This window comes from Sorex fumeus, unplaced genomic scaffold (assembly GCF_029834395.1).
Source record: "Sorex fumeus unplaced genomic scaffold, SorFum_2.1 ptg000063l, whole genome shotgun sequence".
Taxonomy (NCBI): Eukaryota; Metazoa; Chordata; class Mammalia; order Eulipotyphla; family Soricidae; genus Sorex; species Sorex fumeus.
In genome coordinates, this window is record NW_026606120.1 from 68536316 (window position 1) to 68608404 (window position 72089).

Sequence of the window (72089 nt, forward strand, 5' to 3'; positions counted from 1 at the left end):
CAGATCCCAGAGACAAGGAACAGCTGGCACTTGCCAAAGTGTCAACACGTGCAAGGAGCCAGCAACCTGCTGTGCCTTGGAACTCTCTGTTGGTGCTCTGCAGTGACCACTTCCACTGGTGAAGACACAGAGACCTGGAGAGCACCTGTGATTTGCTCCTGGTAGAGCTGACATTCTCAAGCAAGTAGACTGACTCTGGCCTCTGTGCTCTTCACTCTCGTGCCCCCAGAGCCTGTCTCTAAACAAAGCCTGTGCACCAGGACAGTTGCTATATCAAGAACTACCAGCAGCGCAGTTCCTCCAGGAGCCAGCACCAGGGACACTGCAAGGACCTCCAGGTGAGGCAGGGAACTGGCAGACTAGAAGGCCTCTGAATTCACTGATTCACCTGGAGCAGCACGTGCCCTCTGCGGCCCGGCCCTGCACCATCCCCTGCCCCATCCCTAGGAGACAGCAACACTTCTGTGTGTATTTCCAGAATGGTCCAGGATGGCTCAATTTCTTCCTTTCTTTTCTTTTTTTTAAAGAAGTTTTATTGGATCACCGTGAGATAGCATAGCGGGTAGGGCGTTCGCCTTACAAGCGGCCAACATGGCCGACCCGAGTTCGATCCCTCCGCCCCTCTTGGAGAGCCCGGCAAGCTACCGAGAGTATTTGATATGCCAGACACAGTAACAAGAAGTCTCCAATGGAGACGTTACTGGGCCCGCTCGAGCAAATCGACGATCAACGGAAGGGCCTTTACCTTTTTACCTTTACCGTGAGATAGTTACAAACTTGCTTGATTTCATTTTAGTCACACAATGCTCGAGCACCCATCCCTTCACCAGTGCACATTTTCCACCACCATTCTTCCCAGTGTCCCACCCCACCCCACCCCACCCCACTCCGTGCCTCTGTGGCAGGTACAATCCTTACTCTCTCTCTAATTTGGGGCATTATGAATTGCAATACATGACTCACTTTCTACAAAGGAGAAAAAAAATGTTTCTCAGAGGGTAGAGTCAAGATCTCTGACAGGAAGTCCCCCTCTAACCGTCCCCATGGAAATTAGAGAACCTGGGGTGCTGTAGTCGTTGAAAGAGCACTAAAGTGCAAATCAAGGCTCTTGGGGGCCCAGTGAGTCCACCCCTTGACACCTATCCCAAGCACACCAACGCAGCTTCAAAGACACACACACACACACACACACACACACACACACACACACCCCTATGTTAACTGCTGAGCCACAGACAAGAGCTAAGATCTGGAAGCAACCCGTATACCCCACAATCTATGAGCGGATTAAGAAATGGTGCCATGGAGTAGTACTCAACTCTAAGAAAAAACTAAATGTTGCCTTTTGCTACAACTTGGATAGAACTGGAGTGGCCCATGGAGTGAAATAAGTCACAGTGAAAAAACAATGCTGGATGAGCTCACTCATACCTGATGCATAAAGAAACAAAGACGGTTGGGGGCAGGCCATAGGGGTGTAATGAGCAAGGGAATGGACCGAGATGAGTGAAAGCAAACCCTTGATCTCTGACAACAGGATTGAGTTTACCAAGGCAGGGGTGGGAGGGCAGGGGGAGGACAGGAGGAATCATAAATGACAAAAGAACAATGGTGGAGGGTCTCTGGCAGTTGGGTGGTGATAGAGATGTAGGAATTTCATACACCAAATTCATAAACAACATTGTTGTTACCATGTAGTGTCAATATTTAAAATGAATAATGAATAAAATCACGATCACAATCGAGCACGACCATCCTGTTGTTCGTCGGTTGCCTCGAGCACGCCCCAGTAACATCTCCTTCATCCTAGCCCTGAGATTTTTTTAAAAGTGCCATATTAAAGGCTCTTTCAGGGTTAGGAGAATGAGACCCATCATTGTTACTGGTATTTGGCATATTGGCTACACCACGGGGAGTTTGCCAGACTCTGCCGTGTGGGCAGGTTACATTCGGTAGCCTGTCATTTTGTCCAAAGTAAGAATGAGATAATAAGATGTTGCGCAGCCGCAAATGCGGCCACGCGCTTCCAGAATCTGGGTTTTATAGTCTCTGGGTCTTGGCCATTGATGGGATTACACGGCGCCAGGGGGCCAGTTGGTGGGTGTGACCCCTGCCTACTAGAATATGGAGGATCTGGGTGGAGGATGCTCAGCCCCGATCCGAGCAGGCTTCAAGATCTCAGCTCCGGGACCTGCATGCCTTTGTTCCTCTGCCAGTACCTTCATGCGTGTGGAGAGTGGTCTCAGCATGGTGGTGGCTGGTTCTGGAGGTCTTGAATAAAATGAATAATATTAAAATGAATAATCACTGTATTACTGTCATCCCATTGATCATCGAGTTGCTCCAGTAACATCTCCATTCGTCCTAGCGCTAAGATTTTAGCAGCCTCTTTTCACTTATCCTTCCCAACGGTGCTGCATTGGAGGCTCTTTCAGGGTCAGGGGAATGAGACCCCTTCATTGTTACTAGTTTTGGCATATAGGGATGCCACGGAGAGCTTGCCAGTTTCTCCTGTGTGGGCAGGAAACTCTCCATAGCTTGCCAGTTTCTCCGAGAGGAAGAACTAGGCTATAAGATGTCAAGGGGCTGCAAATGCAGCCACGTGCTTCTGGGAGCTTGGTTTTATAGTCTCTGGATCTTGGCTGTTGATGAATTACATGGTGCTGGGGGAGAGGAGCAATTTGTGGGTGTGACTGCCAAGCTACTAGAAAATGGGGGATCTGGGTGGAAGAGGCCAGTCCTGATCCAAGCACGCTTGGAGATCTCAGCTCCGGGTCCTGCACACCTGGGTTCCTCTGCCTATTCTTTCATGTGTGAGGCTCGTCCAAACGTGTGGAAAGTGGTCTTGAGCATGGCTGTGACTGGGTTCCAGAGGTCTTAGGCTGCCAGGGCTCTTCTCAGGGCAGGGAGGGAAACTCAACCCACAAAAATGAATAATATAATAAAATAGTATAAGAGGGAAAGACTCTTAGATTCAGGTATCAAGATTCAGATGCAAAGTCAAGCACTGACAGTGGTCACACAGGTATAACTGGGAAAGTCACCTCAAAGAGTTGGGAGCAGTTGACCAGCACTCCACCAGGAAGAGAGGACTCTAAGATACCTACCTCACCTGGTTCCTCAGGTCCTTCCTGGGTCGGGGGCCACCAGGATGGAGAAAGGGATTCCACACATTGGCTGCCATGTCTGTCAGAGTCTTTGCAATGTAATAGAACATATAGGAAGGACTTCCTCTCACTGGACCCACTGCTAAAGCTTTAGAAGAATATGGCTGTGCAGATCTGAGTGTTGGGGTAAAATTCCAAATAATAATGGTGGGTCTGGTGTCAAAATGTTGAATGTAATCAAAGTAGAGAGAGAATAAAGTGGAAATCATCTGCCCCACAGGTAGGGGGAGGCTGTGGAATGAGGGTCTACTAGGGTTTTGGGTGGTGTAAAATGGGTACTGGTGAAGGGATGGGTGTTTCATTGTATGACTGAGACTTAAACCCAAAAGTTTTGTAACTGCTCTCACAGTGATTCAATAAATGAAATTATAAAAAAGGAAAAAAACAAAAGAATATGCCTATGTTATAATGAGAAAAGGTAGTCTGGGACTAGAGAGCTGGGACTGGCATTAAGGCACGTGTTGCATGCAGTCAGCCTTGGCTCTAGGTCCCCAAACCACACGGTGTGCAACCACGGCCGGGTGCAGCCTTGAAGGCCCCTGAGCACCCTGGAGGGAGGCCCCCAAACTGGCATGCCCTGGTTAATCCCCAGCACCACACACCCATGCAGGGAATCACCTGCCCAATTAGCAAAGGATTGCCAGGACCTCCCAAGCACTGTTTAAGACCTCCAAAAAGACGCTGTGGGGGTGGGTTCCAAAAACAGTAGTCACACAAAACATAAAAATAAAACCAAATGATTGGGGCCGAAGCGATAGCACAGCAGAGAAGGCATTTGTTTTGCACGAAAACAACCTGGGTTCGATCCCTTTATCCCGTTTGGTCCCCTGAGCACCACCAGGAATCATTCCTGAGTGCAGAGCCAGGAGTAACCCCTGAGCATCACTGGGTGTGATCCAAAGAGCCAAAAAAGAACACACACACACACACACACACACACACATAAAAGCAAATGATTGTTCTGCGCCCCCCTTTGAATTCACAGTATAACACTAAGCAGACATGAGTCACAACAGCATTCTCCAAACTGAGATGGGAGAGGATGGGGCAGCAATCAGAGAGAGGAGAGAAGAGCAATGGAGACAGAGGAATCAGGAAGAACCAAGGGAAATAGTCAGAGACGCACAGGGAATCCCCACAACAGGAGGTGCTTCCCTAAAACACAACAGGTGGCAGGGGCTGGAGAGAGAGCACGGTGGCAAGGGCGCTTGCCTTACACACAGCTGACCCCAGTTCAGCACTGCATACAGTCCCCCTGAGAACTGCTATGAGATTCCTGATCCCAGAGCCAGAAGTGAACCCTGAGCACTCCTAAAAGAGAAAATAAACAAGCCCGCAATGGAGGGGAGAGCTCTCAGAGAATGGGGGTGAATTGGTGGGAAGGGCGCTAACACACCCCTTCGTATTCTGAGCTCAACATAACTATGGCTTCCTAAGGGAAATTTCCAGGACGCTTAAAAAGAGGTTCTCGGATCCCAAAGCATCTGGGTATCTTTAGTCACACTTGCTGAATTTATAGTTACCTGTCTAATCCGTGACGCCCCTGCTTGACGCACCCAGGGATGCTGGGAACTCAGCACGTACAAGACAATCTGACAGCCACAGGTGCTCAATTAATGTCTCTAGGGCGGATGGATGGTAGGGGGTGGATGGTGGGTGGATGATCTGAAATCCCAGAGGAGTGAAGCAGAAGGAAGAGAGTACGTTAGAGGAATCAAGGGTGGAACAAAGGGAGAACAGAGGCACATAAAAATAACAGAACGTAAGCTGGGAGATGGAGACCAGGCTCTGGCGGAACTCATAATCGAGCAGACACAGATGTCAAACTATAATGCTATACACCTGAATCCTATAAAATGTTATAAACCAATGTTGCTTCAATAAATTTTTTTAAATAAGAGTATCTCATCTCCCTGGAACTTGTGGGAATTTGATTTCATTTTATTATGCCAAGCCCAACTATGCTTTCTGAAGGAGAAGCAAGAATTACAATGAGGGAGTTTTATCTCCACTTTGCTGTCAATGAGAAACGCATTTGCCGGTTGATGGCTGATTCCAAGTTCCACGGTTTATTTTCAACTCACCATCTACTTTAAAAATGACTGACTTGAGTTTTGCCTCCAGCTACCTACAGTTCATTTCTTCTTATGCCTCAGCATTCTCTCTGAAGCTTTTATACTTAGCCTCCAAAACTGTCCTAATTCCAAAGATTCTGACCTGCTGTCTATTTAATCCACAATGTCTCAGAAGTCTCACTCCCACACTCTTATTCTACCTGCAAGACAGTACTGCACCTGTGAAAGGGACACACATTCCATCACCGCCTGGCATGACTCCGTGGCAAACACACTGATTTTGTGAGTGGCACTGCGAGTGGAATTTTCAGTTCTGCCCACATATTCCAAGTGTATCCCAATGGCTGTGCTGTGTAGGGTTCTAGAACAACAGAGTGTGAGGGGGTCTCTGGTGCACTGCAGGCCATGTGCAAGCACAGCTAAAGCGTGGGACCCCCAATGAGCCCTGCAACACAAACTGTGTGACACTTCAGCCAGCAGTGCGACCCTAGCGAGCCATATCTGTGCCCCACAGCAACCCCTAGCAAGGATTATACCAGAACGCATGTGAATTCCCCAACAGAAAAGCACAGGTCCCCAGAAGCATGTGTTCCAACCCTGCAGCTAAGTGAAGGTGCGACCCATATTCAGTGTAATACAGCAAAGGGAAGGGGAGGCCAGAGGGGTATTCTGAGTCAACCCATACATGTCAGTTTGGGATTCAGGGAAAATACCCAATCATTATTACCCCATCTGGACCCTGTGTTCTAACACAGAGCAGAATGTTTTAAATTCCAGATATATTAGAATGGAAAAAAAGGTTATATATTACATATATACTGGGTTAAGTATTGAACTAGATGCTAAATATATAAGTGTGAATCAACACCAGCTCTATATAGACATATACACAAACACCAATACAAACATCTGTATAGATATACATATACAAATACCATTAAGAATGTTGGGTATGACAAGGAGAGGACTGTTTTCTCTAGGTGCTAAGGATTAGCTTCTACTTGGGACAATGCCAATCATAGAACATCTATTGTCCTGAGTTCAGTGGAAGAAATCTTAGCACAAGTCAACAAATGGAACCAAAGTAGCATTTTTCATTCTCTAGGTTATGAAAAATAATATCTGGTGGTGATTGCCACTGGCTGGTACAGGGAAAGGTCTTCATCTGCCTCTGATGGAAATGTGACTGTCATGGCCTTTTTGGAGAACAACTGTTATCTCTTTTTGTTTTGTTTTGTTTTGTTTTGTTTTACTTTGGGCTTGTGGGCCACACCAAGCAGTGCTCAGGGCTTTGCACTCCTGGAAGGTGCAGGGGACCATACACCGGAGATCAAACCCAGGTCAGCCATGTCCAAGGTAAGCACCTTGCCCGCTGTACTATCTCTCCGGCCCTGTTATCAAATTTTAAAGCAAAAATTTCCACATTTGTCCAACAATTCTATTTTCAGGTACCTCTCCTAGAGAAATACAGCTATGTCCAAGAGGCCCGTATCAGAAAGTTAATTGCAGCAGTAAAAGATAGGAAACTAGCCTAAAGCACCTTAAATCAAGACACAGGTGTATCAGTTGAAACAAGTGAAATCCACATAGCTGTGCTCAGGGGCAGCGGCCTCACCCCAATCCTGGGGTGAAGCACAATGGGTTTTATAGGAAAGGGCAACTCCCAGCAGTGTCTAGGGGTCATGTGGTGCTGGGGACCAGGGAACAAACCCAGCCCTTTAAGTGGCCAATCTGTCCCTGAGGGAGAGTCTGCAGGAGACTTCTGGGAAGGATGTTCACATTTTTATTTTATTTTATTTTGTGGCTTTTTGGGTCATACCTGGTGATACATAGGGATTACTCCAGGCTCTGAACTCAGGAATTACTCCTGGTGATGCTTGGGGGACCCTATGGGATGCTGGGAATCAAACCTGGGTCAGCCGCAATGCAAGGCAAATGCCCTGCCAACTGCACCCTCCAGCCCTGGATGTTCATTGGATCAAAGAAAAGTCCTGCCAGAAAGAGGCTATTTTCTCCCCCTCCCCCTCCCTTCCTTCTGGCTTGGACACTCTCCTGCAGAGAAAGCGTTGAGTTGGGAGGTGCAGCCCACCCATGAGGTACAGGCAGAGACCCTCAGACACCCCAACCAGAGACATTGTAGAACTGCCAGCTGGGCTGAGAAAGGAATCAGTCCCCTCCAGACTTAAGTGTCCTTATTTACTCCTTTGTGACTTTAAACCACTGTTTATCATCCTGTGTTCAAACACATCATTGACCTAATGACAAAAACAAACAAACAAAAAAGCTATTAGCAAGATAGGCACCAAAACTGTTAATAGAGGTTCCCTGGGTTGGGAAAGAAAAAACTTCTTAAAAAAAAAAAAATACATACTCCCACCCCACCCCCTGCTTTTTATAAACATGTTTGACTCTATATATTTAGATTCTAATTTCTACAATCTTATCTTCTTTTCCTCAGGCCCTTGTTCATTGATATTTTCCTCTTTATTTGTTTTGTGAATGCCCTTCTAATCTTCCAGGGAAACACAGTATAAAAAGAATCCAAACAAATGCCACAAAAGGCATCAGTACTAGAAATAGAAGTCCATTCAAACAAGGAATTTCAAAATTTAGAACAACAACCAAAAAAAAAAAAAAATCCCAGAGTCAAGGACTTTAAATTGGGTGATTGGGTGTTACAAGTTGAGAGGGTTTTAGTGTTTTGTTTTGTTTTTTTAAAGGAACAGGTAAGGAGTGGTATTGGCAAAAACAAAGGTATGGGAGAGGCAAACAGTTTAGCTCACTCAGGGAAACAAGTAGTGCAAGCCTTCTAGAGCACAAGGTGAGGGAAAGACTAGAAGCTGGGAAGCAGCTGGAATAATGGCCTTGGGTGACTGTAATGATGCAATGAAGGCTCCCTGGAAGCCTGCTCTAAGCTAGGCGTTATTCCGAACCTCTCTATAGAAGTCTTTACAGGCCCTTTCCAGAGGAGGAAGACCAGAGATGAGCTGTTGAAGGGTTGGGAGAGATGCACTATTTTTAAGCAAAAGTAGCACGTTGAGAAGAGATGGATTTTTCTTTGTGGGTTACACTCAGCAGCACTCAGGGATCAGTCCTGGTGGTAGTTGGGAAGCCATATGGAGATGCCAGGGATAGGGATCGATCCTGGGTCGGCCACGTGAAATTAAGTGCCCTACCCGCTGTACTATTGCTCCAGTCCCCAAGATGAACTGCACTTTAAAGACATATCTCTCTGTACATACTGAAATCATTACATATGAAACATCTTGACTTTGCCTCAAAATAACCAGAGATATTGTGGGTGGGGATACAAATATTTCCAGGAGCTGATCATTACTAAAAAGTGGATGAGGACCTTTCCCTGACACCTCAGTAGTAATCAAATGTCACTACAAAATGTAGGTATTGTTGTTCATAGAGTGAAAAATGATGTAGTGCCAAATTTCCTACCTGCAGTGTTTGTCACTATCTACAGCTTTGGCCCCCCTACGGGGAAGGGGACATAACAGCATTTCAACAGGGAGTCATAAGATATTTTAAGGGTGAAATTGATGTAAGCAGGCAGACAGATAGGGAAGGCCCCTCCCAAGTCAATGGTACTGAATTTCCTGGGAAGTAATAGCTCTGACCTCATGGAAAACTAGTGCAGATCCTCCAAAAGGAGCACCAGAAGAAACAAAAGGCCAGAAAAGGAATTTCAAAGAAGACCATCACCACTCCCAACCCCCTTGGTAACCTCCCTAGCAAGGAACTTTGACCTAGGTTGGAGAAACCCTATAAAGGCTACCCTGGACAAAGGAAGCACCACATATGCTGCCTGAGCCCATGTGCTGTTTCTGCCTATGTGGCCGGGCACATGCGGTGGCTGAGCACGTGTCTTCTGCATCTCGCCTCTTGAGATGTGTATTTTCATGCTTTCATGTCTAATGCTGGAATGTGTGCAGGGACTCTCTCCACCCTTGGAGAAGCCTGGGTTCTCTCTTGACCACATTACTCTTCACTCTCTCTTTGTCTCTCTCACTCTCTCCCCTCCACACCTTCAAGCCCCCACCCCCCACCCCCCAAGTAAAATATATTTATTTCACTGCTTGTCTACTCCTGAAATTCCTTTTTCCAAGGTGAGACAAGCCAATAACCCTGGGTCCAAGGTGGCAGAGGCAGCTCAGGAGAAAGTGACTGTCTTTCTCCTCCCCACTTCACATGAGCCACCTGTGGGTCCCACCGACATCAAGATCACATAAATTGGGGGGAGGGTGCTGGTTATGAGACTAGAGACCAACAGGTAGGATGGAAGGGTGAGGGTGGGGGCAGAAGAAAACAAGTCTGAAGGGGACCATAGTGTGAAAATGTTGAGGAACAACACTGGTCTAGAGAATACAAAAACAATTCGGTAAAGTGCAGGGAAGGATAGAAATGTGCTGAGTTGGGGCTGTTGGGTCATGTTGAGTTTGTTGCTTCTTGTGGCGCTGCACTGGCATCTAAATCAGTGGCCCTAACATAAACATATTTCTGTACAATTATCCACATGATCGCTAGTAGAAACACATTATAAAGCCAAAATACATTTTACACAGCAAAGAAGTTCCAGTATTTCCTTCGCATGATTTAATGGGCTGTATCTCATTTTATTATGCACACCCCACTTTGAGGACCACTGTTCCATGGCTGTAGAATTGTGTTGTGCAGCCCTTCTGAGCCCATTTACTTCACTGTAAAGAGATCACATTCCTTACAGAAACCATGAGATTTGCACGAGGTGAAAGTTACATCCTGATAGCAGCATAAAGACGGCACCAGGGTCATAAGCTGTCCTTACCGACCACTCTACCTGTACCCACACCTCCTGTCCTAGCCATTTCCTCCAGATTAGAGTAACAGAAGACCAGGGTATCTGCACGATCAATCTGGAGGTGCATTTACAAGGTAGCTGGGAGCTGACAGCAGAGGTGAGTAAGCACTTCCTTTCATGGGCACCTGCTTGCATCCCGTCCCCACCAGCAGTACAGATTTACTGGTGACAACCGCTTCTGTCTAGGCTGAGAAAGGAGCATCTCTCTCAACAGATATGCACACACACAGAACCCAGTAAGACAAGGGACTGCTCACCTGTAGTTTGCTCTAAGCAGTTTTCAAGCAAATTTTCAAGTTTTAAAAAAAGTGTGATTTATTCTGAAGCATACAATATTCCAACACTAATCCTACCACCGTCAATTTCCCGCCATCAGTGTTCCCGGGCTCCCTCCCAGTCCCCCCACACCCACCCTCACAAGCCACTTTGAGAGGTACATTTCAAAGTTCAGTGGTTGCAGTTTAAATCTTGTTTCCAGTGTTGTTGAGTCTGCACTTTAGATATATAAGTATGCCACTTTCCCACATCGCAGGTATACCGGAGGCCCCCGACTTCATTACTTCCATTTCTTCCCTTTCTCATCTTCTTCCTCACCTCACCCCATCTTTTCTTCCATTCTCTGTCCTTTTCCCTAGACTCTATGGTCAAGGGTGATCTAGGAATCTTTACATTTCCTCATCCAGTTATTCTTTAGACCACAGGTGAATTCATCTTGTGTTTCTCCTCCTCCTAGCTGCACTCAACACTGTCTCTTCCAGGTTGCAGCAAGTTGTAGAGTTTGTCATTCCTTGCAGCTGTGTCATATTCCATTATGTATATATACTGCATCTTCATAATCCATTCAACTGCTGTTGGACCAGAAGACTAATTCCGTATCTTAGTTATTTTACGAAGTGCTTCAATAACAGTGTTCAGATGTCCTTCGGAACGAATGTCTTGGGGGTAAATGCTCAAAAGTGGAATTGCTGGGCCCCAACGAGACCCAAAGTTGCCGCCCACGAACGGCTCTTCCAGCTCCTGAACGGCCATGATCCCAGCGGCACGCAAACCAATCTTGGAACCCAATGACTTCTGGCAGAAATGCTTCTGGACTGTGAATTAAGCTATGGCCCTATGCCACCCCGGATGGGAAAGGGCATTGTCCCTTCTACCTTTTCCCCTCAGTGGCAGCATGGTGACCACCATCTTTCAGAGTCTATTGGACAGAGAGGTACAAGCCTGCAGTGACGAGACATGCCGGGTCTCATGGGATGGGGACCAGAACTGACCCTTCTCTCTGCCTCGACAAGACCCAAGTTTTTGCCCACGCATGGCTTCTCCGGCTCCTGAATGGCCATGATTCCAGAGGCACACAAACCAATCTCGGAACCCAGTGGCTTCTGGCAGAAATCCCTCCGGACTTAATTACTAAAAACATCAGAAATCCAAAAGCATATGCTCGTCATTATCAGCAACAGAAAACAAATTATCTAATGATGCCTTTTCAGCAGGTCTGATTGTTGGGGGGAAATTTCAAATAACAATGGTAGGTCTTCTGATGAAAAATTGAATGTAATCGAAGTAGAGAGTAAAGTGGAAATCATCTGCCACACAAGCAAGGGGAGGGATGAGATGAGGGGTATACTGGGGTTCTTGGTGGTGGAAAATGTGCACTGGTGAAGGGATGGGTGTTTGATCATTGTATAACCAAGACTTAAACTTGAAAGTTTTGTAACTGTTCTCATGATGATTCAATTAAAAAAAAAATCAAACATTAAAAAAACAAAATAAGTGGAACTGCTGGATAATAATGGCATCTCAATTCTAAGTTTATAGAGAACTGCTTTCCACTGGGGCTGAACCAGACATTCTCAGCAGAAGTGAATGAGAATTCCTTTTTTTTTACCACAGCCCTGCCAACAGATTTTTCCCACTATTTTTGATACATGTCATTCTCATTGGTGAGAGACCTCACAGTCCTCTTGATTTGGATTTCCTTAATGGTAAGTGATGCTGAGCAAATTTTTCTCAGAGAAATTTCAAAAGAATGGCAATACTTTAGTGTGTTCAAAGTTCACAGGAATGGAGGAATGGATGCAATAAAGATTTCAACTCACCGAATTCCCACGCTTAAGAAACCTCAATCTAACCTGTGTTGATTCTGGAGGGCAAAAGCTCACAGCTCAAGCTCCCTCCCAGCACCAACAGAATTGGATCATTCATACTCTGAAGCTGCCAAGGGAAGTTCCTGACAGCAGGTGCATCTCGATGATGAATTAATTTGCCCTGACTGCAAGGAGAAGCAATGAGAAGCTGATCCAAATTCCCAACTCCCAACAAAGGGGGGGGGGGGGGCGGGGGGAAATGGTACTAAAAGACAGGACAAAAGATTAGTAGCACCTCTTCTCTGTATAACAGTACATTTCTGTGTACTTTGGAGATTAGAACTTGGAATTCATTACTCTGCCTAGTAAATATAAAAAACGATCCAGAGAAGGCAAGAACGCAGAGGTAAACACATTAAGCGCCACTTTCATCATTCTCTCTAGAACAAACTTCTGCTTATCGTTCACACCCTAAAAACAGCATCCAAACAAGTATGGTTTGTGGTCCTTTCTGAAACAATGATTCAGCTAGATAGACAGGGTGATGGTAAAAAGCTAGAGGCAGGTCTATTACTCGCGTAATGCAATACCGCCCCCTAGCAACCCATAAGAGAAATGACACTAATAAATAAGTATTTTTGGAATATTAAAGCTTTGCCCTGGTTCACTGTGGAAGTTATAGGTAACAAAGGGAAGGACAAAGAATTCTCACAATTTCACAACAGACCACCTTAACAGAAAAGGCGTGTACTCCCTCCCATCTGAAGCAGAATTCTCTCGAAATGCTTTTTTCTCTTTCCTCATATTCCCTACATAAAAAAACGTTTTTTAACAATCAAGTATTCTTGAAAGATGCTAGAACAAACACAATCCAAACCAACCGGGCCATTCCAGGTCATCCCAGTCGGCCTGTAGACAGCAAAGGTAATCCCCAATCCTGTTGGTTGGAATAGGTAGGTGACATGTAGATCTCTGGGCAGAGCCAGAGCCATCTTCTGTTGCTTGAAAATCTCTCTCTTCTACCCTGAATTCTTCCTTTTCAATTTTTAAAAAGGAGGGGAGATCAAAAACTTGTCCTACTAGATATTGCTCATAAGCAATCTCTTTAATATTACTTTAAATGTTAGCTTTTCCCCTAAGATATGAAGGGATTAGAGTATGGTTATATTCTGATTAAAGAATTACTAACCTTGAAACCGGAATCAAACACATTTTAGTTGGATTAATGGGGCTGGAGCGATAGCACAGTGGAAGGGCGTTTGCCTTGCACGCAGCCAACATGGCCGACCCGAGTTCGATTCCTCCGCCCCTCGGAGAGCCCGGCAAGCTACCGAGAGAATCTCGCCCGTATGGCAGAGCCTGGCAAGCCGCCCGTGATGTATTCGATATGCCAGACACAGTAACAACAAAGTCTCCAATGGAGACGTTACTGGGCCCGCTAGAGCAAATCGACGAACAATGGGAGGGCCTTTACCTTTACCTTATGGATATATCAGAAGTAGCTATTGGTGACACAAACGTATCAGGTCTTCACATGCTCCCTCCCTTCCACATAATCATGACCATTCAAAGTACTGAAATCTGGGGCTAGAGGCACATGCTATGCAGGCACAGTGAAGCCCCATGTGAAGCTGTAGCACTTCAGGGCCCCCAGCATCACCAGGTATAGCACCAGAGGGTCCCAAGCACCAAGTGTGAACCTGTTGGTCCCCCCAAATACTGCAGAACCTGTGCAGCATTGCATCCCTGCAACCTAGCACAGAACCATCTGGCCCGAACTGGCAGAGCAATGCCCCTGGAGCACTGTGAATCCCACCTCCCCATCCTACTCTTCAAAGATGTACAAAATCCAGAAAAGACCTTTCATTTAAATAAACACTTTATTTCATTTTATGAGATAGCACAACTGCCTGTCAGAGAGCCCGGCAAGCTACCAAAAGTATCCCGCTCACACAGGCAGAGCCTGGCAAGCTTTCTGTGGCGTATTCGCTATGTCAAACTCAGTAACGACAACAGGTCTCATTCCCCTGACCCCGAAAGAGCCTCCAATTGTTGGAAGACGAGTAAGAAGAGGCTACTAAATCTCAGGGCTGGAATAGACGTTACTGGCGCCCGCTCGAGTAATTCCACAATCAACGGGATGACAGTGATACAGTGATGAGCTAGCACCATGACTCTTTTATCAATGACTTCCACCAGAACTCTTGGCTGATACTTTGAAACATGGGGAATTGTTAAGATCAAAGCTGGTTATAAAATATCTACCCTATATTGTATTTAGTTATAGCCAGATTCTCCTATCATGTTTATTATTAAATGTATCCAAGTTGTACAAGTAGGCAGACAAAGAACAATCACATACACTTGTTTTCAAACAGAAGTTATGTGTTTATTAAGACAATTCTATTAAATAGGTATAACAGGACCAATAAATCATATTATACATTCTGTAAAATTTCTAAGATTTATCAGGATATTCTTTTCATGTGGCTCAGCTGAACCTGAAGAAAGAACAGAAGAAATGATACACTTGATTTCTGGCTACTGGTCATTAACAAATCATGTACTAGAACTGCAATTTAAATTATTTTCCTTAACTAAATTTCTACGCACACCCAGAATTTCTCCTCAATATCTATTAATCTTGAAGACCAAATGTCAACTGTGATAAAAAGAACTGAAAAAAGCTCAACCCCAGAACTACCTACCATCTTACCGCAGGTCAAAGATCAAGTTACAGGACCAAAGTATGTCCTCTTATAAATTTGAACACAAATGTAATGATCATTATTTGCATTAAATGGGTTTGTGACAATTCACGATTAAGCTACTGGACAAGCCACATAAAAATCTTTCAAGAAATATCTGCAAAATAAGAGGGCTCATGCAAGTTGTGAAGAGACTTACTCTTCCTGCAAAGTATATTCTCCTTGTGTATTAAATGATTACATTCTGAAGATCATTACTGAACTCATTATTAGAGATGTAACGTCAGAGAAAAATAGCCAGATTGCTGAGATACAGGCTAAGAAATTCCCCAGAGTTCAAGTACAACTAGATTCTTTCTGATCTACTCTTGCATTCCACTACTCTCCATAAAGATACAATAGGTGCAGTGAACAGTAGCAGTTCTGCTAACTCAGCAACGTAACTCTAAAATATGTAGAAGCAGTAATAAAAAAATTTCTTACTTCGAACAATTTCTCTAGAAGTCTGAATAATGGTGCAACCTGAAAAAGTAAAGAACAAATCATCTTAACGACTTTTTGATTGCTCAGAGTATTATCAGTCAGAAGATTAGAATCCCTTTGTCACCTGTGGTTGGTGGGAGCAAGCAGAGAAACTCTGTCCCTGGGTCCGCCGAGCTGCAGTCCAAGGTCTCAGAGAGTTCCGCTTATCTTGTTCTGTGGGTCTTCAGTCGTGCGTGAGTCTTGGCCGGAGCTGCCACGCGGGTCTGGAAAGCGTCCTGGAGTGTGGAGACAGCTGGGTAGTGGAGGTAGTGTCAATAGTAAAAGTGTGCCAGTGGGGTATTTATCTGGGTAGGGTGGGTCTTCTGTGTGCAATCCGATCCCTGGGTGGTTGATGAGCTAATTCGCCAGCATGGTTTGGCGCATGCCTCAGGCAACAGCAAGCTAACCTCCCAGCTCGCAAAGCAGTGCAGAGATGCGATCAAGGAAGACCTCAAAGAGAGAAGATCAGAAGTACTGGTAGATGCGGCAGAACCTGGGAAAAGTATTCGTTACGCCCGCCTGTCCTTTGCCAACTACAAGACCAAGATGACTGCCCTCCGACGTCCTGATGGATCCATCACATCCTCCAGAACGGCAATGGAGAAGATTATCCATGACTTCTACTCAAATCTCTTCGATAGCCATGTCCACTTGCCGACATACCAAATTCCACGGGATGGATATGTCGTTCCCAACATTCTCCCTTCCGAAATCCGACACGCCATTTCGTTGGTAAAGAAACAAACAGCACCTGGCCCAGACAAGGTCAGACCTGAACACCTGAAGAACCTGCCATCAGTACTCATCAATACACTGGCTCGGCTCTTCACTCGCTACCTGTCTGAATGCAAGGTTCCGTCACAATGGAAAACCAGCAGGACCGTACTACTGTTCAAGAAGGGAGACATCCATGACATTGGCAAATATCGCCCGATCTGCCTATTGTCTGTCATCTACAAGTTGTTCACTCGAGTCATCCTAAATAGGATTGGCAGAACATTAGATGAAGGACAATCATTCGAGCAAGCCGGGTTCCGCAAAGAATTCAGCACCATTGACCATATCAACACAATAACCAAACTCATTGAGGTTTCTCGGGAATTCAAGATGCCGCTCTGTTTAACGTTCATTGATTTAAAAAAGGCCTTTGATTCTGTTGAGACAGAAGCGGTCATTGAAGCCCTAGCCAATCAGGGCATTCAAGCCCAATACAGCAAGATCCTCCGTGAGCTGTATTGCGGATTCACTACCAGGATCTCACCATTCTACAAAGAAGTGATCGTTGATGTCAAGAGAGGGGTTCGGCAGGGTGATACCATTTCACCAAAACTCTTCAGTGCCACCCTCGAGAACATCATGCGACGACTGGAATGGGAAGGAATGGGAGTGAAGATAGATGGTCGGCAATTACACCACCTCCACTTTGCTGATGACATTGTTTTAATAACACCAAACATCAGCCAAGCGTCACAAATGCTGGCCGACTTTGACCATGAGTGTGGAAAGGTAGGACTACAGTTGAATCTTACGAAGACAATGTTTATGAGAAACAGCCTCGTTCCTGACGCCCCATTCACTCTCAATGGAACGACCATTTCTGAATGCAACAGCTATGTGTACCTAGGTCGAGAAGTCAACATGACAAATGACCAGGCACCCGAGCTGCACAGGAGGAAGAGAGCGGCTTGGAACGCCTTCAAGAACGTCGAAGAAATAGCTAAGAGGACAAAGAACCTCCGGCTCCGGGCACATCTCTTTGATTCCACTGTTCTTCCTACATTAACATATGCCTCAGAGACCTGGGCCCTGCGCAAACAGGATGAGAACGCTATTCAGGTCTCCCAAAGAAGAATTGAAAGAGCTATGCTTGGAATATCACGTTTAACTCAAATGAGAGAAAAAATTCGGAGTTCCGACATCCGTCGACGATCAAGAATCAGGGACGCTGTCTCATTTGCCAAGGTATCAAAAATCAGATGGGCTGGTCACGTAATGAGATTTAAAGACGACCGCTGGACTAGAGCTGTTACCGACTGGATTCCACGGGATGTCAAAAGACCGCGTGGCCGCCCACCTACCAGATGGTCAGACTTCTTTGTGAAGATCATGAATGATCGGTTTGAGGCTCTTCATGTTCCCAGAGCGAACAGATGCCATTGGGCTACACTAGCATGCGACAGGGACAAATGGAGACGTTACTGGTGCCCGCTCGAACAAATCGACGACTAACGGGAAGTTAAGTGATTAAGCGATTATCAATCAGATCACAGAACAGCACTTAGGAAGATTTTCGAAGGGAAAAATGCAATCAATCATTCTCAGCAGGCAGTCAGGTTAAGGCTCCACAATCTGACATTCTGTAGGATTCTAATGCTAATAACTCAGATTTCAGGGGAAAAGTATCAAATTTGGGAGCCTATAAAATACCCTATCAACCATACCTAATAGAAATGTTGTCATTTTACTCTGGTGAAAACTCCAATGCCCTTTAAGGCTTACTTTAAAAAAACAAATCCAGTTATAATAATGATGCAAAGCTTTGCAAGAGAATTTCTAAGTACAGTACAAGCTTGCATCCTTTTATATATTCTGAACTCAATCACTCCAATAGTGATCTGAAAATAAAATGATAAAATTATCAATTTTCCTGGTAAAATCCATTTTCCTTTCAAAATAAAAAGAATTTAAAACCCCATCATTATTGTTTGCTACCTTCTCTTTACATAACAATCTACTCAAATTCCATTTACATTCCTCCCCACTCCACTTGCATCTCAGCATAGTTCAGAAGCGGGCATTCCCAGAAGCATACAAAAACAGGCTTCTATACAGCTTTCACTACAATGCTAGGGTGTACAACAGTTTGGGTCAGAGACAAAAAAGAAAGCTATAATGCTTGCCTGCACGCAAGAGGTCCTAGTTTGGTTCCCTATACACTGCCAGGAATGACCCTTGAACACTGTCAGGTGTACCCCTGAGACTGCCAAGTGTGACCCAAACCCCTTATTCCCCCTCAACCACCCCAAAAAGAGAAACACGCAGATCTCCATAAAGAGACATCTTGTTGTCTCTCATCTAGAGATGATATAATTAGGGTTGTCTGTTCCAGCTTCACAGACAAATATGCCTGGTACAGAAACAGGACTAGGATAGCATGCAAGTTTTTGGTAGGTTTGGGGCTGGAGCGATAGCGCAGCGGGTGGGGCGTTTGCCTTGCATGCAGCCAACATGACCCACAAAGGTTCGATTCCCGGCACCCCATATGGTCCCCTGAGCACCGCCAGGAGCAATTCCTGAGTGCATGAGCCAGGAGTAACCCCTGAGCATCGCGGGGTTTGACCCAAAAAGCAAAAAAAAAAAAAAAAGGTTTAGGTAGGTTTCACTGTAGTTAACATCATTATGTAATGTGAGGAGGCCTTTAGGGTCACAGCTGGGGGTGGTAGGGGCGACTAATAGCTTTGTGCCCATGATACAATAATAATGCACTGACTGCACACAAGAATTCCAGCTGTAGCACAATATTATTTGGTAGGATTTAGTAAGTTACATAAATTTTTAAAAGGATCTGGGAACACTACTGCCATCCATTTATATAGCATTCCCAGAGTCAAAAAATAACATACAAAGTTAAGTCAAATTTCGGTAGCATGTGAAACCTGTACGTGAAAGTTCTTGTTAAAAATTTTTTTAATAATTTTAATAATTACATGTGCTGAGAGACATTAACCAAACTTAGTATGGTGATCAAATGCAACATATATACACATCAAATAATTATTTTGCATATCGAAAATTAACACTTTTCTATATTGATTGTAGTGTAATTTTAAAAAGCCACTACCACCCCCTCAAATTTTCCAGATTAACCTTTTCTCTGGTTGTGACATTTTATGGGAGAAAAATGCAATTTTGTTATAGAAGAACTATGAAAATCAAGTTAAGCTTCCTATAGGTAATCATTTATAATTAATAAACTGTAAAGAATAAATTGTACATAACTGCAAAAATATCAGACTGGCATTTTTTCTCAAAAGAAATTAACAAATATTTCTTACTTAATGTTAACACCTACCTATACAGTAGAGCCTTGCCCTTTTCATTCCCCATGGCAAAATACCCACTTCTGGGAGAAAAATCCATGGTATGAACAAGAGAAATAGTCTTCTTTTTCACAACTGGAAAGTTTGAAAATACTGTACAGGAAGGAAGGTGAACCTGGAAGGAGATATTAAGAGGCTTTAAACTAAAGTAACTGGGAACTCCTTTCTTAAATTTTAATCTTTGTGCTGGAATTAAACTGTTCATTTTGATTATAGTGCACACAAAACACAATTCTCTTATTGTAGCAAAGTGTTCCAAAATTTGATTTTCAATGCATTCTTAATTAAGACAGAGGGAAGAGATCTGAACACAACATTCCACAGAACTCAGGGTCTACACCAAGTTCAATGCTTGGGGACCATGCAATGGCGAGAACTAAACCAGGGCCTTCTGCATGCAGAGCATGCACTCTAGCCTTTGGGTTATCTTCCTGGCCCCGTTTTCTTAATGTTGTTAATGCAGCGTAAGTTTTGCTAGTGCCTGTGAGACTCAAATGTTTGCTGAACAAATAAACTAAAGTGAAAAGTCAACAGTAATATCCATCAGTACCTAACTTAATGACTACAGTAAAGAATAGGAAAATTTGATCACAAGGAACACTTCAAACATGAGAATACTGATTTTATATAACTGAAGACTAAACAAAGTAATATCAATATCATAATTTCCTTTCTTCATTTTGTTTTTTCCACTATATCTACTCTTAGCTTTTTGCAATTGCTCCTCAAGATGGACAACCATGCAAACCGCTTAAGAGCCAAAAGTTCACCCGAAGCCAGGTCTAAGCATGAGGAGGAAATCACTTTCTACAAGACTATTCTGGAAAGCACGAGTCCAAGAACAAGACAAAATAGACAATACTCAAGGTGTGGATAAATAAAACCTAAGCATGGGAACAGTTATCCTAAGCAGACTGGAATTTTAACTACTCCCATTTCAAAAAATGTTTCGCTCTTGCAAGAAATTTTATGTTTAAACCCACAGAGTTACCATTCAACTCTGTATGTCTCGATTACCTGTCATCATCCATAATTTCAGATGAGATTTTATATGTTTACAAACTTAATTCGGTCTACTCCCTTTTCAGAAAACAAAAACAAACAAAAAAACCAGTGACACCCCACCCCAATGTACTGTATTTCACTGACCACACACTGAATACTAGGAGTCTTCCTAATAAATCAACAAGTTTAGTAATTTATACAAAGATTTGTCCATAGTTTTATGCCAGCAGTTTGAATTGCAATCTCGTCACATAATTTTCAAGTTCAATCTATTTTCAAAACCTAAGAATCACCTCCACTCATTCGTTACTCATTAAGGAACCCTAAAAAAAAGTCGATGAAAGACAACCACAAAGAAATTAAGTGTCTGACTTAAACATATTTCTTTATGCATATGCTGAAAAACTGAAAACAAAGGCTGCTTTAAAAATGTTAAGATCAGACAACACAGCTTTCCCAAAAGAACTGACTAATTTAGTGGCTATTGTATCTCATTTCTACAATAACCTCAAGAAGCTGTAATACAAATAACTCTACATCAAAAAAATAATACAACACTCATTATATTATTTTTCAACTTAGATTTAAAAACTATCAAGGATAAAAGAAAGGGCAAGGCAATGTTACCAATCTGACTGCTTCTTTCATTTTGTCCAAAGCAATTGCCAAGATTTCTGTAGCAGGATTAAAGGTCAGAGACGTAACACCTGTTAACCAAGTTCATTATAGCTTTTATTGGCTTTGGGTTTGTTTCTTTGAGACAAGATTCTTGATTATAGACATTTACCACTCCACAATTAGAACTGCAAAGAGAAAAAAGTAGTACAAGAGATTAAAAGCAAGAAAAAAACTTTCACAAGATACGTGAATACATAGTCACTCCCACCAATTAATGAGTAACTGTAGTATCATGTTATATTACAAAGGAACCTGTGGGGCTGGAGAGATAGTATAGCCCAAAATACCACCAGGGATGGTCTGAAAAGTAAAAGAACTCCAAGGAAGCAGTGGCTGCAGAGCTAATCCCAGGATAAAACCCAAACATTTTTTACAGTTCTACCTTATGTTAATAACTCTAGGGTTTTTTTGTTGTGGAGATCGTAAGTTGTGGTATTCCCCACCAAACCCCTATCTCGGTACTTGGGGATCTGCTCCTTGTGGTGTTCCATGGACCATGCAGTACAGGGTATCCAGCAACTGCCCACCCCGTTATCTCTCCAGCCTTCCCTCTTGTTACTTCCAGCTGTCTTTCAATTGCAAGTAGAAACTAGAAAATCCAAGAAAACACTGAATCACTGTTACTCATTCCTTCAATATTAATTGTCTATTTCATGCCAAAGATGCAAAGGTGAACAAAGACATCAATAAGTGCCAGCCTTGGCATTTGTACCCAATCTAGCATTCCAATGTGTGAATAATGAAAGCTAAATTTCCTCTATTGCTTCTTTTTTAATTCTATTATATTGTGAGAAATTGAAAATTAGTGCCAAACAATCGCCGTGACAGAAATCTTAAGTTTTGAAACTATATTCGGCTGGGAATACTTGTAGTTCACAGTTAAGTGATTATTCACTCTAACTTCACTGAAATGTTAACCAGCAGTGAATATATACCCAAATGCATATAAAGAGTAATCTTCAGAGGTACAGGAGGTAACGCATTTGCCTCGCATGTGTTTGGCCCCAGCTCTATACAGGACACTGTATATGAGGAACCAAGCACTACTAGGGGGTCATTCCTGAGCAGAGAGCCAGGAATAGGTCCTGAGTGCTGCCAGGTATAGCCCCAAAATAGGAAAAACAAAACAGCAAACATTTAAAAAGTCAATCTCGGAGCTGGAGTGATAGTACAGTGGGTAGGGCGTTTGCCTTGCACGCGGCCAACCCAGGTTCAATTCCCAGCATCACATATGGTCCCCCGAGCACCGCCAGGATTTAATTCCTGAGTGCAGAGCCAGGAGTGACCCTGTGCATTGCCGGGTGTGAGGCCCCCCCCCAAAAAAGTAAATCTCAATGATCTTAGCATTGTCATTATTATTCAGATTCATGATTTCATGATTAGACCATGATTAATAAACAACAAGTCCTTGTAACCCCATACTTAACTTGCAAATGCATTGTAACCTGAAACGGTGACAAGTATCCCATTAAGTGTACTCTCATTCCTACTACTCAAACATACTCTTTTAATTACTTACGATGGCCTATAAGGATCCAAAAATAATTTACGTAATACAAGACCTATTCAGCTCACATGAAAAGATTATATAGTTGAAAGATTATATAGTGGAAATTTTAGCTAACAAAAATAGTATGTTAGAATTAAATATTTACTGCTTTAGTATATTTTTAATTTATTCACACATACTTCTCCATTTGACTCAAAGAACACTTTAACAAGAGATAAAAATGACTGGAAGGGAGGAATTCAGTCAGTCGGCTACAGGGCTCGACCACCAAAAACCATCTTCCTGATATGCCTATAACATCTGAAATTTCTCTAACAATCATTGACATTTATTTATGAGTTTAATAAGAGAAATTCAGTATATCCTTTGAACAAGCATTATCAGAATCCAATAAGTCAAAGGGTACTTCAAATCAAAGTAGATTCTTTCCGTTGTGGGCCTTTCAAAGAGTACAAAGCGACTAGAAAAAAAAAAAGACCAAAGCCAAAAAAATTATTAACTTCACAAATTTGTGGGAGTTAATTTTTACTCTTGCTCCAGAGAGAGGCAAACTAGTTATATTTAAAATTCCTGAAAATTAGGGGCTGGAGAAAGAGTACAGCAGTTGGGAGCTTGCCTTGCATGCAGATGACCATTCCAAATGGGTCCCCAACCACCACCAGGAGTAATTCCTGAGTGCAGAGTCAGGAGTAAGCCCTGAGCATCACCAGGCATGGCCCCAAAACAAAAGAAAACAAAACAAAACACATTTCCTAAAAATTAATCACTGTAGAAGAACAAAGCTATTCCCAGAAAACCTGCTAATCACAAATTGCTGCCACGGTTGTGAGGCACATGTTATACTTGGTATCACAGCCAAATTCCACAGCAAATTCTACCTTTTCATTTTTCCGGATCCCAAGGTGATGGGGACCAGAAGCCTCAGTAGGCGCTATTCACCTAAGGGACCTCTCTGAGAAAGAATTCAGATATGAAGTCATGAAGATGTTCAATGAATTCAATGAAACAGTCAGATAGCCAGTAAATTGAAAGAGGACATGAAAGAAACAATGGATCGCACAATCAAGAACATACATAAAGAAATGAGAGCAGAAATTGGAAAGCTACCCAAGGTGATGGGGAGAGACATTCAGATGCAGCTGCCGCAATTTTAACCTCGAAGAAATGAACACTGTGATAGAAGAGTGGGAAGTGTGCCATATTTCACAATAAGACCCATCTGACTTACCATTCATGGAAAAGTTAACTGAATTTTCTTTATGGATCAACTGTATTTTGTCATAAAAATTCACTCAGGAAGTTTTGAAAAGTGCTAACACAACACTTGGCAGATCTGACAGCTTACAATCATATTTTAAGTATCCAATGTCTCCTCCTACCCATCTTGAGACTAAAGTAGGAGAATAAAGCCATCTTTTTTCCAAGGGCACAAATCATTTTTGTATGCTTTTTATTTTTTGTGATAAAACAGTAATATGTCTAGATAAAATGTTCAGTTTCTTTTTTTTTTTTGCTTTTTGGGTCACTACCCAGCAATGCTCAGGGGTTAGTCCTGGCTCTGCGCTCAGGAATTACTCCTGGCGGTGCTCAGGGGACCATATGGGATGCCAGGGATCGAACCCGGGTCGGCCGCGTGCAAGGCAAACACACTACCCACCGTGCTATCGCTCCGGCCCCAAATTTTCAAAGTTTCAGCAATACGATCAAACAGTATTTTTATGCAACATGTTTTGATATGTCCTACTTTGGACAAAGTGGCAGGCTACCGAATGTAGCCTGCCCACATGGCAGAGTCTGGCAAACTCCCCGTGGCGTACCCAATATGCCAAATACCAGTAACAATGATGGGTCTCATTCTCCTAAAGAGCCTTGAATATAACCTCAGGGCTAGGATGAAGGAGACGTTACTGGGGCCTGCTCGAGGCAATCGACGAATAACAGGATGATTTGTGATTTTGTGATGTTTTGATATGTCCCTAGCCAAGAGGGGAAAAATGCATCAAATAAGCCAGTGCTTTTGCTTAAAACCAAATTCTTTGGGTTTTACTTTTAATAAATTGGAAATAAAAAATTTATATACTCTGGCTACCACACAGATGTTTGTTAGGATAAAGTACATAGTAAACTATCTTAAGAACTGATAAATACTAAGTTAAAATAAATGTAAAAATGTTACACTATCATTATAAGGAATATTCTAGGTGATTCATGGCTACTTAAAAAAAAACTGTTGGATATTAAAATAATGTGTGGGGTGGCAAGGTTTAGCCATCTTCTATGCCCTGCCCTCTATAAAATCACTTTTTATTTTTTATGGGAAGCCGTAACCAGTGGTGTTTTAGGGAACCATGCAGGGCTAGGGACAAGGACTTTGAATTATCTCCACTGTCCTAAAAATGAGTTTTAAACCCAAAGTTTAACTAAATCTGCTTCCTTATCAATGAGAAAGCAAAATAGTAATAGGAAATAGGAAAATAATGTGATCAAATGGGGATTTCAAAAGAAAAAACACGAGGACATAAGGTAATTCAGTATTTGCTGAAGAGCAGGCATTATCATTAAACACTACATTAAGTCAGATGTAGAATCAGACCTGTGCAGGGCCAGATAAATAGTACAGGGGTTAAGTTGTTTCACATGTAGCGACACAGCTCAATCCCCAGCCCTGATATAGCACCCCAGAGCACTGGCAGGTATGATCCCTCAAAATTAAAAAATAAAAACATACATATATTTTTTAAAAGGTCTGGTTTGGGGGCCAAAGAGACCATATGGAACTCAAAGAAGTTAAGGTACTTGCCTTCCATCCAGCCTTGTCTGAATTCTGAGCACTACACCTGGTCCCCTGAGCACCACCAAGGAGCACTCCTAAGTAGAGAGTCAGGAATAGCTCCTGAACACCACAGGAGTGGCCCAAAAACTCCAATCCCCCTCTCCCAACGATAGAAGTATACCAACTTTATTACTGAATTGTTCATAAACAGAACTATTCAAGCACCATTCAATATCATCAACTCTTTGGAACTTTCTTATTTTATTAGCACAATGCAATTACAAGTTTTACAAGCCTCTCTTTACTTACCCACAAGCAACGTACTGTCCATTCCTCGATGTAGCAATGCTCAATCCATAGAGACTGCCTTCATCAACAAATCTGTTAAGGCACTTTCTGGAGTTCACATCCCAAACATAAACTTCCCCATCCCCTGAAGGAAAGTCCAAACGGGTTTTGGTTAATTTTGGTTGTTTTTTTTGTGGGGGAAGGGGCGGACCAGGGGCTTTTTGGGACACACCTGGTGATGTTCAGGGGTTACTCCTAGCTCTGCACTCTAAAATCACTCCTGGTAGTGCTCGGGGGACCAAATCAAATGGGATGCAGAGGATGGAACCCAGGTCAGCCATGTACAAGGCAAACATCCAACCCGCTGTACTATCACTTCAGCTTGGTTTGGTTAATCACGACACGACCATCCTGTCATTTGTCGATTGCCTCAAGCAGGCCCCAGTGACGTCTCCTTCATCCTAGCCCTGAGATTATATTTGAGGCTCTTTAGGAGAATGAGACCCATCATTGTTACTGGTATTTGGCATATTGGGTACGCCACGGGGAGTTTGCCAGACTTGGTTTGGTTAATTTTGTTTTAAACTTCAAAGGCAAATGAACTAACCATTCTAAGTCTAGTTTTACTAGCACAAGGTCGATTTGCTCGAGCGGGCCCAGTAACGTCTCCATTGGAGACTTTGTTGTTACTGTGTCTGGCATATCGAATACTCTCGGTAGCTTGCCGGGCTCTCCGAGAGGGGCGGAGGAATTGAACTCGGGTCGGCCACGTTGGCCGCTTGTAAGGCAAACGCCCTACCGCTGTGCTATCGCTCCAGCCCAAACTAGCACAAGGTACTACCAATAAAGATCTACTATAAATACTCTATATTTATATTAGATCTAAAAAAATTGATCTAAAACATTTCTTACATAACTAGTCCTTAATAAACAGTAATTTTACAATAAGAATGGCTTGGGTTGAATTCTCAGGAAAACTTCCACTTCATGGAGATAAACCACAGGAGCAAAACTCTGAAAATGCAGGCTGGAGAAATACTCTGGGAGGGAAGGCACTTGCCGTGCATGCAGCCAATGCTGACTGGATGCTCAGCATTGCATTATGATTCGTCCCCACCCCAACACCATCACGAGTGACCCTGAGCAGAGCAGAGCCACGAACACAGCAAGTGTAGTAAAGAAAAGTAATTTTAAAAACCAAAACAAAATACTTCCTTAGCACTGGTCTCCCAACAACTATTAACAAATACCATTGTCTGTAGCACTGTCTTCCTGTTGTTCTGCTCGAGTGGGCCCAGTAACGTCTCCATTGTGAGACTTCTTGTTACTGTGTTTGGCATATCGAATACGTCATGAGCAGCTTGTCAGGCTTTTGCCATGCGGGTGAGATACTCTCGGTAGCTTGCCGGGCTCTCTGAGAGGAGCGGAGGAATCGAACGTGGGTTGGCCAGGCTGGCTACATGCAAGGCAAATGCCCTACCGCTGCGCTATCGCTCCAGCCCAGAGTTCCTAATATAATATACGCTTAAATGATGATCAGAAAAGGAGTAAGTCAAGAATGAACTGAGCCAAAACAGTTCATAATATAAATGCAGGGCAGGCGATGTGGTTCAATGGTAGAGTGCTTTGCATGGGTTTGCCTAGATTCAATCCCCACCACAGCACCAGAGGGTCCCCACGTACCTCTAGAAGTGAATTCCAAGGACAGAATCAGAATCAAAGAGTAGCCCTCAGCAATGTCAGGTGTGGTCCCAGAACAAACAGAAAGACATTGTACAATTTATCTATCACCTACTAATTTAAATATAAGAAATGTATCACGCTAAGTGAAAGGAGTGAGAGAGGGACAGAATGACTGCACTCATTTGGAGAATATAAAATAACATAATATGAAACCAACATCCAACGACAGTAGACCCAAGGGCCAGGAATATTGTCCCATAGTTGGAAGCCTGTCTTGATGCAAGCTGTTACAACTTAAGAGACAGGACCCCCACGGGAAAGGACAAGCTGAACCGACCTGAGGACTTAGTCTGGGATTTACGGTAAAAGCCTTCCTTGCTCTCAGAGCCTAGAGAACTAAGTGTTGGGATCTTTGTCGCTTACTGTATTTATCCAAACAACTGCAAATATTATACAACTAGAGGGAAAGATAAAAGCAATGATAGACAGAATGTCTCCTTGAGTTAATCTCCCCAAGAGAATTGCATCTGCCAAATGTTTATCTATGTAAATGATCAATCACACTTATATCCTTACCCCCCTCAGATATTCTGCATTAAACGGGCCATTTTCACCATCAGGCTGTGGTCCCCCATTTCCCTCTCTCTCTGTCTGGGGTGGCCTGAGGAGTTGGGGAGGTAGGTGAGGGGCATCTGCACAGCACCCCCAATTTACTTTGTGAAATCACACAAATGGGCATCTAATTGCCAAAATCATCCTTGTTTTTTTCCTGTCACCTGCAACATGTGAAACTAATCACCATCCTCCCCATACGCACTACAATTTCTGAAAAAATTCTTTGCCTGTAGAAAGGTATCACCCCTCGTCTAAACAGCTCTGAAGTTCATCTTCCTTTATTCTTATTTCTCCAGTGAGAATTCAATGAATGTCACTGTTTCAAAATTTTGACAAAATTCCCCAAGCTGGAGTAGAAGTCGAGGTTAGACAGTAGCAAATTAAAAAACATAACAAAAAGTTTAGACAGTTAAGTTAGTCTGAAAAGAAAAAAAAAATCAAGATAGTAGAACAGGTAAGGTGCCTGTCTCACGGCTTGATCCCCAGCACCTCTATACAATCCTGAGCTCTGAGAGGAATGAGTCCTGAGCTCAGAGCCAGGAGGAGGAGTTAAGCACCAAGCACAACCAGGTGTGACCCCCAAAACCAAAATTAAATTTAAAAAGAAAAATTAACATATTAGCAAAGGCTCCTCCCTAACAAACAATATTTATGCTAATAAGCTATGCAAAGATTTTAGAACACTACTCACAGGAACATTACTCAAACATCATCCACCAAACAATGGCAGCCATTCTAAAATTATGAAGGCCCCAAGATCCCTCAGGAATGGAAGGAGAGTCAAAGAGCAAATGGGTTGTCCAAAAGGCAGAAGTGCAGCACAGCGTAAGACAGAGCTCATCAGGGACGAGGAAGGTTGGTCAAAAATGCAAAACAGTGAGGAGATCTGGATTGTCTTCCATCAACAATGAAGAAAATTCACATTACCTACTCTAGTACCAAAAATAAAGAGAAAAAAAAATTAAAGGGGGATCATGAAAAGAAACTAAAACTAGCACCTTTTAAGAGAGAAAATGAAAATTTTAAGACTGGGTCACCTTACAATAAACATTTTCAGGGTCGGAGATGCAGGCTGGAGATGTGTGAGGCCCTGGATTCAACCATGAAGCAAAAAAAAAAAAACAAATGAACCTGCACTTTTCCCCCAGCTTTCCCCAAAATCCATTAAAGGCCCTTCAGTACCGACAGCGAAAATGACAAAAATGAACTCTACAAATGAAATTTATTTCTTACTTAAAAAAAAAAAAGCAGTTATCATCCACATCTAAAGCATCAAAAACTTTTTATCACCATGTCATTAACTTACCAGAAGATGCATATATTTTCTTACTATCTGAAGAAAATGTGGATGCTGCAACCCTCCCGTTGATTTTCATGCTACCAGTCAATTCTTTAGTCTGGAAGAAACGTGTTATTTATCAAATTCATAAGGAGGTAAATGAACAAATCAAACTGTGTGGAATGACTTTCTAAAAAATTCGAGCTCTTATTTGTTGTTCCTGTATTTGCTTTCCCCAATATTCCAAGGTGTCACCCAACTGCCCACAGCTTCTGCCCAAGTTCTGCTACGCTTCTCTACTAGACATGCAGACTGAAGGACCAGAAACTATGGCTCAAGACATGAGTATCTTATCCTCAAAGAACAAGCCAACCACTAAGAATGAGTTATACCTTCATTGACAGCAAATGCAAATATCCCGCAACACCATTTATGAGCAAGAAGGTCCCATCTGGGGCAACTTCGAAACTCCTTATTATCTTCTCTTTCAAACCTAAGAAAGGAGATCAATCAATGACATAAAATAAGTATTTTTTCAAAAACTTAAAAAAAATCAACAATTAAGGGTTTCTGATCCCCGGAGTTATTGAAATGCATTCAAATTAAACAAAACCAACGTTAGACTCAACCAGCATGACCACATGCATGACTGAATAAGTACCCAGATACAAAGTGCTTAGCCAATTTCTCTTTTACTCCGAAATTACCAATGTAACTGCAGGTGAGAGATTCAGTTCATCCCTACTGCGTGGGACCTGTGCAAACACAGCGAGTGTGCCTACAACAGAGACAAAGTGCCTAAGGACTCCTTCCTGACACAGCCAACCCCCTCTCCCTGTCTGCAGGTGGGTCAATGTCTTTAACTTTAGCCTTAAGTAAATTTAATGTTTGGAGACAACTTAGGAGCACTCAGGGGGTCACATACTCTTGGTTGAGGAGCACACTGGTGGTGCTGGAGTCCTACCCAGAAATGCAATGAAGAGTAACAAGCGACGTGGGCAATGCCCAGGATGAAAATCTCAGGTTCAAGCATGCATGTCTGGGGCTCTCCCACTGAACTACATCCTTGGACATTAGCGGTAAACAATGACAGAAGACAGGACGGTACTCAGAGGCATACCATGACCAAAATAAATACGTCTAACTCATAGTTACTATTATAATCAATATCATTATTACTTGGCTATTCTTACTGAGTAAAGAGTAAATGCTGAGGGGAAAAGGATAAATGCAATCTCTTAAGATGCCAGTGATGGGACAAACAACCTGAACAGCAGCAGGTCCAGGTCTTGTTTATCATAATTAAGAAAGTATCAAGATTATTATCTTGACCATGGCTTGCTTCTCCAAGGTCCATGCCATGGTCAGATAAAACCAGCAATTACTATATAGTGCTGATATAGGAAAATTTCTCTTGATATAAGGAAATGCTTTAAAGTTTCACAACTCAAAGTGAGGTTCCTCTGCAAAACCATATCACCTGAGCTGCTAGAACCACCATCATCCCAAATTCAGACTTACAGAACCAGAATTTGCACTTTAACAAGCTCCCGGGGTGATTCATAAAAACGTTAGTAGAGGAAAAGCATCAAGTATGATTACATAAAGAGATTAATCGATTTGGAAAGAATTACAAAATGTGTCAGAGAACATAGGAAAGAGTTGAAAATATACATTATGGGGGGCTGGAACAATAGCACAGCGGGTAGGGCATTTTCCTTGCACGCGGCCAATCCGGGTTCGATTCCCAGAATCCCATATGGTCCCCTGAGCACCACCAGGAGTAATTCCTGAGTTCAGAGCCAGGAGTAACCCCTGTGCATCATCAGGTGTGACCCAAAACGAAAAAAAAAAAAAGAAAAAGAAAAAGAAAATAAACAATATGAATGTTAACAAAGCTGAAAGTTGGCCTTATTTCTTCCAACCACTAGTAAAAATAAGGCTGTACAAAATCCTTTACAGCCCCACACATGTGCAACTGGGCTGCCAGTGAGCTATAGTATATGCCACCACCTCCTAAGATTTATAACATCAACCAAGCAAACCTCATTACAAGGCTTTGGTTCCCAGAGGATTCATGAAGGTGTCACTGTATTTTGTCACAGTAGGACCAGGGGAATGCAAGAGAAGAATGGGCATAGCAGAGGAAAGATATTACTTCACCTGACAAAAAGTATACTTAGAAAGTAGTTCATTCTTTAAAATATATCACAATCACCAAAAGCAATGCTTTATTTCCTTTAAAGGTAAAGGTAAAGGTAAAGGCCCTCCCGTTGATCGTTGATTTGCTCGAGCGAGCCCAGTAACGTCTCCATTGGAGACTTTGTTGTTACTGTGTCTGGCATATCGAATACTCTCGGTAGCTTGCCGGGCTCGCCGAGAATCAAACTCGGGTCGGCCATGTTGGCCGCTTGTAAGGCAAACGCCCTACCCGCTGTGCTATGTAAACCAAATTTCTATTATAAGCAGCACTGGTGGGAGGTATCCTTATTACATCATAAACATCAGAAAGATGACAATAATTTTTTCAAGAAAGTATAACCTAGGTTTTCTAGCTTCCATGATCAGGCTCTTTCTACTGCATCAAATGCTAATAACTTTTCAGATATTTTGTTTTGCATCTCCTTTTTTTGATTGTGGGGGTGGAAGGCATTTCCAAATTATGATTTTCTCATAGTTGAGTATTCAATAAAATCAATTACCTATTTTCATTCAAATACATTTCAACACAAGATTCACAAATAATGTAAGCTATTCTTAAGAATCCTATGGGGAAGGGGGAACAAGCGGTTATAAAAACTGTTTAATGAACTAAACTGTGGGCTTGGAAGGAGAAGGGAGGGCAACAATCAGTTGTGTGTTCATTAAAAGCCTACCTCTCACTTGATGCACAGGAATTAGCTTTCCAGCCAGCATATCATAGACATAAAGAACCTTGCTATGGGTACTCGTAGCCAGAACCTCTTCTCCATTAGCACTAAAACAAGCCTTAAAGATCGGAAACTTTTCCAAATAGATGCTCTGGATTTTAGGATTCGTTTTGCCGTCAACCTGTAAGGCAGTGCAAAATGTTCCTGTTGGTCACTTCCACAGACCCTGTATCCTGATGGTAAACATTCTTCACTACAGGTCTTCATCCAAAATGCCTACCTGAAATAACGATACAGAGTTATCTAGTCCAGCAACCATCACAACTTGTGCACCTGGATGAAACTGCACAGATGAGATCCGAGCAGAAGTAGGACGTTCAGCATTAGCAGGTTGGCAATTCTTCATCTAAGGAAGGACAAAGCTGTAATTTTATCAATTCCAATGAGCTAAACGCTCTTTTCTTAAAAGCATAAAACATTATAAAGCAGTTTACAATGCAAAACAAAGTGCAATGGACAGGCCACAGCGCTGCTACCACCACCTTCAGAATCATTTTGTAAGAACTAATTTTTAATCAGCTGCAGAGAAAGTACATTGGGTGGGGCACTTGCCTTTGTTTCCGGCTGACCCTATAGGGTTCAATTCTCAGCACAACATATGGTCCCTTGCGCCCTGCCAGAAAGTGCTCCTTGAGCAGAGAGCCAGGAGTAAGCCCTAAGCAAAGTCACGTGTGGCCCAAAAATAAAAAATGTGTTACCTTCTTTCAATTAAGGAAGATTAAATTCCTTACAGATTTTAGAGTGGTTTTTCAAAAATGTACAATTTTGGTAAGGAAGGACACTGAATTCCAGGGCAATTTTATTGCAAGTTTCTGCTTTCTGGCACCTTTGCACTCATGACACAAAGTAAGAGAGACTATGTGGTTGTCTCTATGGTTCTAAGGCTGCCATGCAAGGATAGAGAGGATGTTATTTTAAACTCAGTCCCTACATATCAAAAAAAGAACAGTATAAAAAAAAAATACAGTGTTGGCCCAGATGTGGAGAAAATGGGACTCTCATTCACTAGTGGGAATGTCGACTGTTGCAGCCTTTTTGGGAAGACAATATGGACACTTGTCAGAAAACTAGGAATTGAGATTCCATGTGACCCAGCAATTTCACTTCTGAGCAACTACCCCCAAAGAACCAAAAACTCTATTCAGAAACGACACGTGCACTCCTTTATTCATTGCATCACTATTCACAGTAGTCAAAATCTGCAAACGACCTAAGTGTCCATGAATAGATGACTAGATTTAAAAAAAAATGGTACATATGCATAATGCAATACTTCAGCTGTAAAATGAAATTATGCAATTATCTACATGGATAAATCTGTAGAGTATCATGCTGAGTGAAGTTAGGAGGAGACGAACAGACACAGAATGACCTCTCCATATGTAGGATATAAAGGAAATTAAGGGGTCAACAAAGGCAATTAATGGGTTAACAAAAACTCAAAGGTGGCAAAAACTAAGAACCTGTCTATAGTAAGGGAGGGAGAGAAGGTTGGGAAGAAGTAGTGGGACAGGAGGACAATGGTGGAAGAAGTGAGATACTCTGGTGAAGGGTGTGGTGCTGGAACTTGGTAAGCGAAATTCTAATCCTATTATCAACAGTATTGTAAACTCTGGAGCCTGAACTAATATTTTTTTAAAAAATGTAATTAAAAATATTAATGTGTTTAGTCTATAGTCTACCTTCCACATGCTTCTCCCATCCTGGGAGGATCCTCCCAACACCTCTATTTGGTGTTCCCTTCTTTATCTGAGCTCCCTTTTCCCCTAGTATGTGTGGAATTGAAACCCAAGCACAAAAATGTGTACGTCTGCAACTGTACCTCACGATGTCTATTAAAAATTTTTTTATAAAAAAATATATATATATATTAATGTGGTTGCTAATTTTAAACATATTCACGATTCTTTGAATCTATGGACTACTTTATTTCCTTTTTTATTTTTTGGTTTGGGGGACACACACAGCAGTGCTCAGGGGCTACTCCTGGCTTGGTGCTGGGGACTGAGCCAGGGTCAGAGGAATGCAAGGTAAACTCCTTAGCCTCGTTACTGTCTGATCCCAGCTAGTTCTTTCCTTCCTCTCCGCCCCCCAAGTTTTCCCCCTGCACTAAAAATTCAACTGAACTACAAAGAGGTAGCTTAGTGGGACAATTCAAGTTTCATGTGTATGAGGTCCTGGATTCCATCTCGAGCACCTGAACATGTTCATAGATGAATCAAAAAACAAAAATTTAATCATGCAAAAAGTATGTGTATTTTACTTGTAGTTAAATGTTTATGCTAACTACATTTTCAGCAGTAGTTAGCACATACATAAAGTCACCCTGTGCGGAGCTAAACGAGTCATCTTCCTAAAGTAAGAGGGAGACAGATTACCTTTCCCCTACTGACTTGCTTAACAGCGTACCCTTCTCATCTACCACACAACAGTATTTTATAATGGGAAAAATATCTTTGTCAGACAGATCTTCCCTTTGACAGATAGTTAGTGGAAGAATCCCACTGGAAAAGCGTTTGAAGAAGTTAGACACAGTGACAAATTAGAAAGTTAATTGCTGGAGACCACTTTAAATAGAATGGCCAGGAAAATTCTTTCCAAGGTATTACTTGAACAGAAAGGAAAGTACAAGGGATTTACAAAAACAAGTCTCAGAACATTTAAGAAACATAAAGAAGGACTTCCTAGCTAGAGTAGGAAAGGAGATGTAAAAGATCTGAGGTAAAATTTTAGACACAGGCAAAAGCTGCATCTTAGCAACTATAATAAGGAATTCAGGAGTTTACAAAAAGAAAAAAGAAAAAAAATAACGTGACTTGACTTTTTAAAATTCTTCTTGCTATAAGAATACCTTAGGAAGAATGAAATCCAGTCATGAACTACTATAGTGTACTGGATGCGAATTTCATGAACGAGATTCAAAGTACAGAAAAACGCAAGAGGGGAAATCAAATACAATTCCTAACAGATAACTGAGAACATAATTTAATCTTTCTGATTATCTTTTCATTAAATATTTACCAAGGCTAAATGAGAGTAAACACACAAGCAATCCCACAGATAATACGAATTTAAATATATGAATTAACTAGGAAGCACACAGGCTTTCAGAGGTCCCCCGAGCACTGCCTGGGGTAATTCCTGAGAGCATGAGCCAGGACTAACCCTTGTGCATCGCCAGGTGTGACCCAGAAAAAAAAAAAAGTCCTTTCTGACTACATTAGCAGTTAAAACCTAACTGGTATCCATTAGGAAATGTTTTTCTAAGGAGCGCATGTCAGGCAAAGTACAATTCTGAGCTGACTAGTGTTAAAAACCTGCTTTTTAAATTCTCAAGTTTTAAGTTTGGCTTGTGTTGTAACCTTTTTCTTTTTCCTTATTTAGACCTGTAAATTGCAGGATACCAAAACTCAGACACTCATTCCAACCAGTCAGAAGGAGAGTCTTTATTGAAGTGCCTCAGAACATTCAGTAAATACCCAGTCATACCTTAGTAATGATACTAATTCAGTCTAGAGTATGCTTCTTAGAACAAAGTTTACAAATAAGTCTTTTCTCTTCTAGCAGTGATTTCAGAGCAACTGCTAGTTCGGTGCTCATAGGAGCAGCCGTTTGGTGCCAAGAACAGAACTCAGGCAACTCTAGGGGGCAAGCATGCTTTCAGCCCTTTGAACTCACTCCTTGGCTCTACTAATTTGTTTAGGCAGGACAACAGTATCCTGAATATGAAGGAAAATGTCCTCAATCTTAGCTAATGCACAGTAAGAAATGGGAGTGCAGCATCACTGCGTCTCATCTTACTTTCAAACACATCAGGAAAACATCCCAACAGATAAAACGAGTAACAGATGTTTTTTAAAACTGTTTTACCAGTGCCAGGAACTGAACCAAGTGTCTCACATAAGCAAATCAAGCAACTGCCAAATCAAGAGAATAAATTTGATTAAACCCCAATACCAATTGTTTGTAGCTGCTATTTTTTATATTATAAAGTTAAGAAAATAAAATGGCTTACCATATGAAAGCGATCAAGCAAATTAGCTCTGATTTTATTTGGCTGATTGTATCATATGTTTTCCCTGAATTTTCTCTCTACTTTTATTCCCTCGACTTCCAAAGTATTGAAATTATTATTTCTTCCGATAGCAATGTTCTTACTGTTTCAAACTGGAAATCTCACTACCCAAAGATTAGGTAAATCAAGATGAACTACTGATAATAAATACCTTTTGGTAAATGTATGAGAAAGGATACTTACTCTTCTTTAAGTCGCTCTTCAAGCTTTTCCTTTGAAAGTTTACTCTCACTGGAATTTTTCATCAGGTTTTTCCGAAACCTATTGTTCATCATCTCAACCCTAAAAACAAAAAAAGCATGTTTCAAACATAAATATATATATATATTTTTAATTTATTTAGGCTCTGTGGGTCTCAACCAGCAATGCTCAGGGGGTTACTCCTGGAGGTGCTCAGGTATGGGACACGCTGCCGTATCACTCCGGCACCATATACGTAAATATCTTTTAAGAAATCAACAAATAGTTGCTGCTGCTAGTACTCTGAAACATTTCACTGAGTACATTTAGGTCCTGATATTAAAGCGCGTAATAACCCACATGCATATTCTCCATTCCCCAACAATAGAGAGGAGGAGGAAAGCAGCTCACACTGAACCTGCTTCTGGGCTACTCCCAGTTCAGGCAATGCTAGATGCTTGGGGACCGACCCCACTGTGCCTGAATCACACTAGTCAGGCTGAATGTCTGGAAAGTGACTTAATCCCTAGACTACCTCTCCAGCCAGAACCAGTTATCTAACTCTTCAGAAAGCTATTATTTCAAACTCAATACTATGAAAGTCAAACCTTAGAATATTATGATGAGGGGCTAGAGCAGCAGTATGGCGCATAAGGACCGCCTTGCATGCTGCCCACACAGGCTGGATCTCCACCACCACAAATGGTCCCTCAAGCACTGCCGGGAGTGATCCCTTAGCGCAGAGCCAAAGTAAGTCCTGAACAATGCCAGGTGTGCATCGCCCACCAAAAAAAAAAAAAAAAAAAAAAAAAAATACTATGATGAAAATCCAGGAGGAAACATTTGTCTCTGATGAATCTTACTGTTTTGTTTTTGAGGTCACACCCAGCGATGCTCAAGGGTTACTCCTGGCTCCGCACTCAGGGATCATTCCTAGCGTTGCTTGAGGGATCACATTGAATTCCAGGGATTGAACCCAGGTGGGCTGCATGCAAGACTAACACCCTACCCTCTGTACTATCACTTGGGCACCAAATTTATTTTTTAAGTGGGGAAAAATGCTAATAGCACAAAATATTCTCATTCACTACGGTACATATTACGTATTCTACCTTTCTTAAGCCTATGCACAATTCCAGACATTGTCCTATTTCGTCTCAAAGAAGAATTATATAAATTCATGTACTGCTATACAAATACGATTAATGGGACAGCACTGATAGTACAGTGTGCAGGGTGCTCGCCTTGCACACAAGTGACTTGGGAACAATATCCCTGGCACCTCATATGGACCCCAGAGCCCTGTCATGAGATCCCAGGGCTTGGAGCCAGTGGTGATAAGCCCTGAGCACTGCTAGTGTGTGGCCCCAAAAACGAAAAGTAAAATACTGTTACATGCATTTTTTGGGGGAGGGGTCACACTTAGCAATGCTCAGGGGTTACTCCTGGCAGTGCTCAGGATGCGGGGATTGAACCCAGATGCGGGGATCTAACCCAGGTCAGCCTTGTGCAAGGCAAAAACCCTACCGGCTGTACCATCGCTCTAGTCCCTGTTACATGCATTTTATAAAGGGAAAAAGTACATTCTCTTGTCCATGGCCAGTTATGAGCTGACCAAATCAGGAGGCAAATTCAGGTCAGATATCAAACACAGTACGTCTTTTTCCTTTTTTAAATAAAAGAGTGTATTTTTTTCTTTAGATTTCTTTTACTTTACAGAAGGCCCACTATTACTTTTTTTTTGGACACAGTACTCTCTTAACTAGTCTCTTTAAGTATGAGAAAAAAAGACAAGGAGTAGCACATCAACATGCTAACAATGATTTTCTCTCTGCCGTTTATGAATGGCTTTTCCTTTGTATACTTCTCAATGTGCTTTTTTTTTTTTTTTACAAAATCATGTTTGTAAAAAGAACCTAAAAAAAAAAACTGCAATGGGGGGAGGGGGGCTGCTGGTCACACCCAGCAGAACTTACTCCTGGCTCTATGCTCAGGGATAGATTCTCCAAGACTTAGAGATCACTCCTAGGGTGCAAAGGATCAACTCTATGTAGGACTCATGCAAGGTAACTGCCCTATATGCTATACTATCACTCTGACCCCATATGAAATAATTTTTAAAGCAGAGGGACTCCAGGGGAAAAAAATTAAGGCAACTAACATTTCCTCGTCTTCATCTTCCTCATCCACCCAAACTGGCTTCTTCTGAGGTGGAAAATTATCTTTTGCTTCATTCTCCACTTCTGAGTCATCAGAGTCCTTCCGAACTTGAACCTAGAAAAAAAAAACAAAACATCTTCAAGCATAAAGGCGTTTATATTTTATAGTCACAAACATAACACACTGAATTTTAACTTTTTTTTTAAGTCCACTAATGAAATAATGGATGGACCGGTCAGGAGCCAATGCTAGAAACAAAATGAGATTGGAGCATGAATGGGACCTTCTCTAACCACCTGGTTAAAGGTGCATATGGGGTGATAGTACAGCAGACAGGGCATTTGCCTTGCATGCAGCCCACCGGGTTCAATTCCCAGCATCCCATATGGTCCCCTGAGCACCGCCAGGACTAATTCCTGAATGCAAAGCCAGGAGCAACCCCTGAGCATTGCTGGGTGTGACACACACACACACAAAAGGTGCACATTCAAGGAAAAGAAAGTTAACAACGCCCAAAGTTAAAGACCCAGCAAGGCATAACAAGGGTTGATCACTTTATCTCACTGCTGGCTGGAGAAGCCTGTGTTCTCTCTTGAACCCATTTCCTCTGCCTCTCCTAAGCTACTTTCGTTCATTAAAAACCACCCGCGACACAAAGAAAAAGAAAAAAAAAACTAAAAACCTGTGAAAAGAAAATGGGAAAAATTCCAGATCTACTCAAAGCACAGGACCAGAGGCAGACTAGCACAGAAGACAAAATGACCTGATTAAATGTCAAACATGATACCTCCGATTGTTAGGAAAACCCTTTTTCCCATTTCCCTGCGCCAGGGATGCTTCTTTCTAGCTTTGCGGCTACCCCTAAGTCCTCAGGGCTTAGTCCTGATTCCGTGCTCAGGACTCACTCCTGAGAGTGCTCAGGGAACCGAACTCTGGTCGGGGGGAGGGGTGCAGGGGCGTGCGCCCTGCGCCCTGCACCCTTCTCTCGGGCACTCCGTTCCTGACCGTCCTGAGCCAACTACGAACACAACACGGACCCAGACCCAGAGCCCGGGAGACGCACTCACGTGGGCTCGGGCTGCACCGACACACCACGGAACTCAGCAAACGACGTCCCCGCGCCCGGGACCGGCGTTTCCTCGGTGAGGTCCTGCCAAGGGCCCGGCGTGTGTGTGTGGGGGGGGGGGGGGGTGTCCGAAGGGGAAGGCGAGGCGCCTCCGTCCTCCTCCTCTCCTCCCGGTCCCCGCCGCGGGCGTGCTGCGCGAACGGCCACCCCCGCCCGGCCTCCGGTCTGAGCTCCCAGACGGTCCCGTGGGCCGCTGCCCGCGGCTGCGTTTCCCTCCGGCAGTGCCCGGAGGGTGGGTCGCAGCCGAGGAGCGGGGCGGCGCGGGGCTTCGGGTGCCGGGGGGGAGTGGGACGCGGCAAAGAAAAACCTAACGGAATAGCCGAGAGGTTTGTCCCCTCGCACCCAGCACAGGGCAGTCCGGGACACGCCCCCCCCGCCCCCGCGAGGACACCCAGCGGCGCGCCCCAGGGACCGGCTGCCGAGCGAGCTCCGAGCGTCACGGTCAGACCCCGGGCGCGCGCCGACGACGCCCCGGCCGCACCCGCCAGACCCGGAGGGGGAAAGTGGGGGAGCGAGCGGCAGGCGGCGCGGCGCAGCGCGCGGGGCTCCGGGAGACGGGCGGCCCCGGGGTCTCGGGCTCGCGGCCACCCAGCGCCCGCCCGCCCGCCCGCGCGCGCCGCAGATCGCCCAGGCTCCGCCCCCGAGGCTCGCCGCCCCCCGCGCGCCCCGCCCGAGCGCCGCCGCCTCCCCTCACCCGCGGGCCCCGCAGCCGCCGCAGCAGCGCGTCCTCGTCGGCCTCCGCGTCGCCGAACACCAGCTCCTCCAGGCACCGCTCCACGCCCGGCTCGTCCTCCTCCAGCGTGAGGCGGTTCCGCTGCCGGAGCCGCTTCTCCTCCGCCACCGCCGCCGCGACGGCGACTGCAGCGGTCGCGGCGCTCGGCCCGGCCGGGGCTTCGCGCGGGGATGAAGGAGCAGCCTTGCGGGGCGGCCCGCGCGGCCCCTCTCCGGCTCTCGGCTCCGGCCGCTTCCGGACCTTCCGCTCCGGCTTCGCGCCGGGCCCGCGACCCGCTTTCCTTCGGCTTCTCCGCTCGGGCGGCATCGCGCGGACTTGGAGGAGCGACGCGGGCGCTCACCTGGAGCCGCACGGCGCGTGCGCGGGGAGCCTGCGCGGCCCGGCCGCACGTGACCAACCCCCGCGCCCGACGTCACGCCCACGCCCCTCGGGCCACGCCCCCCGGGGGCGTTCCTCCGGGACCACCGATCTTTGGGGTTCAGGGGAAGCGGCGTGACTGGAGTGGGGAAACCTTCACCCACGCGACTTGGCCATTGCGGCTCGACCGCTTTGTGTGCCAGGTTGGGGTGGTGCTGGGGGGACGCCTGCCGCTCCCCGACCCCAGGACCCCCGCCGCTTCCTCCCCGGGCTCCCGGGCCTGCTCTGCCTCCACCCACCCCATCCCACGCCCCCCTCCGCCTCCGGAGCAAACCCCCTCCCACGCCCCCGCCAGCCGTTAAGCAGTTCAGGGGGTCCCCTCCCCCCCTGCTCTCCTCCTCCCCCACCACCACCGACTCATCGGGGTTCTCTCTGCCCCCACTCGGCTCCGGGGAAGGAACCTCGGAGAAGAAAGTTTCTCTCCGCGTCCCGCTGCCCACCCCACCCCCACGGGTGGCCCCCTCGCACCGAGCCGCCCCCCGGGGTGCCGGAGCCCAGAAGCCCCCCGAGCCCGGTTGGGGTTGCCGCGGGGGCAGCGGGCGGGGCGGCACGTGGAGGTGGCCCTAGGGGAAAGGGGGCACGTGGGGGCGCCAGCGCGGGCTGCGAACGCGGGGCCCTGACGTTGCAGGGGCGCGGGAGGGAGGCCGTGGAGGTCACCCCCAGCCGCCGGCCCAGTCCTCGGCTGGCCCTGCCGAGGGGTAGGTCGCCCGGCTGCGGCTCCCGGCTGGCGCTTCTCGAATCCGCTCTCACATCCTCCTTGGCTCCCCCACCCACCTCTCCCCCCTCCCCCGTCCCCCCCACTCGGTGGCCTACATTTGGGGTGTGCCAAGAAGGAAGGGCAGGGGAGAGGGAGGAGCCGCTGGAAACTTTAGCGGGGTCGCGCACCCCTCCCTTGTTGGGGGGGGCTGGGAAAGGACCGCGTGGGGAGGGGGCTTGCAGGGGTGGGGGTGTCCCTGCCCCAGTTGTTTTGTTTCGGGGTGGGGGGTTGCTTGTTGGTGCCCTGTGAAAGTTGAGCAGCATCTCTAAGACTTCTCCTGTCATTTGCTTGTTGCCTCCATCCTCTCCCTGGGGATGCCTGATTGCCCCGTGGGGAGTGCTGGGAGCGTCCCCAGGTTAGCAAGAGAGGGCTGATGGGAAGGGCCCCCCACAAACTCACCCTTGTCTCTGCGTGAGGAGGCGGGGGAGGGTCTTCTCCGAGTTGTTTGCCCTCTCCGAGGCCCCTCTCCTTATTTTTCTCCTTGCAACTCTCCTACGAGGTTTGCAAGCATCCTTTCCTGGGGTTGCCCTCTAAATTGGCCCAAGTCCTCACCTATATACACCACCCGGTGACTCTAGTTCAGTGTCTGCTCCTGTTCTTTGAACGTTTTCCCAAGGCTCCCTTGTCGCCCGGTGAACACGCTGCCCCTGAAAGTAGGGTCACTGACACAAGAATTTAGGGGGCGCATGCTTTCCTCTTCCTGGTGTTAAGTCTGAAGATTAACAGATACCGTAAGATGTGGTCAATGTGGTCTAGAAGCTCGGAGACGCAAGCTCCACCTGAAACTCTCAGTCCCTTAGATAAGGTTAGGTAGAGCACCTGCTTCCCACCTTCTATGATTTAGAGACTTTGTACGCGCTTCGGCGTTCTTAGGCTGTATTCTGCTGCCCCCCCACCCCACCCCGTTTGTTTACCTCAGTGCTAAAAAGTGTTTAGAAAGAAAATAGCTGCCTTTTACTTTTTTCACCACCTCCTGTGAATAACAAGTAGCTTCTATTTATATAGAATCCCATACTCAAGTCTTCTGGGTGCCTTTTCAGTTATGGCCAAAATGATCTTCAGTAACTATTCATAAGCATCATATTGCCGTGTTTTTAAGCTGCAATTTTCATTTTAGATAAACTTTGATATCCACTATTCTAAGTATAGCCACTTTTCGCTTAAATTTGGAAATGAGTACAAGATAATGAAAAAAATTAATTGGGCTGTCTTATTCTTCCTTTGGCATTTGAAGAAATGTGCAGTTTCCAGTCATTTTCCTGCTTGCTTCAAATTTGAACTGCCATGACTGACTTTGCAGACATTTGCATTCTAAACATACTAGACAGGAACAACTGGTTTTTATTTTTAAAGAAGACACGCTATATTTTTAATGACTGGTTTTGAGTTGGCCTGATTAGTGTCTAAACTGCTGTTCAGAAGCTCTTAGTCCCTTAATTACATTGGGAATTAAGCTATCTTAAATGTGTATAAAAGTCAAAAGAAAAATAAAACAATAGCTTAAAGTTAAATTGTAGTATTGTCGTAAATACTAAACCACTGAATTACTGAACTCCAACAGTGCTCAGTGGTTTGAGTGACCACGTTCTAAAAATACACTAGTCTCTTCTGGTTGCTCCTTATTTTTCAATTTTTCATCTTGAAAATGTTCACAGTAGGAGACTCACTCTTCACATACACAATTTTAAGATTAGCCAGTTAAAATGTATCATTAGCCACAGGGTCTCAAATATGAGAGATAGGGATGGTGTTTCTTGTTTTTGTTTTTTTAAGTGCAATAGAAAAGAAAGAACTTCCAATAGTTTCGACAAGCTACTCCTGATACCAGTGTCTTTTTTTCTCTATTTTGTTGCTACTGCTGTTGCTGTTTTGGGAACCTGCACAGGCCAACCTGAGGGCCTTGCTATGCCAGAGATCACACCCATGGCCTTGCACAGACATGTGTTCTGTCACCTGATCCACATCCCTGGTCCCATACCCCTGTGTTTTTAACAAAGATTAGTTACAGTTTGTATGCAGATTGTCAATTGGTCCAGATTTTTTTGAATTTCAATATTGGGACAGACCAGGCAGTTGAGGGAGATCAAGCAGTATGAGAGATTGAGTCCTCCTCCGGTTTGCAAAGCATGCATCCTAACCCATTGAGTTATCTCCACAGCCTGGTCTAGAACTTTTAAAATAATCTTTCTGTAAACCTTCTGAGTGTTTTTCCCCTAGTTAGGATTTCTCTCCATTTTTCTGGAACCCCTAAGAAAGGATGGAAAGGAAGTTGACCCCATTTGAACTTACCCTAATTTGAGATAGGAAGAAGAAACGTTGGCAAAAGCTTAAGTCTTAGTTCTGCCATTAACTAACTATATGGCACTTGTTTGATAAGATCTTTCCCCTAATTTCTTTTTTGTTGTTATTGATGTCATCTTTTTCTTTTCCCACATTTCTCATCCTCAAAGCCAAGGGTTGAATTCTTTTTTCCAAAGAACTTTCTGCGATGATGGAAAGGTCCTGTATCCATGCTGGCCACTAACCACTAGCCTTGCAAGGCCACTGCACTCTTAAAAAGGTAGCTAATATGGTGGAGGAGTCTAGTGTTTTACTTTATGTTTTGAGCTTTGTAAATTAGCCACCTGTCTGTCACGTTGAACGTGTTGAGATAGAATATGGTTTTTTAAGCTTAGTCACTGAACTCACTTCTTAGGGCTCTTACTCAAATCCTCTTTCCTGTAGGTTATGCAGCACGTCTGCCTGCATAGACTCTAGGGAATTTTTATGTTTTTAAAAATGGGTGCCCCAGAAAGCGTATTTTTATCAGAACAAATGGCTACGGGGACACTGAGATTTCTGAACTCCCTTCGAGTTTTCACTTCAGCAGCTTGGAATTCAGTATAGTAGAAGAGAGCTATGGACAAAGCTGGCAAACAGGCTAGACTTCTAGCTCTGCCACCTCCTGACATGTGATCTTAGGCAAGTTGCCTAATCCCTTGCAGCTTTATTTTCATCTAATAATGTACCAACCATCAGTTCTGCCTTCCCTCCTCTCAAGAGTTTCTATAACCTATCAGATGTGGTAACTAGAATGTAGAAAATTCAAAGGACCCAAGAATGTAGCTCAGACATAGAGTGTTAGATACTTTGCATTTGTGGCTTGGATTTGCTCCTTGGGAACCCCAGAACGCCACAAAGTGAGCTGCTATGAACAATTATGAACATAATCTCCTTGGAACCCTTTTTCTCTTTTAATTTATCATTAAATTATCTAATATCTACCTACAGAACTGAATAGTTAACATTTTTTTCAGAGTATACACAATTTTCACTAAGTGACTTTTGTAATTTCTTGTGTTTCCATCTATCTTTGCAATCTTGATGTAGGACATGGCTATCGGTGTTTTAATTTTTAACTTACCGTGATTTACGTGTCTGTTGATAATAGCATTTTGGGCATTTGGCAGGAATTTTGTTGTTTGGTTTAGGGGACATATCCAGCAGTAAGTCCAGTGGTGCTCAGGACTTACTCCTGGTTCTCTGCTCAGGGATCACTCCAACAGTACTCGGGTGCCTGTGGTGCAGGGATTGAACTTGGGTCATCTGTGTCAAGGCAAGTGCATTACCTGCTGTGCTCTCTCTCCACCTAGTTTCCAGCATTCGGGGTATGGCTCAGCAGTAAAGCATCTACCTTCCACAAGTGAGATTTTGAATTTAAACCCAGTATGCAAGAGAAAGAATTTGCCAGTTTTCAAAACCCATCACCAGCATCCATGTCCCTCCAATGACCCAAGTTTCTTTTTTTTTTAATTTGGTGCTCTGCATGATGATGTATATATTGATAATATTCAAAAATGTCATTTTTTTACTTTGAGATAATCAAAACTTTAGACAATTCCAGCTTGTTTAGAATGCCAGAGACATAGTCCAGTACATGCTTGTTTTACTGTTTCATTAATATTTTGAGCTATTCTCTCATTACATAGCTTTTGAACAACCAATGACAAAAATATTTTTAAAGGTAGAGTCAACATTTTACAGTAGAGCTGGAGCTTTATATTGGCTCTCCGTGACACTTGGTGACCTATTTGACTTATCTTCACTCTATTACCACAAATTCAACTGCTCAAACCGATTGACAGTATAGTCCCAGCATAGCTTGTATTCTCAAATTTGGTGTAGAATTGATACTGATAATGATCTTAAAGACCCTGTAGGCTACTTGTTTCTGACTTTATTTTGACATGATCATCTTATTTTTAATTAGCTTTTCAGGTTCATACTTAAGGATTCCTAGTTTTCTTCTGAAGAACAGAAAGCCCACTCATGTGAATTATTTTATTTTATCATACATCCTTCCTGTATGGTAAGTGGCATTTTCCTTATTTGGAAGAGAGGGACACTGAGAACATAGTAGTGGTTACATTCAGAATTATAAGTGATAGGACCAAAAGTTGATCCCAAAGAAGTAGAAAAAATAAGGACAGGGGAGTTGAGAGGTTTGGGGCATACCCAGCTATGGTAAGACTTACTCCTGATTCTGTGCTCAGGGATCATTCCTGGTGGTGCTGGGGGACCGTAGGTATTGAATAACGGTCAGCCACATTCAAGGCAAGCACCTTACCCCTTGTACTATCACTCCGACTCCAGAAGTAGAAATTTTTAGTATTTTTCGTAGATTGGAGACTGCTTCTAAGTCAGAGAGAGAGAATGCTTAATGTACTGGAGCACATGCTTTGCATGTAGGAGACCTGAGTTTTGTGCCCTTCGTGACCTGATGCTTGGTCCCCCAGCACTGAGCAACCCTAACTTTACATTAGCTCGAGTACTGTCCTAGCGTTCTCTTCAGTGTTCTCTAGTCAGTTATGCAGGTTACTGCCTTTTGTTTTTTTCTTGATTGAATCACTGGCTTGAATTTATTGTTTGTTTCACATTGAGTTTGTAGAAAACAAAAACCCAATAATCCCAAATATTTACATTACTCCTTTCTATATTCTTATAGAAAGAATTACGGCTTTTCTGTTTAGGCCAGTGAATTGCATCGCTGTGCCAGACTCTGCTTTCCATCCAGATGGAATAAGAAGAGATCAGTGAGAGGTAAAGAGCTCTTGAACTCCTACTGAGCCCGATCATCAGAGATAATCGATTTGGGGTTTTTGTTTGTGTTTACGTTTTTGGCTTTGGGGCCACACAGCAGTTGCTCAAGGATTATTCCTGGGGGTTGCTTGTAGCAATGACCAGGGACCCTGCAGTGCTGGGGATCGAACATCCGACCCATTGAACTAGCTCTCCAGCCCAGAGGTTTAAAATTTGTGAGCTCAGTGTCTCATGAATTTCAGATTCAAGATTTTAGAATACTTATATTCCACGCTTAAATAATGAAACTTTGAAAACAACATAGGCTATTGCACTGTATTGACTTGGATGATGAGTTGTTTGATCTCTTTTGCCAGGGAGCAGGGGATTGGGCTTCAGGGCCACACCGACTTGGTGCTCGGAGTTTTCAGCGGTTACCTGAGACTGGGGGGTAGGGGGTGGGGGGGGTTGGGGAGTGGAGGGGAGCAGGTGAGGGGATAGGGACCAGAGGAGCATCTGTGGCCTAGACTGGGTGCAGGCCTCCTGCAATGAGAAAGGCTGCAGCTCTTTGAGCTCTCCGCCAGCCCAGAGGTAGTTATGTTCTGATGAGTTTATGTTGAAATTACACTGTTAACTACTTGTTTGCTTATTTATATGTGCTTACATTTAGAGTTTATGATATCTTGTATAAAGTTTCTTCTAGAAAAGTTTCAGTTTATCAGGGGTATGGTGCCGCCAGCAGGTTAATCTGTACCTGTGAGGCGAGTGCATCAGCAGCCTCATGGCACCTTCAGACTTCCAGATACCCCAAAATTGCTGCTGTGCCTTTGGCCAGACCCCAAAAACTTGGGGCAAAGTTTACCAAGAAAGTAAACGGCCAAAAGTTAGGTATGTGGGAAACACACCCACAAACCACCTCCAGCTCAGCTATATAATTGGAGGCAAGGCCTCTTTGGTTCCTGATTGAACTGCTTAATGGACATGATCCCAGAGACTCAGAAACGAATCTCAGAACCCAGTGCCTTTAGGTAGAAATGCGTCTGGTCTCTGCAGTAGGCTACTGGTGCTGGGCCAACCCAGGTGGGAATAGGTTTCGTGCCTTGGCCTGTTCCCCCTGGCGGCCCAGTGGCCACCATCCGTCTTAGGCCACTGGATAGTCACATTTGGGCCCCCAGTGACGAGACACACAGGGCCTCATGGGATGAGGGTGGAGCCGGGCTTGTTCTCCCCACCCCAACGAGACCCCAAGTCATCGCCCACGAATGACCTCTCTGGCTCCTGATCAAGCTGCTTAACGGCCTTGATCCCAGAGACTCAGAAACAAATCTCAAAACCCAGTGGCATTTGGCAGAAATGCATCCGGACTCCACAGTATGTTACTGTCACTGGGCCACCCCAGAGAGGAAAGGGTGTTGTCCCTCCGCCTGCTCCCTCTTGGCGACTTGGTGGCTGTCATCCTCCAGAGGCCATTGGACAGTCAGGCTTGGGCCCGCAGTGACGAAACTTGTTGGGTCTCACGGGATGGTGGGGGGAGGTGGAGCCGGGCCTCTCTGGCTCCTCATCAAGCTGCTCAACGGCCATGATCCCAGAGACTCAGAAAGAAATCTCGAAACCCAGCGGCTCTTGTCAGAAATGTGTCCGGATCCCGCAGTAGGTTACTGTCGCCGGGCCACCCCAGGGGGGAATGGGTGCTGTCCCTCCGTCTGCTCCCTCTTATACCACACACCAAAGAGTTAGTCTTTTCACTGGGATTTAAACACATGGATGAGAGAATATACACTGTAGGATAGCACTCTTTGGTCCTTCCTCAGGTAGCTTAGGTTTATCGGGTCACACCCATCTAAGGACACTGAATTTGTATTGTAAGCAATGTCCTTTCTGTGTGGACACAGGAAGAAAGTTAATATTATGCTTTGTAACTTGGGAGTTGATTGACTCCGAATAATATTTACTCCTGGGCATCTGATTTCTTGACTCAGTTGCCCTTAGTTCCTAGCATCCCAAAAGCAGGGTCCCGACGAGAGACTGAATGGACCCAGGGCAAGCTGTGAGCTACCCTGGCATCGAAATGGGCCAGGCCAAAGAGCCATGATACTCAACTATAAGTTGAGGGCATGATCATGGACAAATGCTGTCATGATCCAAAAGTAAGTAACGACGAGACTAGGACCCTGCGGGAGCTAGGAAGATTAACCTGGCCTGAGGACTGCGGAATGTATAGTGAGATGTTCTCAGGAAGAACCAAACTAAATTTATATCTCTTACTGTGCTCATACAGAATGACATTGCTAGAAATATTAGAAGTAGATTTCTTACAACTATTTAAGTAGATTACTAACTGAGGGAAGAACACACCCTTGTTGGGATCCCACTCTTGAGCGGATCTCCTAGTAATCTGAAGTAATCTCTATAGACGAGATTTTATCCTTGAATTAATCTCCTGGAGGAGTGGTCTTACCTCTCTTTGTTGATTCGTCAGTATTCAACCCACCTTTATGTCACCGCCTTATGTGACTGCTGTATAAACTAAGACGTAAGCTCGGAGAGAGAGTCAGAAGCGAGAGAGCTCGGGCTGCAGAGATCCAGAGTCAGAGCCAGAAGGAGAGAGGTTCCAAGATTGGGGCCCAGGAGAGAAGGAGGCAGAGAAAGACAGGAGTGAAGAGGATTGGAATAAACTACCATTGATATAGACCGGCCTGGCCATCGTTTCTTCTTCCGTCTGCCCTTGGCCAACAGCCGTTCTGATCCAGGCCACACACAGTGACTCAAGAGCACTGAACGCAGGTGATGAGACAGTGCCATCCAGTGAGCCCGTGAACACACAACCTTCGGCGAGATAAGATTTTACAATACACGAAACATTATGAGATATACATGGAACTAGGGGGGTTGGAGGAACCAGTCTCATTCCACTTCCAGCAGGCTTTGAGTTCTTGCCTTGCACACTACTGGTCTCTTAGATCAATCACAGAGGCACACATTCATGAACAACCCAGACAGTGTAATACGTCTGGAAACAGATTTGGAAAAATAGGGGAAAGAGGGAAAGGGGGGGACTTTGAATTGATCTCCAGGAAACACCAGCACTGAAAAAAAGCAAGTGGGAAAAAGATGAAGGATCTGAAATAGACCTTACGAAGTAGTGACCAGGAAAACAAAACCAGAAAACCTATACATGCTGTTTAGGAGCCAGGAGCAGAGAGTAAGAATGTGCATAAACAAGGGAAGAGAGAATCGTAGGAGAGGTGGCACAGAGAGGTTCACTGAAGTGTACTGATTTTTGAAAATCTGTACATCACAATTTTATGAACTTAGCACAGAGGGTAGGGCATTTGCCTTGCACGTGGCCGACCCGGCCGACCCGAGTTCGATTCCTCCACCTTTGATTCCTCTGCCCCACTCGGAGAGCCCAGCTAGCTACTGAGAGTATCTCGCTTGGAAAGCTACCTGTGACGTATTCGATTTGCCAAACGCAGTAACAAGTCTCACAGTGTTACTAGGCTCCCTCGAGCAAATTGATGAACAATGGGAGGACAGTGACAGTGATAGTGATACAACCAATGCATTGACCTTTAAAAATTATGACAAAATACATCAAATTTGTTTGATGTTGTTTGAATTGTTTGATGTTTGATGTATTTATTGTTGAGTTTTATTTTGTTCTCTTTTTTCCATAATTTAGTATGTACTTGTGTCATTTGAATAATTATGAAGGTACACTTAATAACAAAAGAATCATGAGTGTGAATAGCTCAAATAAGTCTAAGATCAAAGGCTAGCTACATAGGTGTGGCAGAGAGAGAAGATGCACAAAACTTTGATCAGATGTTGAACTAAGCTATTGAATCTTATGATGGAATTTGGAATGATTTATTTCCTTTCAAACCATATGCTCTTAGTGCTCTTTTAATTAGTGTTAATAAATAATAATATAGTCAGGCAATGTTTCAACACTTCCTAAATACTTTAACTATGTATTTCACTATGACTTTTGTTCTGTGGGTCCGGGTCTCAGAAAGCACAATGAAGACCTGGGTTCTTTTTGGCTTTGTGGTTGACTACACTTCTAGTCACCTTAATGCAGTGTCCCCTCTGTAGTAGGAATGTATGCCCTGTATCCCTAATAATTTTGGTCAAATGACTTCTTTGGCTACCAAAAAAACAGCAAAAATGGCAAGAGCTGTCTCTGGGATAGGAACTTGAAGAGTCAACATATATCCAACATACTTGTTTTTCTTGCCTACCATTGTAACTCACAGGAGACCAAAGAGGGGCTGCTCAGAGAACCAGAGTCCCAGAGAGCAGACAACAATGACATGAAGGAAGCCCTTATCCAACCTATAATGGAGGAATATGTAAGCAAACAAGCAGTGTAGAGACTTGAGAGATAGTACAGTGGGTAAGGCGCTTGCCTTTCATGTTGCTGACCCGGATTTAATCTCCAGCAGTCCAGGAGTGATTACTGAGTATAGAGCCAGGAGTACCCCTGAGCATCACAATGTGGCCTAAAAAGAAAAGGAAAGAAAGAGAGAGAGAGGAAGAAGAAGAAGAAGAAGGAGGAGGAGGAGGAGGAGGAGGAGGAAGAGAGGGAGGGAGGGAGGGAGGGAGGGAGGGAGGGAGGGAGGAAGGAAGGAAGGAAGGAAGGAAGGAAGGAAGGAAGGAAGGGAGTGAGTTTTGTTGAAACAATGGAAATTGAGGGTACTAGTTGTTAATACAACCAGATTTCAGTCTTCTGAAATCTGAAAGGGGGAAAAAATAAACAATACTAACATTTTCTCAAGAAATATAATTCTTTACTCTTATTTTTTCTCCAGATGATGCCTATTTACTACAGGGACTTAATATAGAGGAACTATACCCAGAGACCTCTAGTTTCATTACTTATAATGGGTCGATGACTATCCCACCTTGCTATGAGACAGCCAGTTGGATAATAATGAACAAGCCTGTCTATAAACAAGGATGCAGGTGAGTCTGTCTGCCCTTTTAGCTGATTGGGGAAGATAATATGTAGAATGGAATGGTTTGTCTATTCCCTAATATATTCTTTTGCCAGGTCTGATCTGTGTTAGGTAGCATGGATTGGAAAAAAATATATGGCCTCACAGTTCTTAAGAGTCTAATTCAAGGTCATCAGGGATGGATCCTTCTCAGGAAGGTTAAGAAGAATCTCTTCCAGTTTTTTGGAATTTTCCTGACAATCTTTGGTATTTACTAGCTTGTCAAAGTTTTGCTCCATTCTGCCTCCATCTTTGCATGGTGTTCTGCATGTCTCTGGCCAAATCCCCACTTGCATTTGGACACCAGTCATCTTGGATTAGCACCCAACAGACTCCAACAAACTCCTCTTAACTAACTCCTTCGAAACAGGACCCTGACCCCAAATAAGATTTCCCCTAATGTACAAGGTTTAGGACTTAAGTGTATTCACTGGGGTAGTGAGGTGGTGGTGGTGTGGGGGGGAGGATAGTTACAATTCAAATCATCATATGTATGTTTAAAGAAGCAACATCTGAAAAACTTGAGCATAAAGTAATTTTAGAAGCCTCCCACCTGCCTGAGTAAGACAAGCAAGCCTAGTTACCCAAGCATGTTCCGTGAAAAAAGCAAGTCAGTGAAATGGATGCTAGAGAGAAATATGTTTGAATAGACTGGTTTCTGTTCTCTATTAAAAGATAAATATATTTCAGAACCAGGGCAATAATTGTACATTTGCCTCATGTTCTCCTCAACCAGAGCATCTTCACTGCTTTATAATCCTGGGGTGGGACTCACCTAGCTCCTGGCCTGATGTGCTCAGGAAAAGAATTAGATTCATCTAAGTTAGCTACTCTGACCCTTGGATCAATCACTCTAGCTTGGATAATGCCCATGCAGGGGAATAATACTATGAGTTATTGGGGATGACTGAACCTGACTATCAATAAAAGATGAGATCTAGGGGAATACCTCTCTATATTTCCTCCTTTGGTGGATGGTATGTTTGAGGACGAAAGAGCAATTGGAGAATTCAGAGATGAACATGATAAAAAGGTTTACTCTATGTATAGGGGCATGAGATTTCTAGCACCATTGAACCCACAAAACAAGGGTCTCCGGATAGGGTAGGGAGGAGAACTTGTACACGCTTTTCCACAGCCAACAATCTGGCTTGGGTACAGTCAATGTGGTCTTATTCCTTCCGTAGAGCTTGTAGGAGGTGGAAGTGTTTCTCACAACTGTTTCTCTCTCATTAGATGCATTCCTTGCGCCTGCTCAGCCAGAATCAGCCATCTCAGATCTTTCTGAGCATGAGTGACAACTTCAGGCCTGTCCAACCACTCAACAACTGCTGCATTCGCACCAACATCAACTTCAGTTTACAGGGGAAGGACTGTCCAAACAACCGAGCCCAGAAGCTTCAGTCTAGAGGTGAGTACAGAGGGCCAGAGACCAATGCGCCAGGTCAGAGTTCCACCTCCCTGCTTAGATCCATTCTAATGCCTGGCATTATCTATCAGGCATTGAAAAGTTATTATAGATGACAGTAAAACTATTACCTTCCATTGTGTATGGCGTTTCTGTGATCCAACCTTTATAACATCTATGAGAAGGACAGGGACAGGAAGAAGGAAAGAAATGGAATAGAGTCAAGCCTTTCAATTCCTTTTGTTAAAACAAGACAGACTTTTGATCACCATTTTTCAGGAGAGGTCAGAAGGGCTCATTTTTCAAGGTGTTATCTGGTAGAACAGAATGGCTTCGACTAGTTATATACACAATGGACCTCTTTTCCCCGAAAGAGTGAGTAACTATTCCAAGTGCCAGGACTTAGGAATCTGTGTCTAAAAGATTTTCTTCTTCTATTAAGGTGGATATTTAAGATGATTTCCATCTCTTATAATTTTGCCATCCATTCCCAACCCTCTCTCTTCTCTTCCACACTCTTAAGTATTGGTTGATCACTGCAATAAGACCTCCAGGACATGTCCTGGAGCAACCTATGCCCTGAAGGCAGAATACCCAAATCCCAGACCTGGATCTGTCCTAAACAAGCAAGAAAACACAGCTAAGTCATTTTCTCACTAAACTTGCTTCTCTTTGACAGATGCTAGCCAATCTTCACAATCTTTCTTGCTGTGGAGAAACCCTTTGTAGCAATAATATGCTACACAAATAAGGGGGCTGCAGATGTTACCCACCCCTTTACCAACTACCTTCCCTGTTGCCCCTTGGTCCCCTCATCATCCCTCCTGGTGTTCTTGTATTTCTTCTTTCTTGTTTCTCAGATTCAGAGTGCTATAGCTTTTCTGCTTCCTTCCAGTTTGCACCACCAAATAAAAAATCCAACATATATATTGTCCTCTTCATTAAGTACCTATTTATTACATACTTGCAATGTACTGGGCACTTAGCTATGTTATGAGATGAAGACAGTTATGAAGACCCCATCAATATAGAGCTTATAGTCTACATTAGGCTTTGGTAAACTTTTTCTGTAAAGCTTGTGAGTATTGGTGGCTTTATGAGTCATAGAGTCTCTGCCATAATCCACTACAATGTGAAAGCCTCCACAAATTATCTGTAAATAAATGAGTATGGCCCTGTTCTAATAAAGTTTTATTCATAAAAATAGATAGGGGGAAGGGTTTGGCTGGTGGAATGCTTACCCTGGACTGGCATAATGCCACCCACTTGAACTTTCACAACAGTGGAAATGTTCTATAGATATGTTAAGGCAGCTACAAGCCCCATGTGCCTATTACACCTTGGCAAGTAAAATATGGCAAGTATAAAGTATGGAAGTACAATGATACAACTAAATTTTAATTAATTTAAATAACATTTACAGAACTGTCCTTTCCCCTTTGGAGAAACCTCCAAACAAGATGCAGATTTACTCGGTTATTTTGTGTAATGCCTCATTTTGCATTGTTTGTATTATTTTTTCCTCTCTCTCTCTCTCTTTCCAGTAAATGAATGGCTCCTCAAGTAAGGAACTAAGCCAAGAAGAATCCCACCTCAGTGAAATGCTACAACTGTGAATTGACGTAACCTAGAATGTCCCCCTTCTCTTTCCTTCCCTCTCTCAAACCTCTTTCACTCTCTGGACTGGCCCTTTCTTCATGAAAAGTCTACAAAACCATGGCAGAGGAACACATCTCTTACAGACAGATGCACATGTGTGCACATGCACGCAAACACACACACACACACACACATACACACAAACAAGCACTCAGACATATGTACACACATGAAAACATACCTTCAGAAAGACAAATGCACACAGCCTCCAAGGCCAGTCAAGTTTCAGAAACAACAGGCTTATTCCTCAGAGATCTTAGAAGAAAATAACCAGTTAACCTGATTACAATTTTGATACCGTTTTCCTGAACTAATTTATTCAATGAGACTTTTCATCTTTGTACATACAAGATTCTTCCAAATGAGAGAGGAGAAACCACTGATCCCTTGACAGCATCCAGTGGACTTTATTCTCTGTATCAAGTAATCTCAGAGAGGGTCTTCGGGTCCTTCCAGGGTGCTGGTGACTAGTGAACCAGGATAAAGTTGATCAAGGATGCTTATTTCTAGATTATGATTCTTCTGTTTACTCAACAATTTAAAAAAAAGAAAAAAAGGACAGACAGTGAAGAGATACACATTGTATATATCTATCACCGCAAACTATCAAGAAATGAAATTATTTCCCCTCTGTCTCATATCTGTAGTAGGATTTGCCAAGATCAGAATTGATCCATTTGCTGTTTCTTGTTTTTCAAAGGCCATTCATTGTGTTTGGTTATTGTTCACCACTCAATAAATGTGTTTAATGAGTTCATTTCATTTTTCTGCCTTTGGTCTGTTCTCCTTCCTGATAGGCATAGCCCTGGCTCCGTGCACCTGCATTCTTTGATTTCACTCATCCTTCATCTATCTGTTTTGTTTCTTTGCAGCCAGTTTTGACTGAGTTTGTGGCAATCAGGAATGCATTTGCTAAGCAAGTATAACTTTAATTCCACTCCATGGCTCGATTATTCATATGAGGTGAGCTTCAGCCTGACATAGTAGGCAACCGATTTCTTGCATTTCAAAAACTGCCATCCAGCCCCCACCCCTGTGATGCTCCCTGGAAGGAATGCACTTTGCCTTGTCAGTTCCTGGAAAAAGGGGTGTCTTTTCTCTCCAGCTGCAGCTGGATCTCACAAAGTACAAACGAATGCCTTTCTTTTCTTGTTTCTAATGGTCACTCACTGTGTTTGGTTACTGTCAAGAAATCAATAAATGTGTTTAACAAGTTACCCAGAACCCATGTCTGAGTTTATTGAGGAGGAGGATGCCTCTGAGTCCTGCTGTGTCCACAGGCAATTGCATTACATCCAACAGCCCGTCTGGCCATTCACAGAGCCAGGTAATTAATACCCTGTTGAGAAAACGTATAGGCTTAGCTGCTGGAAGGGAAGGCTTGGATGGTCAGTCAGTGGCCAGATTAATATTAGCATGCATCTCTCCTTTCTGTCACAAGCTCTAGAAAGAGGAAAGTCCCCAGCATGTAAGGGCCATGCAGACTGGGCCCTCACCAGTCAAGTATATTGACAATTAAAAACAAACAAACTGCGAGATATCTCATATTTGAAATAAAGCGGGTAGGGCGTTCACCTTACAAGCGGCCAACATGGCCGACCCGAGTTCGATTCCTCCGCCCCTCTCGGAGAGCCCGGCAAGCTACCGAGAGTATTGGATATGCCAGACACAGTAACAACAAAGTCTCCAATGGAGACGTTACTGGGCCCGCTCGAGCAAATCGACGATCAACGGGAGGGCCTTTACCTTTACCTATACTTAATTAAATTATTCTATTTTGCTTTCTACACCAAAGTTACTTACAAGACACTTTGCCCCTGATGATATATAAGCCTGTTCCTGAACTACTGAATGTTTCCAGAAAACCCAATATGTTTGCAAAGGTTTGGGGCGGTCAGCTGGCAGTGTTTCAGTGGGTGAATTTCTGTTTCCTCTCTGAGGACCCCCTTTATTCTGCAAGGGCAGATGGTGATACAGTATTAGGGTTGAAGAATGTTGATGGTAAAGAAGACACACCTGGTTTTAATATTTTAGTCTTTTCTCTGCCACTTGCCTACCTTCTATGCAACCCAGGGCAAGGTGTACTCTTCTTATTTGTACCCTGGGAAAGCTAATGACTACCTCCATAAGGTGTAATATATGATGACTCCACTATATAATGACAGCTGCAACAGTGCTTGCAATGGTCTGTAATGGTGCCTTTAGACAATGTGTGCAGCCAAATGAAGGGTCATCTAGTCTACCCCATTCCTCCCTCTTCAGGAAGGGCCTAGGACCAATCCCAACAGGGCATCAAATAATCAGAAGTGATTGTGTGTGTGTGTGTGTGTGTGTGTGTGTGTGTGTGTGTGTTGCTGGGGATTGAACTTGAGGCCTCACATGTACAAGGGTGGTGCTTTACTGCTGAACTACATCCTCGGCCCCTTAAAATAAATTTCAAACTAAAGCAATAGATGCCCAGGAGACAGTATAGATTTAAAAACCCAAAGTGTATCATGGTAGGGATGAAGGAAGGCAGTGAGCTAAGATTCTGGCTCTCTTCTGTTACTTGCATTTTCTACAACTTTGAGCAAATTAGCCTGAATCTGATGGGATAGTATAAGAACACTAGAAATGACTTGGGTGGGCTGATTTCCTCCTGCCATGCCATTCAATCACCCCTAACTCTGTCTCCCATTCATTTATTAGTCCTGGTAGAAGAGTAGAACCCCAACGTGTCCCCACTGGGGTCCTTGGCAAAAGCAAAATTTCACTCTGGCCCAATAGATCTCAAAGTGGAGTGACCCAGCCTTCTTTGCCCCCTCTGGGTCAACCCTAGATGTTCTTTCTCCATAATCACCCTGCTTCACAAACTATAAAATGGAAATAAGGGCAGTTTGTCCTCAATCCATGAGAATGTGCTCCAGATCAGTTGTCTGAGTACCTTCTGGGAGTGAGAGTAAGGGTTGGGGGGGGGGGGTCACAGGGTGGTGTGGGGGAGGCGTTGTAGACAGAAAAAAGTTTTCAAAGCACCTAAAGTTAGCCTGGCAAAGCCATATGGAAGAAAACACCCCTCTATCCCTAGACCATGGTGTCTGCTCTGTATGTAGCTGGCTGGTTGTGTCCACCAGAGCCCAGGATTCCATGAGCTCCCCATTCCCCTGGGGAAAGTAACTTGAACACACTAACAAACTGCAGCAATGTGAAGGACCATGTTCTTGCTTATCAAAGGGCCGTCTCAGAGGATGACACTTGGCAATGTCAATCTAGAGGAGCCCTGAGGCCAGTTTGATTCCCTCTTCAGAATCACATCCCTGTCCCTGCATGTAGGAACTATTCTGGATGGTCTCAAATTTGTCCCCAGCCCCCTTACCCACACCCACCATCAATAACCAGAGTTCTAATAACAAATTTCCCTTCTTGGAAATGAAAAAAAAAAGTATTTATATGGAAAAAAAGAGCTTGCACCAACCTTCCAGAACACAGTTACCCTCATTGCTCCTTATTACTCAGACAGATATTTCAAAGACTACAGGTCATTGGGAATAAATGAAAATAAGCTGCAAATCAGGAGACCTGAAGTGTGGAAAGCCAGTTGAGGTCCATATCTAAAAGTTGGGAGCAAATGATAGCATAGAAGCTCCCAGTTCACACTGTCCCCTCCCTGAAGTGCTCCCAGGCCACAGCTTCCTCCCCGCCATACTCCTAAATCCACATCTCCATTCTTGGCCACAGTATTTTCAGTCAAGACTCTAAGTCCTTCTGTCTCCAGTCTCCAGTCCCATGACAGACTCTGAATCAAAGGCACAAAAATACCCAAACCCTGCTCCCAATAAGGGGAATTTTATTTTGCACAGAAGCTGTGTAGAAAGTCTTTGATGGACTAAGGAAATAGGTGAATATAAACTGAGGCACCTTGTTGGGGGACGTAAAAATGCAAAACTCAAGAAAACTGCAAGGGACAGCCCTTCATGAAGATCTGAAGAAAAACAGATCATAGATGCAGAGAAGGAGATAGGAATGTCTGTACTGTAGCTAACGAGGCCTAGGAAGGCTCCCTGACAGCTCTTCATAGGAGGTCTGAAGCCCAACCTGCTGCCCAGGGTGAGGAGGAAGAAGTTGAGAGGCACATCCAAACCCATTTGTACCCATCACTAAGAGCAGTGAACCAAAACCTCCAACTGGAGCACATCACCTAAGATTCCAACTTCCAGTGATTCCGCCTGTTTTCTGGTTAAAAGTTCCAATTTCTTAGCAAGGCAAGCAAGCCCCTCCTTAATGAATTGTCAGCAGGGATCTGCAAACTCAGCTCAGCCTCTGGCCTCCGTCCCTGGCATCCCTCAGCTCTTTTTCGGTCTTTCCTGATTGTGGAAATGCAACATACCTTTAAAGAAACCCAGTTCAAAGCACCCAGGCTTCCCTTATCTCCCTGGGGAGGAAACGAATTCTCTCTTGTACAGAATGCACACAATATATCAATTTCATCTCTGATTAACATTTACTTTATTGGGGTCAGTATACTATAACATAGAGAGGCATAGTTGTATTATACAGCCTCATTTACTTCTATATTCTCCTATCTGTATATGCAAATATGACATTCTCAAAAAGAGTGAGAGGGAGAGAGAGAGAGGCCCTGGTAGCCGAGAACTGTCACATACTGGCCTAAGTCACTTCATTAGCTGGACACTAGGTACCTGAAATCCTAGCACCAACCTCACAGTGACATCTGGGCTGGGCCCTGGTGGGGGAAGCAGAACTAAATTGTGGTTCACTGCCATCAAAAAACTTAAAAAATCCATATGAGGAAATGAATCAATGTTGCAATCTATAGGATTTAGGAATATTTACACTCTAGAGCACAATTGTTTTTTTAATCGTCTGTAGGCAAGCTGGGGGAGCATGGTGGTACAATCTGTCCACAGCAGAGGAATGCCCGGCTCAGAGGGTGACCCCGGACATTGTTCTGCTATCCATCCACTTGCAGGGAATGAAGGCCTTCTTTTAACACACTTATGCTACCTGAGGCCCCCAGGGTTGCAACTTTCAGAAAGAAGGAGATTCCGAAATGAAGAGCAACACCTTGATTGAAAAGCTCAGTGGGGGAGTTCCCGGAAGGAAGAGGGAGCTGAATTAGGCCTGCCAGGTAGCAGGATTGACATAGGTGGGAGGCAGGGCTGTGTTCCTAATAAACAGAGCAGCTGCCTAGGAGATCTGGAGCTAGAAGGAGCCAGCCCATCAGGTGCTCTCAGCTGGATGAAACTTCACTGGAAAAAACACAGATCTGATGAAAATGGATCTAAGAAAAATCAGGTGAATTTGGTAGAGGGAGGCGAGGGGAAGTGGCTTTGTGTGGGAACCAGGAGGCACAGTTCATATCTGAGGTCAGTGATTCACTCAACTAGTCACTCTGGCGATTATATTATGCCTGAGGCTACAGTTTCTCATTAAAAAAAATAAATAAAAGAGGGGCTGGAGAGATAGAAGAACCCAGTTCGATACCTGATATCCCATATCATCCCCAAGCCCTGCCAGCAGCAATTCCTGAGTGCAGAACCAGGAGTAACTCCCTAACATTGCTGGGTGTGGCCCTAAAACAAAAACAAAAAAGAAAAAAAAAGGGGAAGGAGAAGAAACATTTTTTGCAAGCAAAGATGCAGCAATAACCTAGGGAAGGGTTGGAGAGACAGGACAAGGCTGGCTCTTGCCTTGCATGCTCCTGACCCAGTTTTGATTTTGCCACTACATATGGTCATAGACCTATAAGGAGTGGTCCCTGAGCACAGAGCTAGGAGTAAGCCCTGAACACAGCTGAGTATGGTCACACCCTCAGCAATAAAAGAAAGAAAGAAAAAAAGAAAGGAAGGAAGGAAAGGAAGGAAGGAAGGAAGGAAGGAAGGGAGGGAAAGAAAGGAAAGAAAGGAAAGAAAGAAAGAAAGAAAGAAAGAAAGAAAGAAAGAAAGAAAGAAAGAAAGAAAGAAAGAGGAGTGAAGGGAAGGGAAGGGAAGGGAAGGGAAGGGAAGGGAAGGGAAGGGAAGGGAAGGGAAGGGAAGGGAAGTAGGGAGAAGAACTATCTACTTTATAGGATTGCAGACGTGCTTACGCTAGTGTAATAGGCAACAGGGAGCTATTGCAAGTCTGGTTAGAAGTGGGAAGGTAGTGGGGGGCTTATGAGTCAACTGGCAGCTTTGAGCATCCCTGGAGAGAGGCTGGAAGGCACATGGAATCTGGAAATAGACCTGGGTTATAGAACAAAGGCTTTGGGGTGAAGCGGTACAGAGAAAAATGCAGCTTTAGATTCCTACTGCTCAGGCAGGAATTGGCTTAGAGCCTAACTCCTCTAGCCTCTTTTGCTTCAGAAACCTGCTCCTCCTGGAGACTCCCAGGATTGTGTGAAAGGGAGAATTCTGTAGCTCAGTCCCCCCTGCCCAGGGAGAAATCAGCCACCTGCTGCTCCAGGAAATAGAGGAGAGACCCCAGAATAGATGGGGGTTAAATGGAGGTTCCAGGAAGGAAGGACTGGGAGAGGCTAAGTGAGTGCTAATACCCACCAAGCACAGACTATGTGCTTTCTGGGCATCAATCCATTTCATTTTCACAACATTCGTTGTGAAACATGAACTACTATTATGGGCTCCAGTATACAGAGGCCAGCAGGCACAGAGAGATCAAGCTCAATTAGTAAGCAGCAGAGAAGAGGGCCTGGCATCGGAACACCCCCCCCCCACCCCACCCCCCGTCTTGCAGAAAATGAGCTGGTAAGAAAACACAGCACAAGTGAATTAAAGTAAGTAACAAGAACATACCCAAAGAATTTGAAACAGAGATCCAAACTAAGCATGCACACGTGCTCATAACAGCACCATTCACAATTGACAAAAGGTCGGGATGCAGCCAATTGCTCGCCAATGGGTGAACGGATAAATGGTGTAGGCATCCAGTGGAATAATGAAATATTACTCATTCATAAAAAGAAAATGAAGTATTGATCATGCTACAAAGTGATCTTTGAAATCATTGTGCTAAATGAAAGGGCCTAGACACAAAGACTTCATAGTCTATAGTTCCATATATACTAAATATCCAAAATAATTACATCCACAGAGATTAAACATGGGCGGGTGGTTACCAGAGACTGGAGAGAGACAGAACTAGGAAGCAATTGCTTAACCAATCCAGGTCATTATATAGGGTGATTAGAAGGTTTGGAATTCATAGACATAGAGAATATTTTCAATGTCACTTAATTATTTGCCCCAGAGGGTAACTTAGAAGCCAGGGATGTGGTTCAGTGGTAGAGTAACAGCCTTACATATATGAGGGCTTGGGTGTTGCCCTCATATGAGGGCTTCTGTATACTACTATATTTCGGACCATAATAGTAGTCTGAAATGAGAACCAAATTTTCGGTACACTCTACTCGGTAGTTACCTTGCAATCCAGTATGGTGCGCTCTCTCTCTCTCTCTCTCTCTCTCTCTCTCTCTCTCTCTCTCTCTCTCTCTCTCCTCGTCAGATTTCCTACATAAAACCAAATTATTTCACATGAAAATAAAATGGTTAGCTTTATAATATGTGAATTTCTTTCATTTTCAGGTTTTGTTTTTTAATTTTAGGGCCACAGTCAGTGGTGTTCAGGGGGTTACTCCTGACTCTGCACGCAGGAATTGGCAGTGCTCAGAAGATCATATGAGATGCCAGGGTTGAAACCCAGGTCTGCTGTGTACAAGGCAAATGCCCTACCTGTGATACTACTGCTCCAGCCTGTTATGTGAATTTCACTTCAGTTTGAAATAATAATAACAAGGCCAGAATGGGTGTGGGTGGAGACAACTTTGTGAGTGATGAGGGATAGTTCTCTGTAGAACTGTGGTCTATATGTCTTCAGTGTCTGTCTGATCTGTACACACAGATTTACTGAAACTCCATGGTTTCATCACATGGTTGGTGGGAAATAATGGTGGCCAGCAATATCTACTTCTCCCCAACTACTTCCCATGTACCCTGTATCAGTCTAAGCACTAGACAAGCATTATTTCATCCATCCTTCAGCAGTCTTTCGTGCTTAAAAATGCTTATTGTTCCCAGAGCACAGTGAGCAAATAGTGGTTCAGAATAAATGTTTAAGTAACTTGTGTAATAGCTAAGAAAGTGGCAGAGCTGGGAGTCAAAAATAGGGTCTCTGATTGTTGAGTTCTACACCATATTAAACTCCACTCCATCTCTGAAGTTATAGAATCTCTTCCCACTTTGGGTTGAGTAGGGGGCTGAAGAAATAGTATAGCAGGCACCTGCCTGACATGCTGTGAGTTCCAAAGGTGTGGGGGAGCGACACATACATTTGGTGGACAAGAGCTGCCTCCCAGGCCTCCTCAGCAGAGGAGCAAAGAGACAGGGTACCATGGACTGATGGTCAAAATGGTCCATTTAATGCAGAGCTGTTACTTATAGACCATCTGAGGGGTGTTCTAGGTGTACGACTGCACATAGGTGTGATTGATCATTTACAAAGGTAAAGCGTTTTGGCGGATACAATTCTCTTGTGGGGATTAACTCAAAAAGACACTTTGTCTCCCAGGGATCTACACTGCTTTTCTCTTTCCCTTTAGTTGTATAAATTAAACAATTAAGTTTACTTCTTATTAATACTTGCAGTTATTTGGGTAAGCACAGTAAATGATACAGTCTCCAAAACAGTTCTCTGGGCTCCAAGGGCAAGAAAGGCTTTTACTGTAAATCCTAGACTAAGTCCTCAGACCACTTCAGCTTGTCCTTCCCAATGGGGATCCTGTCTCTTAAGTCATAACGGCTTGCATCAGACCATGCATTTGTGCTTTCTAGACTGTCTCGTCTCAATGCCAGGGTAGCTTCACTGCTCACCCCGGATCCATTCCAGTCCCATAGCAGGATTTCCCCTTTGTGGGGTGTTAGGAAATATGGCAACCAAAGCCTGAGTGAAGTAATTATGATGAATGCCCAGGAGTAGATATACTTCAGAATCAATAAACTCCCAAATATTAGGAGCACAGCATTAATGGTCTTTCTGTGTTTAAGCAAAGAACATTGCTCTATAGTAAAATATGAAAAGGCTATAGGAGAATTTTTTTAAAGCAATTAATTCACTCCAAACACAAAAGTCCAGAATCACCAGAAGTTTGGGCTTATAAGTAACCAAGACTGACTTGGGTAACTATGACAATGAGAGTAAAACACAAAGGAAAGTTTAAAGATAAATTTAGGGGGTTAGGGTTGCTCACAAGAGCAATGTAAGCTTCTCTGGTGGGAGGGAAAGGGGAAATTCATTGATGAAGCCTAAAATACTTAAGGTAAATATCCAACACATGTAGCTAAATCAGGTTCAGTTCCCCAAAAGTCATATGGTCTCCTAAGCTCCACCAGGAATGATCCCCAAGGGAAGAGCTAGGAGTAAGCCCTGAGCACTGCTGGGTGTGGTCCTCCACAAAAATAAAAAAGAACTATAGGAGAATTGGGACTGGGATCACTCAGGACTAGCATAACCAATAGAGTATGAACCACAACACAACTCCCCAGCTTTTCGTCATCCTTGGGCTAAAGGGGGCTCTCCAGCAGTGTGCCCAAGCTGAGAGCAGTTGAACTCCTAGTGGAAGTTCAGTCATGCGTTTCTCATTTTTCTTCCCAATCAGAAACAGAAGTCATTGATGCTCAGAGCAATTGTTCAGTTTCTAGAGGATTAAAACAGCAGTCAAACCATTACTATGGTTGCTCTCTACACTCTTGCTAGAAATTATTCACAAGACAAGTTGCATGATAAAGACCCAAACTAATTACAGTGAAAAGCCCAGCATAAAAGACAACCTACCCCTTCCTGCAGTGTCCAAAAGCATGTGAATAACTGAGAACCTGTCAACCCCCCAAGATGAAACAGAAGGGGAGAAATGGATCATGAATCTTTTCAAGAAAAAGCTGGGCACTGATAGAGAGAGAGTGAACACAGCCCAATTCCAGGAACTCAGACAGCTTACCCTTCCCCAAAGTGGTCAACCACCCAGGCATCCCAGAAAAACGGTCCTATCCTGGGAGAGAACCAAGCCTTGTGGGCAAGAGATGAGCAAATAACTTGGTTCCAGGCTGATCCAGCCTCCTGCAAGCACAGGCGCTGGTGAGGGAGGCTTGATGCAGGAAGAGGAGGGGAACCCAGAGCATGAATATCACTGTAAGGACACTACGCTTCCCAGAGATTCCCTGCACCTATCATATTTGCTTCAAACTATTTGAGATCTGTCTCCTATCTTGGCAGCTCACCTTCTTTCTACCTTGGGAAAGAGCCAATTCAGAGATACGAAAGAAGGTCTGAGGGAAACAGCTGGTGCTACAGCAACAAATGGTGGCCTGCTTTGATGGGGATCAGGAGTAGAACTGGAGGAATTGCGCCCCCCCCCCCAACAAACTCTACACACACAAGTCCCAGAGTAAAAGGTTCTTGCTCCTCCACTCCAGTGTGAAATAGGGTCCCTGGCCTTTTTAGATTCATTCTTCACCCTCCTACACCCAACTCAGCACCCCAACAGGATGGCGGTTGGGGCCCACTGGCAATCTCTCACTTCCAACTAGCTCCAGAAATAGGCCCTGTCCTGAGCAGATGACAAGGATGGGAGGACAGTGAGAGCTGTTTAATCCATGGTCCATCTGGGGAAGCTGACCCATAAGCTCTTCTCCAGGGAGCCCCCAGCTCTGGTGATTAGGGCCTTTCTGCTGCTCCATGTCTCAGAGAGCCTCTGTTCCCATCTCTCACCCCATGTTTCACTGCTCTGGTTCCCTGAGCTAAGGCTCTTACCTCATGTGTGCTGGGTCCATCTTGTCTGGGGGACCCAGCAGACTCCCCAGAAAGAGTTGAAATATTCCACGAAAGCCCCAATCAGCAAGAGTTGGATCTGAACCTGGAGGTTAAAATGCCCAAAGCAACATCTTTCACTGCAGCTTCCAAGCCAGGGGATCATGGGATGCTCTAGAAAGAGTGCTTGAGTTCTTGACCCAGTTGGGATAAAAAATGAAAAAAAAAACTGTTCCATAACAGTGGGTAGTTCCTTTGTATTCTAGGCATCATTTTCTTTTCTGGGAAAATAAGGTGACACTGTCACTGTCATGAGGACTCAGGGCAATGTTGCTAGAAGATATGGACAATCACACAGGGGCCCACTGTACAGAGCTTACTCCTCTCTTCCCTCCTTTATTCCCTTCTTCCTCTGTGCAGAGCTTACTCCTCCCTTCCCTCATTTCTTCCCTTCTTCCTCCTTTCTTCATTCCTTCCCTCCTCCTCCCTCCCTCCCTTCCTTCCTTTCATTCTCCTTTTCTACCTCCCTTTCCTTCCTTTTCTTCCTTCTTCCCTTTCTTTTTTCCTTCCTTCCCTCCTTCCTTCTTCCCTTTCTTTTTTCTTTCTTCCCTTCCTCCCTTCCTCCCTCCTTCCCTTCCTCCCTTCCTTCCTTCCTTCCTTCCTCTTTTCCTTCCTTCCCTCCCACCCTTCCTTCCTCTCTTCCTTCCTTCCCTCCCACCCTTCCTTCCTTCCCTCCCTTCCTTCCCTCCCTTCCTCCCTCCCTCTCTCCTTTTCCTCCTTCCCTCCCTCCCTCCCTCCCTCCCTTCCTTCCTTCCTTCCTTCCTTCCTTCCTTCCTTCCTTCCTTCCTTCCTTTCCTCCCTCCCTCCTTCCTTCTTTTGTCTTCCTTTTCTTTTCCCTTCCTTCCACCCTCCTCCTTCTCTCTCCCTCCTTCCCTCCTTCCCTTCCTCCCTCCTCCCCTCCCTTCCTTCCTTCCTTCCTTCCTTCCTTCCTCCCTTTCTTTTTTCCTTCCTTCTCTCCTTCCTTCCTCCCCCTCTTCCTTCTCCCAGTCCCTTCATCCCTCTCAGATTCCTCACCTATCAAATAAAAGAGCATTTTTTATTTAATCAGATTTAAAGCAGCAACCTTAATTAAGCATCCTCCCCAAGCCAACAACTCTACAGCCTGCTTGGGGGTGCACAAGGCTGCCTGAGACCCCACACCTGCTTCCGGGCAGGTGAGGCTTCTGATAAGGGAGGGAGATTCCCAGCAGCCACCACAACAGGCTGTGGTGAGCAAAGGACAGAACACCAAGGTCTCATTCAGGAAGCAATTAACAGCCAGGGGAAGGGAAAAGTGGCTGCTAAAGGAAGGTGTTCCAGGAAGGTCTGGGTGTCTGTGAAACAGTGGGGATCGCTAATTGCCTATTCTCACTGAGTCCCTCATTTCTGCTGCAACCTGTCACTGTACAGTGGGTTGGGCCTCGAATCCAATTCTGCCCCAGGCAAAACACTCGTCAGCATGTCAGTGACATTTTCTTATGGTGTTGTCCAAAAAAAAAAAAAAATGCAGGAAAGATACAAAGGAAAGCTGCAATGCCCAGTACTGTTGGTGGCAGAGATAAAAGGACAAAAGACCATGGAGGACATCTCAGTCAGGGTCCCCTGTGGCTGACTGGAACTCACCATGATCCCCTACCTCCCTCAGTCAGCCCCTCCTGCATAGAGATTGGGGGTCCTCCACTGGCCTTGGAATAAAGACTAAATTCAAGTCACTTAGTCTGGCCCACGGAAACAACCCCTCCCCCACGCTATTTCCCCAACCCAGGACCCGTATTCTGCCCATGCACTCTGCTCCAGGCTGGAGCGATAGCACAGAGGGTAGGGTGTTTGCCTTGCATGTGGCTGACCTGGATTTGATTCCTCTGTCCCTCTTGGAGAGACCAGCAAGCTACTGAGAATATCCCGGCCCCACGGCAAAGCCTGACAAGCTCCCTGTGGCGTATTCGATATGCCAAAAACAGTAACAAAAACAGGTCTCACAATGGAGACGTTACTGGTGCCCACTCGAGCAAATCGATGAACAACGGGAGGACAGTGCTACAGTGCTACTCTGCTCCAGATGCGCAAAGGTCAGATAAAGGTGAGAGCAAACCCATTTCCGGCCAGGTGTGGAATATTCTTCACCAGCTTGTTGAGCTCTCACTGACTTATTCAAAACAAACGTTCGGCACTGCTGCCTCCCAGCAGCCTCTCTGACTACAGCCTCAGCAGCCTGCTGAGTGGGTCTGTCTGCCGGAGACGTTAGTGTTGTGCCAGAATGGCTCACTGACCTATCTCCCACAAGAGGAGAAACTCCCCTGAGCAAGCACCATGTCCCTTTATAAAACTATCTATGGTATTTATTTAAATTTCATCCTTTAGTTGGAGTATCATGATTTATAATAGTCCGAATAGAAACATTGTAAGCATTCAATGTGACTTTACCATACCAACCACCAAGGAGCCTTGAGCCCTCCGCCACCATGGGGAAGGCCCTTCTCGTCCCCCTGCTTGGCACACTTGGTTCTGTTGGCAGAATCTCAGGGTTTGTTTCCCTTGGCCATTATGTTCTCCCTTGTTTTCTTTCTTTATACAGCACGTATGAGTGAAAGCTTCTGGTATTTGCTCTTCTCACTCACTTTACTTAACACCCTCCAATTCCATCCAAGTTGTAGCAGATTGCAGGCATTCAGTTTCTTACAGCTGAGTAGTATTCCGTGGTGAGTTTCCACCTCATTTCCTTTGTCCACTCACCTGTCGTTGGACACTAGGGGTATTTTCACAGCTTGGCTATTGGAAATAATGCTACAGTGAACATACAAAGCCACGTGTCTTGCTGGCATCTGAGCATGAAGTATGAGGTCTAATACATAGCAGATTCCCAAGCAGTGTCAAATGAACAAAATGACAACTGACTGCTGAGAGGAAACAATTCAGAATTCAACCCAGATGCATTTATTCATCCCCAAAAGATGGTTGTGTGAGACTGAGGTGGGACCTGAGGGGGGGGGGGGTCACATGTGAGCATGTACATATAAGGGGTTATATTTAATGCTCCATTCCTTTTCTCGTGGAGAGAAGGGGTATTGCTGGAAATCAAGCTGCTGCTTCAAGGAATGGAAAAGCCACAGGTAATCCCCATTGAAAGTCCTGCATTAGAGCCATCATTTCAGTCTTCATGATATATGGGGCGGGGGGGGGGGGGCACAGGGGCTGTTGGGCCACACACAGTGATGCTCTGGGGCTACTCCTGGCTTCATACTCAACTCCTGTGACTGATCTTTGGTGGTGCTCAGGGAAGCACATGTTCTCAAAGGTCAAACCACATAGGAAGGGCCTGAAAGGACAAATCTATCAGCCCCTCACAACAATCGATCCTGAAAAGTAAATAATACCACACTGCTGTGCCTGAACAAACTCAGAATGAAAAGATGAAGTCACAAACCTAAGGTCTAACTAATGCTGTTCATCCTGGAGGCATTGGGGGTGGGGTAGCATGAGGTTAAGCCCCTATAGGTGAAGCCCTTCTCATATCTCGGGGTCAGGCTTTGGCTGGTAAATGCAGTGTTACTGGAATGTCATTCTTACTGAGCAGGCATAGTGCTGAGCTGTAGGCATGAAGACCATGTGACCAGCAAAGTTTAAAATATTTTGTATTCTCTAGGTATTTACAGAAAAGAGTACCCTGGGACCTTACCCCAACTGAGATCTTGCTGCTTGAAGCAATTTTTTCCTTCAACTTTTTCTTTTTAGGACTTTTGAAATGATGCCCAGATATGTGATTTGTCTGCAAGCACACGTACTAGTTTTATTCAATACTTTTTTTGCTCTCTGCTATTCACTTTGAAGAACAAGAATTGGTCCTTTCCTGGGGGAGCTAAAAATAGAGTTGCAAAAACATGTATGTTCCCTGAAAACCTGTCTAGGGTGCACACTGGAAAATATTTGAACCTAAGTTTGTACATACTCCACACTGTTCCTATGAATCCCTCAGGCCCACCTCCTTCCTACTCCCAACACATCCCTTCAGCCCTTGCTATGCTCTGGCCTTTCCTAGTTCCCCAAAAGTTATTAAAGATAGACTGTGAACCAGAAAGTGTAAGCTCAAGCATTAGAAATAAACAAAGACAGCTGGGTGCAGGTAGAAATGGCAAACGTGTGCAGGCTAGGAAAGTGGTTCAGGATGGAGGCAGAAAACCATGCTGGGAGAGAGACTTAGAAGCAAGAACCAAACACTCCAAGTCAAGAATCTGGTGCAGGTGCCACCCTCTGTATGAAGATGATGTTTGGTACTGCCTGGCAGTATCTGGTGACCTGGGTTCATGGAGCCAATTTTGATGCAGTCTATGACTGACAGTGGATTGACACAGACTACAGGCTGATGGCACTGTAGACAATCTTATTCAGTATCAACAGTGATTATATAGGGAAAAACAGAATGCAGTATATGCAGGACGAGTGCAGGGGGAAAACGGGAAACGAAAGGTTAGATGAAAGATTACATGGGGAAAGACTGATACAAGCAGAAATAAAATTATCTAGATTTCATCACTATTGCCAATCAGTTGTTTGTCCAGATTCCATAGATGTCAGCATCCTGCTTTCCAAACCTGACCACTGATTTTTGCCAATCATTCATCTATCTGGTAGATGTCAGTCCCCGTGGCTCTGCTCTGTCACCCCCTGTCCAGATCCTGAAAGCATTCTCACAGTTCAAACAGTCCAAGTGTTTTTGGAGCTTGGCCAGCAGGAACTCCAACAGATTTTTAAGCGCCACCTTTTTTGAACCATCTCTGGTGGTGCCCAGAAGACACCAGGGCTACACAAAGCAGTATTCTAGGAGCCAGGGGGTACCAAGGGTGGAACTCAGGGTCTGCCACATTCTAGGCCTGTGATTTACTTGAGCTGTCTCCCTGGCTATTCACTCACTTTTATAGGAAAAGAGAACTGCCCTTTCAGTAACAGCAGGAGGGAGAACTCAGTAAACAACATTCTCTTACTCAGTTGCAATTCCTAAGGGTCTGTAGGATAGAAAAGGCCTCTCTTGGTTCTCCCTGGAGAGTGCCAGTAATTTGTATGAGCAGTTCTTGGAAGACTTCACTAGCTAATCTCATTCCCGGGGCTGGGAAAGAACCTATCTGCCCGAAAGCAATACTTATTTCAAGGTGAAGTACAAAGACCCGGGACAGAGGAGGATCTTCCTTAGAGGGGTTGTAATGCAGGAGGGAAGACAGGACATATTCCACAAGGCAACATGATGGAATGTGCTGGGATTTAGAAGATAAGACCCCAAGGAATCACATGAACCTCTCAGATCCTCAGCATCCCCATCACTAAATGGGAGACGTTCTTACATACGACATAGGACTGAAGGTAACAAGACTGCTGTTGCTACCAAGTCCCATTTGTTTAAGACTCTTGAGTTAACAAATCACTTTGCACTTGGTGTTTCAGTGAGTCAGGTGTTTCTGGGAGCATTACATTTTGAGGAAAATGCCTGCCTCATACTTTTTTGAACGACAGACCATTATAAAAATGGGAGTTTCCAAGAGGTTCACCCCCCACCCCATGACTCTAGGGATCTGTTATTTGGTGTTCACGTTCACTTGGGCCATTGAGGGAAGGCCATTTTTCTGAGGTGAATTTGCAGTTCTATGTACTGTCTTAAAGGAGAACGAGAGCAACTGACCTCATTTTGTATGCCAGTTTTCTCATGCCTCATTTAGTTATTACCACTTAGGTAACTGTTGTCAAGAAAAAGTTCCCAAACACAGAGAGGAAAGAGAGGAATGAAGTTGATGAATAATATAACCACAGCAGGTCATTTGTGATGACAAGTCTTAGAACTGTAACTCAGGCTCTTTGTTGTCACCCAGGATAAAGAGTGCTATGGGCTAGCATAAGCCAAATGTTGGAGGGAGCTTCCAAACCAGTTGTTTAACCATTGATGGCTTGAGATTGGCCATGGGGAAAGTAATTTGCAGCACAGATACTGATCATCAAGTGGACAGATACTGATGGTCAAGGTGTGTTTATGGGGAAAAAAGTCACTGTTCCTCCTCTCTGTCCTTTTTCTGTACTGGGATACCAGGCTTTACTCACAGAGTACTTTTGGTGACCTGATGTGTGGGATTTCCCCACATGCAGAAATTCTCAACTGGGGGACCCCACCGTGTGGCTCCTTTATTTTTTTTTAAATGTAGGAGCACTGATATTTATTCAGCCATTGATTAAGCTGATTAAATTGGGCATCAACTCCACATTACTTTTTTAAATTCAGAACATCAATTGTATTTTATTACTATTTTATTATTTATTTTTAATCACCATGAGATATAGTTACAAAGCTTTCCTGTTTGAGTTTCAGTCATGCAATGATCAATCACTCAACCTTCCACCAGTGCACATCTTCCCCCACCAAGAACCCCAGTATCAAACCCC

General features: G+C 44.2%; 1 protein-coding gene across 1 annotated transcript; it reads right to left on the reverse strand.

Annotated features, from left to right (window-relative positions):
• Window positions 1-14568: 14568 nt before the first annotated feature.
• Window positions 14569-40846, reverse strand: LOC130035058 (U3 small nucleolar RNA-associated protein 18 homolog). Its single transcript, XM_056126538.1, is given in 14 exon segments — window positions 14569-14676; window positions 15367-15405; window positions 19478-19620; window positions 21138-21221; window positions 21223-21313; window positions 25781-25904; window positions 29364-29454; window positions 29729-29829; window positions 32213-32387; window positions 32487-32612; window positions 34592-34619; window positions 36525-36623; window positions 38683-38795; window positions 40502-40846. Coding segments are annotated over 13 exon segments (1545 nt in total). The 3' UTR covers window positions 14569-14676; window positions 15367-15380.
• Between the last annotated feature and the right edge of the window lie 31243 nt (window positions 40847-72089).